Genomic DNA, 72,089 nt, shown 5'->3' on the forward strand with positions numbered 1-72,089 from the left:
AGTTTAGAGCTCTCAGTTTCAAGGATTGAAGTTTAATTCCCAGTCTTCACTTTCTTAGAAGCAGGTCAAAGTGCTGCTGTGAGAGTGACAATTATAATTAAACAGTCAAGACCTATAATAAACTTGCATTAAACTGTTCAGGTGAACAGAATATCTTTAATGTTTGGCATCCAACAAAACCGTAAAATATAGCTATTAATGAAAAGCAAACATTTGTATTTCAATAGGTGTATGTTTAAAAATATTTTAGGATAAAAGTTACAGTACTTGTCAGCACAGTAAAAAATGGTAAAACTGTCATATAAAATGTAAAGTGGAAAACACATTTCTATTATGAACTTACATTTTTATGGTGCATACTACTCACTTATTAAACACTGAAGAAGCAAAATGTTCTCTGAAAGCAGACATACAGCTAGATATTTTAGGTCTTATTGCTTGAAGATACAGGGATCCAGGCACTAAAAAAGATTGATAGCACAAAAAAAAAGAAATTAATCATTTTGTCTCTTGGCAAAAATGTAAGTTCTATCAAACCAAAGTGATCCAAGTGACACTTGGATCAGTCTGTCTCACAGACTTGAAGAATATGCTCAAGCAAGCATGAACCAGTCTGTGGAAATGTTTTTTTTTTCCCCAGTAGTGCTGAAGCCATTTAATGCTGTATTATTCTACTAGCAATTCAAAATTATAAGTCAAAGTTCCAGTACTTATTTCCGACAGAAGTGCTGACCACTTATCTGTGTCTGAGGGGACTATATCAAAGGAAACACTGGAAAAGGTTATAGGTGAAACTGGGGAGATCATACAGTATGTCCATCTGTTTCTTCTTCAGTTCACAAGAGGAAGAGCAATGATCCCAACCCCCAGTCTGTCCTTCCTCTCTGCCCTCTGACACTCCCACTACATCAAAAGTACAAAAGATTCTCTTTCAAAAAATAGATATTATTATAATCTTCGATAATAAGTATACTTTTTCCTTTATACAAAGGACATATTCATTTTTGTCTATCTGAAAACATATTTTGTAATAATAATACATAAACTAAAAGTAAAACTGTGCACTTTGTTTACTTTGTGTTTTTGTACTAGTTATTTCTGTATTATTTGTGATCTTACTTGAAAAGTCAGTTTAGTTTTACGAGTAGTTAGTCTCCATGCTGTGTTTTTATTTCACAAAAATATTTCTATTTTATTTATATACATATGATACTTTCAATTTTAATAATTATGGTATGGTTAAATAGATATTATGGAGTATTGTTTTGTGTTATAATCAGAACTGTAGACTTAATGAGTTTAGAAATAATACTTGGTCAATGTTTGTAGAAGTGTATCACATGCAGGACTTGTTTGAATTAAGAGCACCAGGGATTGGCTTTGAAGCATTAAACAAAAAATTCTCCACAGCAACATTAGAAAACATAATTACAGAAAGAAAGATGAAACATAAAAAGACATTTTTACATATATGAGTAGTGGATTTAGTTTTTGGAAATTTTTGGGGAGTAAATGATTCTAGAAGAAACAAACTTATGTATTAGCATTTTTGAATGATATACTAATGAATAAAAATAATAAACTCTAAAGCTAAGGTTATTTATAATTTACATAATTAAAAAAAAAATTTTAGATTTCATTGTAATCACACAACATTCCATACAAATAGATTAATTTTTACAAAAATAGGATTGAAAACAAATCAACTTCAAATTACAGAAAAATCGAATATAAAATGGATTCAAACCAATACTAAAGACATTCATTTGGTTTTTAATAATCCTAACTATCAAGATACAACTCCATCATAAGCACAGGTTAGTTACTAGTGTATAACCTACATGAAAATAGGTTTCTCAGTAGAGGAGAGTGCCGTGGGGTTTAAGTTTTAATTTCAAGAAATATTTGTGAATTTGGTGGAACTACGGGTGTGTGCTTCTTGGTTTGAATCGGTGTGAAATTTGCATGATCATCCCCATATTTGCCTAGATTATCCTGTACGTACTTCATTTTTTCTCCAACATTTTAAAGACATACAATACATGTTAGTCTTATTTGACACTATAAACTGGGCTGGTGTGAGTGAGGGTTATGAACTGCCACCCCATCTGGAGTTGGTTTCAAATAGATAGGCTGTGGGCCCTGTGACTCTGAATTGGATAGGTAGATTAGATAAGAAAATAGATAACTGAATGAAGCTAATAAGGAATATTTGACATACTATTTCATTTGTATATACATTAAAATGCACTAAAATAAAATATATCTTCAAAAAGGTCTTTCACGTGCAAAATTCTATAAATGAAGAAACAAAAATGTGTTCTAATATTCTAAAAAAGGTACCATTTTTATCCCTTACTTGGCAAAATGGGAATATCAAAACCAGTTCTGATTGAGTCTGCCCAACTGGAATAAGTGAAATGTATCCACCAGATGTTTATGGGAAAATGATCTGTTACATTATTTGGGTTTAGAAGACTTCAAATGCTCTGTTCATGGAATAAGAAAGAGTTTCTTTTAGAATTTGGCAAGAACTTATCAATGCAGGCTTAAAAGAAGTCTGCCTGACTCCAGCCTGTATTTGTTTAATTTCTGGTGTTTTAATTAATATGAGGAGCTATTATATGATGGGTTATTGATATCAAATGGCTCTCCACACTGGGAAAGGACCAAGTTTCAATGGGTGATTGTGATTAATGTTTCTTAGCTCTTTGATGAAGATATCATATTAATTTCATTTATCATTTGACTATTTATTAGACATAGCAGTGCATGCTTTATTGTTTTGACATGACAAAATAAAATAAAAAATAAAATATATTATTAAATGTTATGTGAATTTGAGCTGCCTTCTTAAGCAGGTACAACCATTTCAAATACAATCTTTTCATTATAGTCTTTTATGTCATTTTTTTTTATTACTGAATACATACAGTACTTACAATTGGAAAACCCCTGCAAAAATATATTTATTTGCCCATTCTGTTTTGAAAGTAGGATGGCTGGATGGATGGGTGCAATCTAGTTCTGCTACCGAGATAAACAACCATAAAGAGTGAATGCAATGTTAAATAATAAAAGAAGTGCAAGTGCCATATTTGTGTGTTACCTTGTCATTATCCCATACAATAAAATTGACTTTTTATTATTTTATAAGTTGCTGCATCAGTAAAAATTATAATCACATTTTCAGTTTACTAATTTTATCTGTATGGTGGGATTTCAGAAACAGCTGAGCTCTAGCTTAACAAAAATCAATAATTACAGTATATGTGCATCAGGATTTCATTATTATTGCCACAGGAAAATAATAATCAAAAACTTGCTTTTAAGCAATCACTTTCTAATTGTAATGATTTTGATTTTCATATTAATTATAAACATTGTGTAGTTACTACTGTATGTATTTTTACTGTTATAGTAGGAAAAAAAATGGATTTCTGTTTGTCTGTTGAATTTGAATTCTTGCTTCCTTTCACTTATAGGAGTGCAGCTCTGCAGCAGTGAGCTCAAGGTAGATATGGATCAAAGGGCTGGACACTGATCTACTACAGAACACCTGAACACTGGGGGAAACCCATAACATCATATGGAAACAATGTTCTGTGAAAAAGCATGTCAAAATTTACTAAAAATTCTACTCATCCAGAGGTATCCCAAGCAAACCTTGCATTCTCATATAATCAGCAAAGCTAATGTATTTCTCCATTTGGTAGTACTGTTTGGTTCTGTAATAAATGATAACATATAAAGATTTGGGGCACTCATGAGTACAGTCAGAAAGGTCCATGTTGTTTACACTTGAAATCACACAAAGGAGAGAATATTGGGAAACTTCAAAGTTTAAAATAAATAAAGAAAATTCTTCCCATAGGATCTAACATAATGGAGCTGAATCTTTCAGTCCACTTATCCACTAACAACAAGAGTGTGCCACAAATGCAATAAACTCTCCCCATTTACTTCTGAAAGTCTTCTGCTTCCACCTCACTCTGGCTGCATTACCAGGCTGAACCCTTTACCACTTCACAAAACTATGTTTGAAGTGGCTTTATACATGTTATAAGTGTGTTTTTGCACATAATTATTAAAAATTGAATAGCCTCTCACTTGTGTTTAATTTTGTTTTTCACAACGCACATGTTTATGTTTGATACATGGGCTGCCCCATTTTGTGAGATTTCTTGGAGGCACAGCCATATAAATTATTGTAGTAAGACCAAAATGGGAGGTGTGCCACTGGCATATGAGATGGTGCATGCAGCTGTCCCTTTCCTAGCTTTCAAATTAAGTCAAAAATAAAACAATCTTTGTGCACCATTTTAAGGTGAAGAATATTACATTAGGGTTCTTTGATTTTGGTCTTCTGCTTTGAGCTAAAAGGAAGTTCTTTCTGTGCTTTTTTGTTTAATAACTCCTGCCTGGCCTTTGGGTATCGTTTTGAATCCCATTATTTGCTATTCTTCATTTTCTTTAAAATAAAATCACCATTGGCTCGCCATGACAATTTCCTTCATGGATATAGAGTAAGAATAAGGTATGTACACATCTACTCCTTATTTCACCCACAAAACTGCAGAATGTCTTAGAATAAACACTGCTACACAAATCCTTTATAAATATACTAGTCATTTAGCCCGTTACAATAACGGGCGCTAGAACAGTAGTGCATAAACATTAACAGGAACAGTCTATATTAAATGGCAAGGGACTTTGACCTCATTCTTTTTGTTGGTCGTATTTTTCTTTCTTTCAGCCTTTCTTTTGTTGATGTTTACTTGCTGAGCTGACCGTTCCTCGTGGGCTGCCGCCGTGTATTGTGTGTCTTTAATTTTCTGTGACAGTAATACTGTCTTGTACGGCTCTATTCGCTGCGTCCAATTGAGGTCGCCCTTTTGAGGCTCGCCTTTTTGTGCGCGCCCTTATTGAAGGATACCGTCTTGTACGTCTGTAATATACCTTTAATTTTCTCTGGTGGTAATACAGGCGTGCGCATCGGTAATATGCGTCACTGTATTGTGTACCTTTAATTTCCTCTCGCAGTAATACTGGTTTGTATTTCCGTAAAACGCCTCTAACTTTCTCTGACAGTAATATCGCGCATCACACCGTGCCCCGCGCATGCGCACTTCACCAGAAGACACCCACACACGGACACCTGGACGTACATAGGGATTTTATATATATACAGTGCATCCGGAAAGTATTCACAGTGTATCACTTTTTCCACATTTTGTTATGTTACAGCCTTATTCCAAAATGGATTAAATTCATTCTTTTCCTTAGAATTCTATACACTACACCCCATAATAACAACGTGAAAATAGTTTACTTGAGGTTTTTGCAAATTTATTAAAAATAGAAAAACTGAGAAATCACATGTACAGTGGAACCCCGGTTTACAAGCAGCTCGGTATACGAGTAATTCGGTTTATGAGCCGCGATCCGAGCAAAATTTCTGCCCGGTGTACGAGGCTTGCCCGTTTTATGAGCCGAGCTCCGAAACGTCACTGCTAGTTTCCGCTTCGCCTTTCTTACCCGGAAACCTCTACCCCTTCTACCCAGAGCCATATCATACATATTGGGCATTAACCATGTCTTCAAAGAAGGTAGGAAGTGGAAAGGACAGCAGCAAGAAGAAAAGGATGCTGTCAGTCGAGTTGAAGCAGGAAATTATAGAAAAGCATGAGAGAGGTGTGCGTGTGATGGAACTTGCCAAAATTTACGACCGCAGTACGTCCACGATATGCACAATACTAAAGCAAAAGGAGACCATAAAGAGTGTAAAAGTAGCAAAAGGCATGACCGTAATTACACAGCAAAGGTCGGCTATCCACGAACAAATGGAAAACCTGCTGTTATTGTGGATAAAAGAGAAAGAGTTGGCAGGAGATATACTTACTGAAACAGTCATAAGCGAGAAAGCTCGCATCATTTACAATGACCTGAAGCAGAAAGAACCATCCACATCTACGGATGTAGTAGAACCAGAATTCAAGGCTAGTCATGGATGGTTCGACAGATTTAAGAAGCGATCAGGCATTCACTCTGTCGTAAGACATGGCGAGGCAGCAAGTGCAGACCAGAAGGCAGCTGGCGAGTTCATCACACGTTTTGCGCAGCTCATCGAGGCAGAATGTTACATCCCCCAGCAAGTTTTTAATTGCGACGAGACGGGGCTTTTTTGGAAGAAAATGCCCCGCAGGACGTACATCACAGCAGAGGAGACGAAGATGCCAGGACATAAGCCGATGAAGGACCGCCTCACCCTTGCATTGTGTGCAAATGCTAGCGGTGACTTTAAAGTGAAGCCACTGCTAGTCTATCATTCAGAGAATCCTCGAGCCTTTAAGACTCACAGGATTCTTAAAGAAAAACTGCAAGTGATGTGGCGCGCCAATCCAAAGGCATGGGTTACGCGGCAGTTCTTCATCGACTGGGTAAATCTCTGCTTTGGACCTGCGGTGAAGAAGTATCTTCAAGAAAATAAACTGCCTCTGCAAGCGTTACTCGTCCTCGACAATGCTCCAGCCCACCCGCCCGGTCTCCAAGACAACATCCGGGAAGAATATCAATTCATAAAAGTCCTCTACCTCCCACCCAACACGACTTCAATCCTGCAACCGATGGATCAGCAGGTCATTTCCAATTTCAAAAAGCTCTACACGAAGCATCTGTTCAAACGATGCTTCGATGTGACAGAAAATACGGAGCTAACACTCCGAGAGTTTTGGAAAGAACATTTCAACATCGTGCAATGCCTACGCATGATTGACCTGGCGTGGAAAGAAGTGACCAGAAGAACACTGAATTCTGCATGGAAGAAGTTATGGCCTGATGCGGTTGCAGCGAGGGACTTTGAAGGATTTGGTCTTGATACCGAGACCGAGATCGAGACCGAGACCAACGTGCCCGACGTAGATCCAGTGCATGAAATCGTGTCCCTCGGCAAGTCGATGGGTCTGCAGGTTGACGAGGGTGATATCAACGAGCTTGTCGAGGAACATGAGGAGGAACTCTCAACACAGGAGTTGCTTGAGCTGCAGGACATGCAACGTACAGAGGCTCTGCAAGAGATCAGCGGTAGTGAGGAGGAAGTCGAGACAGAGAAAATTTCGACAAGTGAAATTAAAGAAGTGCTGGGAATGTGGGAGAAGGTTACAATTTTCATTGAAAAGAAACATCCAGAAAAAGTTGCAACTAGTCGTTCTGCAGCAAATTATGATGACACCTGCTTGGCTCACTTCCGTAAGCTTTTAAAAAGCAGGCAAAAGCAAACGTCGTTGCATAGGTATCTTTGTACTAAAACTGAAACTGCTATAAGTGAAGGTGCCGAAAGTGCAGCCAAAAAGGCAAAAACAGATGATTAGCATAAAAAAAAAATCATACGTACGTAATGTTAAGTGTTAGGCTAAGTTTAAAGTTAAGAAAGTTTATTTTTTTACAATTCATGTACGTACGTACAGTTAAGAAAGTTCAATTTTAGTTTTTTTTGATGTGAAGGTGCCGAAAATGCAGCCAGTCCTCCCTCCCTCCCTCCTCCCTCCCTCCTTCCTCAGCAACTCTCCGTTATCTGCCACCAAGGTAAGATTACATTTTCTTAAGTTGGTTTATCTTTTATTTAACTATATTTACTAATACAGTATTTTGATGTTTGTTTCTTATTTAAAAACATGTTTTTTTTCCATTATTTATGATATTTTGGGGACTTTTTGGGAGGGCTGGAACGGATTAATCTCATTTCCATTATTTTAAATGGGGGAAAATTTGTTCGGTTTACGAGCAGATCGGGTTACGACCTCGGTTCTGGAACGGATTAAACTCGTAACCTGGGGTTCCACTGTACATAAGTATTCACAGCCTTTGCTCAATACTTTGTCGATGCACCTTTGGCAGCAATTACAGCCTGAAGTCTTTTTGAATATGATGCCACAAGCTTGGCACACCTATCCTTGGCCAGTTTCGCCCATTCCTCTTTGCAGCACCTCTCAAGCTCCATCAGGTTGGATTGGAAGCTTCGGTGCACAGCCATTTTAAGATCTCCCCAGAGATGTTCAATCGGATTCAAGTCTGGGCTCTGGCTGGGCCACTCAAGGACATTCACAGAGTTGTCCTGAAGCCACTCCTTTGATATCTTGGCTGTGTGCTTAGGGTCGTTGTCCTGCTGAATGACGGACACGTTGCCCCAGTCTGAGGTCAAGAGCGCTCTGGAGCAGGTTTTCATCCAGGATGTCTCTGTACATTGCTGCAGTCATCTTTCCCTTTATCCTGACTAGTCTCCCAGTTGCTGCCGCTGAAAAACATCCCCACAGCATGATGCTGCCACCACCATGCTTCACTGTAGAGATGGTGCCAGGTTTCCACCAAATGTGACGTCTGGCATTCACACCAAAGAGTTCAATCTTTGTCTCATCAGACCAGAGAATTTTCTTTCTCATGGTCTGAGAGTCCTTCAGGTACCTTTTGGCAAACTCCAGGTGGACTGCCATGTGCCTTTTACTAAGGAGTGGCTTCTGTCTGGCCACTCTACCATACAGGCCTGATTGGTGGATTGCTGCAGAGATGGTTGTCCTTCTGGAAGGTTCTCCCCTCTCCACAGAAGACCTCTGGAGCTCTGACAGAGTGACCATCGGGTTCTTGGTCACCTCCCTGACTAAGGCCCTTCTCCCCCGATCGCTCAGTTTAGATGGCCGGCCAGCTCTAGGAAGAGTCCTAGTGGTTTTGAACTTCTTCCACGTACGGATGATGGAGGCCACTGTGCTCATTGGGACCTTCAAAGCAGCAGAAATTTTTCTGTAACCTTCCCCAGATTTGTGCCTCGAGACAATCCTGTCTCGGAGGTCTACAGACAATTCCTTTGACTTCATGCTTGGTTTGTGCTCTGACATGAACTGTCAACTGTGGGACCTTATATAGACAGGTGTGTGCCTTTCCAAACCATGTCCAGTCAACTGAATTTACCACAGGTGGACTCCAATTAAGCTGCAGAAACATCTCAAGGATGATCAGGGGAAACAGGATGCACCTGAGCTCAATTTTGAGCTTCATGGCAAAGGCTGTGAATACTTATGTACATGTGCTTTCTCAATTTTTTTATTTTTAATAAATTTGCAAAAACCTCAAGTAAACTTTTTTCATGTTGTCATTATGGGGTGTTGTGTGTAGAATTCTGAGGAAAAAAATTAATTTAATCCATTTTGGAATAAGGCTGTAACATAACAAAATGTGGAAAAAGTGATGCACTGTAGATACAAAATTTTATTATTATTATGGACAAGAAAATTACCTAAAAAACAAATTTATAAACTTTCCCATCTTTCGCTTATTTGTTTATCCACATCATATTGAACTCATATGAATATGTAAAATGGAAAATTTAATAATGTTTAAGTTTTTAGATACTGGTGTGCTGATATACAGGAAAATATTTTCAACTTAGTATTGTGTCTGGGAATTTCATTCACTTATATCACAGCAATAATAAATCATGCAGAGAGAGAGAAGTGAAGATTAATGTATTGTCAGCACCATTACAAACATCAAAGATAAACCAACACACACAATACAGTGTGGAATCTACAGGTGTCAGCAAGGAACAGTCGATGCCTAATGTACTCCTCCCCTCTTACATGAAATGGATTGCTTTTCACAAGGTAATTCTGAAAAGCACAAGCCAGGTAACCTCATGAAAACAAGGTCAATGCAATGAATATTTTTTTTAAATGGAACTAAGCTAAGGAAGTGAGATAGACTGCTTCCAACCTTGAAATTACCCTGAGGATTATTCTTTCCAATTCTTTCGAGGGTGTCAATATTTAATAACTCAGACAATGTGGAAGTGACCAATCGCCAACACGATAGCGGCAGGCCCTCCCTTCATGAGACGCAAATATGTCCACAGTGCTGTTAAAAAAAAACTGATACAGATGTGCAAGTTGCTGTAAGCAGAGAACAGCATTGGAGTGGCAGCCTCCAGGGCAGCTGGCATGTCATAGGTGAATGTAGGTCAGTGCGAGCAGTCCTGCTGGGACAGTTACAGTTAAGCCACAGATGACAGTTCTGAGGGTGCAAAAACAGTCTGCAGCAACTAGTCTGTGCATCTCCTCCAAAATCAAATCAAATTCAATTGTACATACAGTACAAAATGTATTGAAATGCTTCATTGCTAAACTCCAAGATTGTGTGTTAAAGAAAAAAAAGTCATGTAATTTTCTTACACCCTTATTCCAGAAGAGTCATGGGAAGAGCTGGAGACTATCCCAGGTAGCATAGGGCACAAGGCCGGGACAAACACTGGGCAGGGCAAACACACACTAGAGCCAATAGCATCTCCATGTCTTTGGACAGTGAGAGGGAACCACAGCACCTGAAGGAAACCCACGAAGACACAGGGAGAACATGCAGACTCCACACAGGGAGTAACTCGGATAAGAACCCTGTGAAGCAGCAGTGCTACCACAAATGCTATCCTAAACAAGAATATGAAAAGATGATAAATAGTAGAGCACGGCTTTTTAAAAAATGTATAAAATTATTAAATGACTAATACTACCTATTATATTTCGAAGCACATTACATCCTTGGAAGTCTGGACATTGTAAGACACAGGGCTTGTCTGTGCAGTGACTGCTGCAGGGACCCATGTTGGCCCACCGCTACAGTTACAGTTACCAGCAGACAAAAAATGAGATTTTAAGCAAGCCAACAGATAACCACCAGCTAACTTAAGCGTCTTTAACCCATTTCCTGGAGGGCAACCATTCTTGCTTTTACTAAGCCCTGTGGTAATAATCACACAATAAATAAGTTTGGGGCAACCTCCCGTATAATTGAGAATTGGCTGCTGGTTGCAAAAAAGGTTGATGCAAAGGTCTTTACAGACAAGAGTCCACAACAGAACTGACCAAGTTAGGAAACATGGTAGATATATAATTGAAAAAACAGGAAAAGGAGGGATCTTGGGAGCGGAAATAAGGGAATTTCTGATTGAGCGAACGCTGGTGTGACTGGTCGCTGCCGCTCGCCGGTAACTTTTTAACAATTAACTTACAATCTAATGGACTAATAAACTGTTTTCATTTTGGGCAGATTTTTTCGTTTGAGTTTTATTTTTCAATCATTTAAAGCTCGACTGGTGATTTGGCTCTGTATGGACTATTTTTCAGCCTATCGTTGCTTTGAAACTTGCCTGGCTTTGTTCTCCGGACATCTGAGTTGTCTGCGTCTTCACTTAACATGTGGACCAGTAGGATATTTATTTGGTTCATGTTTGTTTGGTTCCTCTTGTCACTCGCTATCCTACCTGCGACAGGCCTTCTCCAGTACCCAGCTGCCGAGTTCCTCCAACTGCGCTTCCACCTGTCCGAGCCTCTGACTGGACTGTATCTCCACCCGGACATCGTATTCCTCCCCTGTCGGACATACATTCATCGCGGGTCCCACCGGAGTATCCAAGCTGACAGTTTGAACATTAACTCCATCTGGTCCAGTTCTCGACGTCCTCCATGTAACTTATGCAGAGTCGCTGACCACAGTGTGTTAGCCAGCCTAGCCTGGTCAGCTAACATCGTTGCTAAATGTGATAACGCCATTGTCAACTTCGGTCTGTTGAACATCTGCTCACTTATGAGCAAGGGGCCTCTCATCCACAATCTTCTCACTGATCGTAAGTTTGACTTTTTCTGTTTAATCGAGACATGGCAACAACCTCATGACTTTTCCCAACTTAATGAATCCACACCCCCGGGGTTTGTTTACATCTCTCAACCCTATGGCTCTGGTCGGGAAGGAGGTCTTGCGTTAATGTATCGTGAGAAGTGGACTCTCATAGTCTGAGAGTCCTTCAGGTACCTTTTGGCAAACTCCAGACGGACTGCCATGTGCCTTTTACTAGGGAGTGGCTTCTTTCTGGCCACTCTACCATACAGGCCTGATTGGTGGATTGCTGCAGAGATGGTTGTCCTTCTGGAAGGTTCTCCCCTCTCCACAGAAGACCTCTGGAGCTCTGACAGAGTGACCATCGGGTTCTTGGTCACCTCCCTGACTAAGGCCCTTCTCTTCCGATCGCTCAGTTTAGATGGCCGGCCAGCTCTAGGAAGAGTCCTAGTGGTTTCGAACTTTCCGGAGTTTTGAAAAATTAAATAATTTTCACTAAAATCAATACTAATCAAACAATTCGTGTGAGGTATTCCAATGCTGTACACTGTATTATTTAGTTAATGTAAACCGAGGTTGTTTTCTATCCACAACATAAAATTAAGACTTTAGAAGCTAAATGTTGTGAAAAGTCAAGCAAAATGACACCTTTTATTGGCTAACTAAAAAGGATTACAATATGCAAGCTTTCGAGGCAACTAAGGCCTCTTCTTCAGCCAATAAAAGGTGTCATTTTGCTTGACCTTTCACTACATTCATAATGGCTAACACGATACAACACCCCAGTACTACTAAGCTAAATGTTCAAATTTTAATTCAAGCAGATTTTATGAATGTGTATGAATGATTACAATGGGTATTGTGGCATCCGGATGGGGCTCATGCCCGGCCGGGACGCCCAGGAAGACAGGTGGAGGGCTCATTCCTCCTCCAGACCGCGAGGGGGCGTCCACCCCGGTTGTATTGGGGGCCACGGGTACAGGGCTTGGAAGCCCAACCCTGTAGGGGCCCGTGGTCACTGCCAGGGGGCGTCCCCCTGCCTGAAGGACCCTGGACCCCAGTACTTCCGCCACACCAGGAAGTGCTGGAGGGAAGAAGAGAGGGAACACCCGGAGTGCTTCCGAGAGGACAGCCGGCATATCCGCCACACTGGGGCATGTCCGCGGGATTGCCGGTGCACACCTGGAACACATCCGGGTACAGATAAAAGGGGCCGCCTCCCTTCATTCGAGGCTGGAGTCGGGTGGAAGCAGGACAAGGTGTTAGAAAGAGAGAAGGAGGTGGTCCGAAGAGGCAGAGTGGTTGGCCTGGACTTTGGGGAAGATTGTGGTTTGTGGCACAATAATTGTAAAGAGTAGTGTAAATACACGTGTGTTAGGTGACATGAGCGTTTCTGCCTGTCTGTGTCCGGGCCAGTCTCCACAATGGCATCCCAGACGGGACTATCTGCCTGTTCCAAGGTGGGGAACCCCAGAAAAAAATAATTTTGTGGACGGCTCAGCGCAGCAGGTGCGCCCACTCATGTGCCGCGGGAGCGGCGTGCCTACAACCCCGCAAGAAAGTCTTGCCCCACGGACCGTTAACGGACTGCGGCCACAAGGTTCTCTCATGGTGCGGCGGAAGATCAACAGGCCTTACCTGAGTGCAGTGGGCTCCAGGGAGTGTGCTGTCTCAGAGGGCGCCTGGGACGGCGCGGTGTCGAGGGATGCCACGCCAGAGATGTTTCCCTGGACAGACGGGACCCGGGAGGCAAGTTCCCTGCTTGTCAGCAACCGGCCCTGCAGGGCCGCGTGTGTTTTGTGTTTAGCAGGCAGGGGCTGCCCGGATCCTTGTCGGTGGCAGACTCGCAATGCTCTGCGGGGCTTTCAGGAAGCAGCAGCAGCAGCAGAGGCTGCAGAGAGGGAGACGCTGCAACTCAAAGAGCCGGCTCGTCACCACATCAGGAGGAGAAGAGCAAAAATGGCTGCAGACCGGGAGTCCCTCCCTGTGACAGGCACGGGATTGGCCGGTGTGTCTTGGGTTTCCGCCAATGACTGTATAGAGGTGGGACCAAGAAATGCCAGTCTCGTGCCAGGGGGAGACCCGACTGGGCCGGAGGAGGAGGCCCACAGGAAGCAGTCGAAGCAAGGGGCTGACAGACAAGTATGCTCTGCGCCGGCTGACTTCCTGTCTTTGCCAGTAGTGCTGCGTGTCTTGGAGGAGTTCCTTCAGGCTGCAGCGCCGCTGTTACAGATGCTCGGTGCGCTCCGTGCAGACCTGCAGGACCTGGAGGTGAAGGCGGGCGCGTCATCACAGACACTGCATGCTGCAGTGGAAGGACACGTTGCTGGATCCTTTGGCCGGAGTCGTACGGCGGGGAAGGTAAGTGAAGCCGACTCTGTACAGCATAAAGGAGAGCCCACCAAAATTGACTGTTATCCGAATGAGTGATATCGAGTAGGGGGATCTCCGACACTGGATGCGGCAGTGCAGGCTGTTCGCGAGGTGAGGGGGGCAACATCAAGACGGCAGGCAGGACAGGGGCTGATGAGTGCCCTGGGTCCTAGCGCCCGACGCCCCGAGCCTGTGACAGTCTCCCGTCGTTCTGTATGGACACAGACGGGCTTGGATCTGTGCGTTTCCCATGCGCAGACCCAGACCGTCGGGGCGTCCAAGAGTAATAGGAGGAATTGAGGGGTGAACGCCGGTTCCTCCGATAGGAAGGGACGTGCAGCTGGGTGCGCACGTCCAGAGAAGGGCCGTCCTCTGTGGAAGCAGAGGGAAGCTCCAGTGCCAGTGGAGGAGATGACAATGCAAGCGGACCCGTCAGATACAATCAGATGGGCAGGGAACCTGCGAAGGAGGTGCCGAACAGGCAAGTCGCGGGGTGCCGCTAGGAGGGGAGAGCGCTGCCAGTGCGCAGCACAGAGGGACGTCAGGTGGTCTTTCTGTTTTGGTTGCAGGAACGGACCCCGGATGCTCAGTAGGGCCTGCTTTCATTGGGGACCTGCCCTCCCGGGACGGACCACTGCACTGGAGGACTCTTCACTGGCGATGGGGCAGCCCCACAACCGGCAGAGGCTGCGAAGGCGCGAGCGGCGCAGCACAAAGGGGCTCGAAGACCACGGAGGGGGTGCCGAAAAAATGAGTTCCAGGGTGCCGGATTGGACCCTGGACAAATAGTAGGACCCACTTCGGGGTTGAACCACCCTCACAGGTTGTGTCGCTCAGACCGACGTGTCTTCGCTGGCGATGGGGCACTGTGGCACCCGGACAGGGCTCGTGCCCAGCTGGGACACCCAGGAAGACAGGAGGAGGACTCATTCCTCCTCCAGACCGCGAGGGGGCGTCTGCCCTGGTTGTATTGGGGGCCACGGGTACAGGGCTTGGAAGCCCAACCCTGTAGGGGCCCGTGGTCACTGCCAGGGGGCGTCCCCCTGCCTGAAGGACCCTGGACCCCAGTACTTCCGCCACACCAGGAAGTGCTGGAGGGAAGAAGAGAGGGAACACCCGGAGTGCTTCCGGGAGGACAGCCGGCATTTCCGCCACACTGGGGCGTGTCCGCGGGATTGCCGGTGCACACCTGGAACACATCCGGGTATGGATAAAAGGGGCCGTCTCCCTTCATTCGAGGCTGAAGTCGGGTAGAAGCAGGACAAGGTGTTAGAAAGAGAGAAGGAGGCGGTCTGAAGAGGCAGAGTGGTTGGCCTGGACTTTGGGGTTTGTGGCACAATAATTGTAAATAGTAGTGTAAATAAACGTGTGTTGGGTGACATGAGCATGTCTGCCTGTCTATATACTGTGGAGACTGGCCCGGACACAAAGAAAAGTACCAGTCAACAAAACTAGAAAACATTAAATATCTCCAAAAAAGAGTAATAATAATAATAATAATAATAATACATAAACTACAAGTGTCACCAAGTAACAATCTACTGTAGATAGATGCAGACACATCTTCCAGGACATTCATTCTGGATCACAAGGGTAAGCATGTTATCAAATATGACTTTCAAATAAGTTTTTCTGCAACCAAAATATCACAATCTGAGGATTTTTGAGTGAATTTGTGCTCTTTATAATAGCAGGCATACAATAGACCTGACATTACAGGTACCAGCAAATATAAAAGCATATATCCCGCTCACCAGAGAGTGAGCGCAGTCAGGCAAGAGAACACACTGCCCTGTGAAAGAAAAGTTTTGTTTTGAAGAAGACAAAAAAGGAAGTATTTTACTATTGGAAATCTTACGGTTTTATTAAAGATATCTTGAAAAGCTTTTGAATAATGCCTTTATTTGTATATAAAAAGTGTATTCTGCTTTCTGTGCTTACTTTTTGTTTACTGTTTGATGCTATAATCCACTTTGTGTCCACTGAAAGGAAAACAAGCTATTCAATGCCTATTAGCACTTATCTTTTTTGCAGCTAAATTAAGGTCACCCCACTTCTTTGTTTCTGTTAGTGTTCGACTTTCTGTCACAACCATGATAACAGCAGCAGTAATTTTTGCCAGGCTGCTGTTTTATTTTTTACCTGCGACAAACTGCTAACACTATTAAATAAAATGTTCTCTTATAGCCTGCATCTTTATAATGAAGATTTCAGTCTCAGACTTCACTAAACTTTGATATTCTAATTTTTCTTGGAGCTCCATCAGCCTTTATGTTGAATTACCCACAATAACAAGAACAGTGTTCTTGGTATGTATGGGGATATTGTCTTCAGCATATGCAGTTATAAAACCAAACAAATTCATAAATTAAAATAAAAATAATGCAGATGGACATATGACCAAATTAAGCAATTTAAATCACAAATTAGATGTTCCAAAAGCTTTTGCTCTTATTCTGAGCAATGACCTACAAAATCATTGAGAAAACAACCATAAGAAATAATTGAAATTATTGGCAAATGAAATTCAGGCAGGGAGTATACTTGCATTATTATTATTATTATTACTATAATTTACTATTCACAACATTTGCAAGAAGTTGGTCTTTACAAAGTAACCGTCTCAACAAGTCATCTACAGGAAGTGTCACTTTACCTAAGAAACTTTCAGAATGTGCACAGTTCCTAAAAGTGTATTATTTGCAGTTCTTTTGCACAAGGCTTTCCTGGTAGATGTTCATGGTAGTTAAGTCCTTTTTGGGTTATTTTTCTAATTTCTTTCCACATTCATTTGATTTTGATCTCAATTTTTGATCATTTTTCAAACTATTTTGTTGGCAGGTTAGCATCATGTCAGATTGCAACATTAAGAGGTATGTTTTCAACTTTGTCATGGACTACCATGTCTGGCCATTTCACAGTCATGGCTTTATTGGTGTTACTAGTCACATCCCACGTTATTTTAATTGAGTCACCAATGATTGAGGTTGAAAGTGAAAAATAACTAGCACTTTATGTCCAAGTCACTTACAAACTGATCGAGATGGGGAAGCCAGGCACTTTGTGACTTATGTTCATGAAATGTTGTGTATTCTGCATTGTCCAGACATTCACATTTAATATTTGCTTTGGTGAAATTTGTTTTTCAGTGTCCAGTCTTGTGCTGCAAGCAATAAACTCTCCATATGCTCTCCAGGCTGCCACACTCACAGTCTACCACATAGACCCAAACAACTTTCTACTGTACAGTTCCCAGGGTGCCTTTCCCTTTCTTGGATGCTGATGCCTCCTTCCTCCAGCATGCTCAGGTGGATCTTCTTCCTCTTGTCAGCTGAACTGCTCACTAGATGAGAGCACAGTCAACAGACCGAACCATCACGTAGCCTTCAAACATGCTCTCCTCAGACTAGTCAGCATGGCCAATGCTGTACAACTCAACTTTCTTTCAAATACCTCTCCTACTAACAATAGCTCTTTCAAAAATTAAAGGCTTCCCTTCTCTTGTGCTAACCCATTCCCAATTATACCCCTATATTCCTAGCTGAAGCCTTGCGAACTTACTTACCCTAGTTCAATGAATAATTACCTATTAAACCTGTACATGCATATAGGAGCAAACCTTGCACTGGCACCAGTATTAAACAACAATCACTAAATCCATTAAACTAAACAATTAAAACCACCCCCTGTCCATCCTACCACAGGAAGAGGTCTCTTAACAGAAATTTTCCCTCAATGTGACGTTTCCTTCATTGTAAGTAAGGTTCATCACTGCCCTCCGATTTGTCATCAAGAACTCCACAAGCTGTCTTAAAGCAAGACAAACTTTGTCCATTACATTAAAAATCCAGGTATATGGGTCAGAATGTCTTATGACCTAGATCTCTTGCTGCTACATCTGGCTCTTCTTTGCGTAAGGTAATTTAGACATCACCATAAGCTTCTACTGTAGAGTCATATCACAGCAAGTATCTGTTATATATCATGGTAATACTGAAAATAAACTTAGTCTTGTATTCAATTTTACTGAAAATTACATAAATGGTTCCTGTAAGGCTGCGGTGGGTTGGCACCCTGCCCGGGATTGGTTCCTGCCTTGTGCCCTGTGTTGGCTGGGATTGGCTCCAGCAGACCCTCGTGACCCTGTGTTCGGATTCAGCAGGTTGGAAAATGGATGGATGGATCCTGTAAGGTATTTCAATGCTGAACACTGCATTATTTAGTCATTGTAAATTGGGGTTATTTTCTGTCCTCAACATAAAATAAAGACATTATAACCTAAACGTCAAATTTTATTCAAGCAGGTTTTGTGAATGTATGGATGATTACAACAGGAATGTAAACAAAAGGACAAGTACCAGGAAAGACAACATATACTTTAATGATTCAATAATATTTTGTGCACCTTGTACAAACTTTAGCCTTTTTGACCAATGCAATAGCAAAAATGTAACAACCGAATTTGCCTCAATGCACTTGCTGAGAATCTGCAGTTGGTTACTTACATTAACTATTATTTTTTATGAAAATACTGAAAATCAGCTCAGTTTTACCATAAGGTCTACATATGATTTTTTATTTGAACTTAATGATTGAATTAACTGGTAGACAGTTAATTATGAAAAACAAAGTACAAAAGGGTATTGGTTGTATGATAACTAGATATATAGAGAGATACTTTATTCATTCCCTCAGGGAAATTCAGGCATCCAGTAGCTCAAATACATAAGTAAAAATTGTTAAAAAGTATTATAAAAAGTAAGAACAAATGTAAATATATAAAAATACTAAAAAGTACAAATAGGTCGACTGACAAATAGGTCAATTGTTAAGTGTTGGAAGGTAGAGTTGTGAATCACTTGTATTGACAACATTATAAAATCTCACAACAGTAGGAACAAATGATCTTCTAAAGTGTTCTGTTCTACAGCACAGTGAGAAAAAACTACTGCTATGTTTACTCCTCCTTACTGTACCTTCTTCCCCATTCTCAGTCCACAGCCCTGCCCAGCACCAAGATGAAGTCGGACATTATGACTTGATTTCCATTTAATTATAAATGCCTTTTAAAATTCTGATAACTTTAAAATGTCACCCTGCCTGAAATGCTCATGCTGGTTTAAAGCTTGCTTTCATTTGTATACAAAATTAAATAACACTTTACTGTAGTCTAGTTGCAGATTCCGCACCTTGGACGCTAGATGGTAGACCCTCTGCCAGTTGCCAGTTTCTCAATCAGTTTAAACATTTAAAATATAGCCCAGTGATTTATCCTCAGAGGAAGTAAAAGTAGTGTTTATCATCTTGCTGTTAGAGGAAAAGCTGCTGCTTGAGTGGATTGCTGCTGTTAGTGATCCCTGCTGTAACAGCTTAGGCAGTTTCACCTGAGAGTTTTGAGCTATGTTAGATGCCCTGGAGAGGAAATCTTTTGCAACCATCAAATTACTAAACCTCAAACATGGCACTAACTCAATTGCAAAATACACTCACTTTCAGCAGACTTGGGGAGAAACAGCACAGCCCTAACATCTTCATTTACACTACGAAGGGCTTGTTTAAAGAGCTCCAAGATGAAACTGCCCAGTCCAAATTTTGAAGGTTATTAGTGCGACTCTTCAATTATTTAATTACTTAGAATGGAATGGAGAAAAGAGCACAATAAAGCTAGTACAATCAATAACCCAAAGAAATAAGCATACCATTGGAGCTGGGCAAGTCAATAACTAGTATAAAAAGGTGTAAGAGAAGGATTCAGGAGGGTCTTTACTTTTACAGGACTTTGTGGCTTTATTTTAGCTTTTTATTGTTAATTTTTGTAGTCTTTGTAAATTGTAATTTTTTTCCTTTCTTGATAATATAATTATTTCTATTTTTTCCTATTTGTTACGTTTTCATTAAAACATACAACTTTTATTAATCATTTTATAATTTTCTTTGTTTCCTTATTTGAGTTTTAGTTGCCCATTGAGTCCAAAGAGGTACAGTCTCCCACTTATGCAGCTGTACATCTTACAGTGGTGCTACCTGAGCCCCTACTTATGGCTTTTGCATGCCCCAGGATAACATCTGTCATGGAGTTTGGTTTCTTTTTTTGTTGGCTCTTCAGCTCTCATTTCACTAAAATTTGGCTAGTATTAGCTAACATTAAGTTTGGTATTTCATAGCCTTTTCATATTGCTTGGCCCTTTTTGTATTTTTTGCCTTTTCTTATTAGAAATTTTTTGAATTTTGGCCTATTGTATTGCTTGACCTTTCTGTATCTTGGCCTTTTTTATTGTTATTTTTCTCATTATGCTATTTTTTGTATTAAGGCCTCTGTAAAGCTTTGCTTATGTGTTGCATTATAGTATTATTTTGTACCTTCGCATTTGGCATCCATGGTCTTTGGTTATTATTTGTCATTACCTTTAGTCTGATATAAACAAACATGTCTGGTGCTGGTGAGTGTGGAATTTATTGTGCTTAATCTGAATATCTTTAAATTTTACTTTACTTTTAATTCTATCCACTTGTTCTTTAAAGCAGATTCCTATACTACCAAGTTACCATTTTCTAGCCTCTTATCTGATATGACACAAGGCATATTGTCTGCACTTTTTCTAGAGCAGGAATGGGCAGTGTTGGTCCTGGAGGGTCTAAAGTAGCTATAGGTTTTTTGTTCCAACCCAACTGTTTAATAAGATATTTGTTTTCCTTTCTAAGGATATCACCCAAATGATTAGAAGTCTAAAACAGATGAGTAATTCTCAGTCCTTCACTACACTTTTCACGGCGAGAGATGCTAACCTCTCTCTCTCTCATTCTTCCTAGGGCACGAAGTGGAAGCGGAAGCAGAAGCAGACAATGGCCGACAGTGAGATGGATCGCGTTGCAGTGGTAGTAGAGGAACTCCAGGCACTCGACGAACAGATTCAGAAACTCCTGTCCAGACGAAGATACCTTAGAGATCTGAAGGCTCGGCTGTTGGATAAACCGTTCTTGCCATCCGTTATCGGCATAACATCAACCCCGCGTTGTGCCGCTCAAGTCAACTTCACCCCCGCGCCTCGTAGGAGCGACATCGATGATGACCTCGGTGTATTTCAGCTATGCAGGCGGGGGTTCAAGGCCAGAACACCTCCATCGGCACAGGCAAGCATCGTAACTCAGAACCGGTTCGACCCTCTAAGCGTTCCCAGTTCGCCTTCAGCTCCTGGTGATGTAATAGTGGTAGGTGATTCTATTGTTAGAAACCTCTATCACTTGCCCTAGTAGAAAATCTTTTGTTTCTTGTTTTCCTGGTGCTCGTGTCCGAGATGTGATGAGACGTGCGTCGGCAATCTACGAGAAGCACAAGAACAGGGCAGTTGGAGCAATTGTTTTGCATGCTGGCGTAAACGATATAAGGCACCGACAGTCGGAGATCCTCAAGGCAGACTTCACAGCATTAATTAAAGACACAAAGGAGAGGACCCCATCGGCAAAGATCTTCATCTCGGGTCCACTCCCTCTCGTCAGACGATCAAACGAGTACTACAGTCGTCTGCTAGGATTAAACAACTGGCTGCAGGGCTTCTGCAAGAATCAAGACATCGGGTACATCAACAACTGGGACCTCTTTTGGGAAAGACCACGTTTTATCAAGCAAGATGGCCTGCATCCGAACAGTTTCGGCGCCTGGGTCCTCTCCCAAAATATATCTAAGGTAATTTGTTTATCTTGACTATCTATCTCTGCTTTTAACCCTTCCGAAATGCTACTGCTGTGCTAGGACATGATAATTGTTTAATAAAATCTTCCATTAAAGTGCACAACATAAATACTGTAGTTACCAATCTCAATGCATGTAGAAAATCTAGGCAATACAGTATAAACACCAATAATTGAATTAAAATTACTACTTTAGATGAACAATGTATTAAAACTATAAAAACAGATTATAGATTAAACAAAAAATACACACAGAACGGCGCTAATAAAAATAACTTGGTTCCTGTTCCAAATATCAATGCACATAGTACTCATCTCTGCCCCTCCGAAACATTAAATATGGCACTATTAAATATTAGAGCTTTAACTAACAAGACGTTTTTTATCAACAATCTTATTAGTGATAAAAAATAGACTTTATTGCACCAAGTGAAACATGGCTTAGCTCAGATGGCGCAGCTGTTTTAATCGAATCTGCGCCTCCGGATTACAGTTTTCCTTGGCAATCTGCACGAGTAAAGAGAGGCGGTGGCTTGGCAAACATTTAGCCGGTTAAAATGTAAAGATGTCAGTTTTGGTAAATTCAAGTCCTTTGAGTATCTCGCCGTTGTTATCCATGGAGATTCTCACGTTCTAGTATTATCCGTGTATAGACCTCCAAAATTCAACGCATCTTTTTTTGAGGAATTCTCTGACTTAATGTCAATTTTAATTACGAACTATGACACACTCTTAATAGTCGGTGACTTTAATTTTCATATAGATAATCAGTGTGGCCAAAAAGTAAAAGAATTTATGAACCTCTTGGACTTGTTTTGAGACAGCTCGTTAATCAGCCTACACATAAAGCAGCTCATACGTTAGACTTAGTGATTACTAAAGGACTAAAAGTTGATATAAAACAGGTCATTGATACGGGTCTATCAGACCATTTTCTTCTACTTTTCAATATAGAAATAATGATAGAACACACTCATGAGAAGCATATTGTTAAAAAACACTTCTTTGACTCATCAGCAGCTTTAAAACTTACAAACATTCTAAGCAGTCAGTCCATTTATAGTGCCAACTATAATAGCGAGGATAATGTAAATAGTAAGGTGGAAAGATTTAATACTAAGGTAAGAGCTGCTGTTGACATAGTTGCACCTGAAAAGACAGTTAAAAAATCTTCTAGCATTGTTATACCATGGAAGACCCAAAGAGTGTCTGATTTAAACAGAACATGCCGTAGAGCTGAGCGTAAATGGAGAAAGACTAAACTGACTATCCACTATGAAATATTAAGAGTTAAAATAACAGAATACAATAACAGAGTCCATCTTGAGAGGCGCTGCTATTTCTCTAAGATTATAAATAACAATGCTAGTAATCCCAGAGTCTTAATCTCAACGATTGATCGTCTGTTAAACCCAAGTAACTCAAAGGAATGCATCCTAAGTACTTTAAGTAAAACCTGTGAGGCTATCGCTGTATTTTTCAATCAAAAATTTAATGATATTTGAAATAACATAGTATATCTCCCCAACACTAAGGATCCTCCTAAACCCCAGTATTCCATTATAAACAAATTGAACTGTTTCACTAGGATAGATTTACCTGATTTACATAAAATAATTTCTCAAATGAAACCCTCCACCTGCGTCCTTGACCCAATACCAACAAATTTTTTCAAAGAAGTATCAGGCGTGCTAATTGATAATGTTCTTGACATAGTAAATTCGTCATTAGATACGGGAGTCTTCCCAGACTGTCTTAAGACTGCTGTAGTTAAACCCCTACTTAAGAAAAATAACCTCGACTCCTCTGCTCTTGAAAATTTTAGACCCATCTCTAACCTGCCTTTAAGTAAAATTCTAGAGAAGGCAGTCATTATGCAGTTAAATGAGCACCTTAATAAACATGCTATTCTTGATAAATTTCAGTCAGGTTTTAGAACAAATCACAGCACAGAAACTGCACTCATTAAAGTAGTAAATGATTTGCGGGTAAATGCAGACAGAGGTCATTTATCTGTTCTCATCCTCTTAGATCTGAGTGCCACATTTGACACCATTGATCATAATATTCTTAAGAATCGCCTTAGTCAGTGGGTGGGCCTCTCTGGCAGTGTCTTAAATTGGTTTGAATCCTACCTGGCAGGGAGAAAATTCTGTTAGTTGTGGTAATTACAACTCAAAGACACATGATATCCTATATGGTGTTCCACAAGGCTCTATCCACAAGGCTGGGTCCGCTGCTCTTCTCAATCTACATGCTTCCGTTGTGCCCTGAGATAATCTGACCTAACGTGAGCTACCACAGCTATGCTGATGACACACAGCTGTATTTATCAATGGCGCCTGATGACCCCGAATCTCTTGATTCACTAACACAATGTCTGACTTGTATTTCAGAATGGATGAATAGTAACTTTCTCAAGTTAAATGAAGAGAAAACTGAAATCTTGGTAATTGGCAATAATGGATACAATGAAGCCATTAGAAATAAACTGGAAGCATTAGGATTAAAAGTCAAAACGGAGGTAAAAAATTTAGGGGTAACTGTTGACTGTAATCTAAATTTTAAAATCGCATATTAATCAGATCACTAGGACAGCATTTTTTCCACTTAACATAGCAAAAGTTAGACCTCTTTTATCATTGAAAGATGCTGAGAAATTAGTTCATACATTTGTTTTCAGTCGACTAGATTACTGTAACGCACTCCTCTCAGGACTACCCAAAAAATACAAATCGTTTGCAACTAGTGCAGAATGCAGCTGCTAGAATCCTTACCAGGAAAAGAAAATCCGAGCACATCTCTCCAGTTTTGATGTCACTACACTGGTTACCTGTGTCATTCAGGATTGACTTTAAAATTTTGCTTACGGTTTATAAAGCCTTAAATAATCTCGCCCCATCCTATATATCGGAATGTCTGACGTCTTATATTCCAAATCGCAACCTCAGATCCACAACTGAGTGTCTCCTTAGAATTCCAAGAGCAAAACTTAAAAGAAGTGGTGAGGCGGCCTTCTGCTGTTATGCACCTAAAATCTGCAATAGCCTGCCAGTAGGAATTCACCAGGCTAATACAGTGGAGCACTTTAAAAACTGCTGAAAACACATTACTTTAACATGGCCTTCTCATAACTTCACTGTAATTTAATCCTGATACTCTGTATATCCAATTCATTATAATAACCATTCATGGTGGCTCTAAAATCTGTACTAACCCCTATTCTCTCTTCCGTTTCCTTTTCTGGTGTCCTTTTGGTGGTGGCTTGGATGGATTAAAAGCCAGAAGTCTGTATGACCATCAGCATCAAGTGACTCCGTGAGAACCCTAACTACAAAGAGGACTATTTCATTTATGTTAGGTAGAATGCCCAGAGGGGACTGGGCGGTCTCGTGGCCTGGAACCCCTAGAGATTTTATTTTTTTCTCCAGCTTTCTGGAGTTTTTTTTTTGTTTTTTCTGTTCTGGCCATCGGACCTTACTCCTTTTCTATGTTAACTAATGTTGTCTTATTTTAATTTCTTATTTTGTCTTTTATTTTTCTTTTCTTCATTATGTAAAGCACTTTGAGCTACTTTTTGTATGAAAATGTGCTATATAAATAAATGTTGTTGTTGTTTTCTCTTTACATTCCTTCCAAGTATTTATTTAAAGTACTTAATTAACCCAAATAGTGCACGATAAATACACAAAGGTTTAAATGGAAACAAGCTAAAATGGAGAAATGCTGGTTTCTTGTATTTGCATCTTATTGCTAATAAGGACCAATTAAAAACCGAGAATACAGCTGTTTAAGACTAAAATAGGAAACATGGGTTCAAAATCTTAAACCTAGCTTTTTAATTGTACTTAAGCAATTCATGAGTGAATAATCAAGTTCATTTGTCTCATTGACAGAAACTATAGGAAGTACTCTATTTGTATTTTAAAGTCAGTCTTGAGTGTGGAACTGTGAATAATACATAAGGTCTAATTAATCATTTCTTTAATTAACATATATTATGTGTTAAGTTGTAAAGAAACCACACATCCTTTGTTTACTGTTTCAAAATGCTAACTTTGACCCTTTGCCTGGCATAAGGGGAATGGATATAGGGGGTTTGGGTGTTTTAAAGGTGAAACCTTTAAATTGATAGCTCAAAGCACAAAAGGTTCTATGTTTAATACACCTCCTAACTGTTAATTAATTAATGTTGCTAATTTTTCTTCCAGGTGTTACCCAGTGTCCCCCAGTAAGTAAGCCGGTGTGGTAAGCCTGAGATGTCAGTGGTAACTCTGCGATACTATCAGGTACTTCAAGGCCAGCCTTACCGCAGTACTATAAATTAATTAAAATGGATGGCACTGGAGCATCTGGCCCATACATGGCCATCGCCGGCACTGGTGGCCACGAGGGCTAAGCCACGATGAGTAGGAGGGCCGCTGTGGGTGCAGATCTTGGTGGTAGTAGCAAATATTCAAATGAGCGCTTTTAAGGCCAAAGTGGAACAGGGTTCCATGTGAACAGCAGTTGAACATGGGTCAGTCGGTCCTAAGGGATGGGCAAGCACCTTTCTGAATCGTGGGGCGATGGCCTCTGTCACCACCAGGCCCATTGAAAGGGAGTCGAGTTCAGATCCCTGAATCCGGAGTGGTGGAGACAGGAGCCCTTCCTGTTCGGCGTCCAGTGCGGTGACGCAAGCGATCCTGCAGAAGCTGGTGGGAGCCCTGGGGATAGTTCTCTTTTCTCGTTGAAGGGTAGGGCCACCCTGGAATGGGTTCATCCCGAGAGAGAGGGGCCTGCGCCTTGAAAAGCGTTGCGCTTCCGGAGAGCTCTCGCAGCCCCTTGAAAATCCGGGGGAGATGGTGTAAATCTCGTGCCAGGCCGTACCCATATCCACAGCAGGTCTCCAAAGTGAACAGCCTCTGGCATGTTAGAACATGTGCTAGGTGCCCCTGGGGTGCCCAAAGATGGCATCCCTGAACTTGGGGCACACTTAGGCACAATAATCCTCAAAAATCTCTGGCACTTTCAGGGTGAAATTTTTTCGCCGGCACTTGCACTGCGAGTGAAAAAAGCCTGTAATTCTGCGAGATGTTGGCCTTTTGCCACCAAATTCCAGCAGCTGCCTTTTGAGGGGTTTTGTACGGTGGCCCTGAAGGGAAAAACACAAACAAAAATAAACACCAACAAACTTACAGAAACTACAAAAAAATTTTAAAAAACACATACAAACAATTGAAAACACAAACTAAAATAATTGAAAATAGCAAATAAAAATTTGAAAACACAAATTAAAATAATTGAAATAGCAAATAAAAAATTGAAAACACAAATTAAAAAAAAGAGCAAACGCAAGTGAAAAAGTGAAAGTGCAAACAAAATATTGAACATGCAGTTAAAAAATTGAAAACACAAACTAAAAGAAAGTCAAAACGGAAATGACCTCGCAGAGGAGGGGCGGTGGGGTGTGTGAAATGGGCGGAAAAGCCAAGGAAGCGTTGGTAACGATATTGCGTGACCCTGACGAAGTTTAGTGCAACCTGTAAATCTTATGTTAGTGGTATAAACGGATTAAGGTTGATTAGCCGTAGACCTTCTGAAATTAGAAAGTGTTACTTTAATCTTTCCTTTCACAGATATACATCGCGTTTGCGTTGTGCGGTAGAGTGTCTTGTGGGCTCGCGGTGTGATTAAGAAAAAAAAATCTGTAAGAAAAAAAATCTGTACGTTCGAACGGATTTCGAAATTGGGAGCGCTAGTTGTAAGTATAGTAAATCTCCGTCTTTATTTAAATCGGCCAGTATATGTTACGAGGAGAAGATGGATGCCTAGTATGATATTAAATCTCATCCTGGCATTCTGTCTCTTTTTAGTGCAGATATGTTTTGTCCGTTTTGCGGGACAGCCCTGGAAAGAAAGCCATTTTGCTCGGAGTGTGGCAGGTCTTTAGGGTTTTTGCCACATGAAAACTTGGACCATTGTGATTCCAGAAGAAAAGATGAAGCAGCGGTTACATGCAGCTTAGGTTCGTAGCTAATGTCCTACGTGTCGGTTTTACAATAAAGACGCCATTAAACTTTATTCCATGTCGTTCCTTTCTTAAGGTGAAGGAAGGTCTAGCACTCTATCGGAATTTCTTTCATTCAGAGACCAAAAACAAAAAGAGAGATGTAAATGGTCGAAAAATACGAAAAACCATGCGGAAAGGTCTGTGCAGGTATGTTTTAGATATAATATGTTTGTGTGTAGTTTGAAGAAAATGTCAAAATCAGGACCTAATTGGTAGTGGTTTAATAATGATTTTTTTTTTATCTTACACTAAAACAATCGTTAGAGTTCTGTAATAATTTGTTATTTAAGCAAAATAATTTTAGTAAAATATATATACAGTTCATTTTTTTAAAATTGTCACGTTTCCGTAAAACTTCCTGCTGATACAGCAAGGAGAGTTTTTCTCATAAGCATCAAGTGAATGACGTTCCCCCAGGTCGCACTCATTTATTTTCTCACATTTATGTACAAACTGTATAATTAAAAGGTCTAAACATTTTAAAACAAGTTATCAACACATGATTTATAATTATAGAAACACATTTAGTGCTCTTAATAACATGGCAGTATCTGAAAAGCATGATTAATTTTATTTCAATATTGTCATTTATTGTCACTGTGTTGTAATTTACAGTTGTTACTTTTTAGTTATTTAAAGTCACTTATGCAATTTTAGGTTAATGTTGGAAAAATGACTACCCGTAGTGGCGTACTGAAAAAGGAGAGAGGAAAACAGTTGCCACTGCATGTTTCGCCATTGTACTCCAAAAGACAACTTTTACAGGCAGCTGAAAGAAAATTGAGAACATTTTTTAATATTTCTGATGAGCCATACCAACTTTTACATTATAATGGGTCAATTGTGGATAAAGTACCTGGAACTGAAAAACCATTTATGTTACAAGATTTTAAGGATGCAATTGGAAAACCATTTAATAGACTTAGCTTTTTCATCTGCACTGAGAAAGAATACAGTGAACTTGGTAAGTAAGAAAGAAATAAGCAGTTATATTTTTTGGCTTTTGTTTTATTCAGATTGCAGGATCATTCCTGTATTTGTTAGTTTTCATTATAACAAACATTTTGAGCTTCTTACTTTATTTGACTGTCTCCATATGAAATGCACTTTGATGTTTTATTATTAAAATGTAATAATTCATTCCTTTAACTCAAAAAAAAAAAAAAAAAAAAAAAAAACCCTGATGGCATTGCATTGGATATGATGATCAAAAGACTGAATACTATGGCCTACTACTGTTAATTCTGTATTCATCGCTAATTGCTTTATGTAAAAATGCATTAAAATATTACTTTTGAACTTTTGTACCAGAGAATAAACTTGAATGTAAATGCAGTTGGGAAAAAATATAGTTTTATTTGTACTCAAGTCCAAAGTTGTGCAGTGTGATCTACTGAAAAATAAAGAATTTACAGTACCATCCTGTTAAGAATGTACATATAACTTATTCATTGTGATGGTGACATATGTTGAAGTAGTAATGTCCATATTATGTTCACAAAGGATTTCTTTTTTTTGTAGATAAGACTGAAGATAGTGATAATGAAGTTGTAGTTCAGCCAAAACATTCTGAAGAAGATTCATTGAATGACACACTGGTATTTAATGGTTAACTCAGTCATATTTTTAAAAGACGTGATAGAGATTGATTGTTGAAATAACATTAATATGTCTCCTTATTTATATATGTGTGTTTTTAAACCTGTCAGTTGTTTACTACTAGTTACATGAGTGATGTCTGTAAAATCATTTAACCTATGTGCATCTTTTTTACTTTAGTTATGATCCAAACAATACGCGAGTGGTTTTTTTCTCTCTCTTTTCCAAGCCGTGGTTTCAGAGCTCACCAAACACTACAGCCATTAAGGCCAGCCATGTGAATTCACAGGTAAATTATTATTATTATTAATATTATTAACTTTATATAATTCAGTTTAACATATTGCCTTAATTTGTCTATGCTCCAGCCATTTCATTTTAAGGCAGAAGTGACAAGAAATTTCAGGTGATAGTCAGTTTTATGTAAAAATTTCATTGGTTTTGACACCAGATATATACAATGTATATAAATGTAGCAACATATATGTTTGAATTTATTGTTAGCTAAAAATTAGTTAAATTTCATAATAGCTGTATTCCATCTTTAAACAGTTGAAAGCCTTGTTAACTCAGTATTGCCTCCCTTTTTTTAGAACCAGATAGATTCATCTGAAAAACAAACGAAGTTTGATGACGGAGCAGCAGCAGCAAAGGATGCAAGTGAAGGTGCTTCCAGTATTGAAAGGGGTCACTGGTACAGGTACTGTCATGCAGAATTAGAGGTTTTCCTCCATACAGTATATAGCAGTTAATTTGTAAATTAAAAGGGTACAGACATGCATTTTTGCATAAGGACATTAATGGTGATTACCGTATTTTTCGTACCATAAGATGCACTTTTTTTTCCCCCAAAAGTGGGGGGAAAATGAGGGTGCGTCTAATAGTCCGAATGCTGTCCAGTAAGGCTGTTGTAAATGGATACAGTGGACGCTTGACTTACGAACTCAATTCGTTCGCAAGGGCTGGTTGTAAGTCAAGTTGGTTGTAAGTCAAGACTATTTTTCCCTTAAGAAATAATGGAAATACCCATAATGTGTTCCGAACCTCCCACAGCAACACTTACTTAACCTTTTCATAGTAAAAAAGGGTTGTATAATGTGCATAATTTACCAAAAAACCAATAATTTTTCTAATGTACTAACCAAAACGTTATAAGAAGTGCCTAGCCTACCAGAAACAACAATTTCATACTGTACTCACCATTTAATTTGACATGTTTGGGCTGCAGGAAGGGAGGAGGAGGAGGAGAATGAAATGGAAGGTGGTTATTGTTTGGAAGGAGCCTCCTTATACAAATCTTTTCTTTGTAAAATTGTCGAGATGGTGGATTGCGACATGCTGTACATATTAGCGAGATCGGTCACACGAACACCACTCTCATATTTCCGCACAATGTCCTTCGTTTCAATTGTGATCGCTTTCTTTACCTTCGTTACCTTCTCTTCCTTTCTTAGCAAATATTGAAATAAATATATAAATTTATATAAAGATATAAATCACTGCACTGACCGAAATTATGACTGACGCTTACGAACGCTCTCGGCTGTTTGTTTACAATCGCGCAAGCGGATACACGTGAACGCATGTCAGGCCGGTCGTATATCAAGGGGTGTCCTATGCGCTGTCGCCTGCTGCTGCGTTCGCTTACTATCGCTTACGGTACTTACAATTTACAGTTCAGGTGCTGGAGGTGATGTCAGCCCTCCCCGCCCCTCATAGCTACAGCTGCTCAATCAGCAACGCCATCCGGACGGACGCCGAGGGAACGCCCGCCCACCACTCATGGACACACCAAACCAATCAGGTGCTGGAAGTGATGTCAGACCTCCCCGCCCCTCGTAGCCAGAGTTGCTCAATCAGCGATGGCGTACGGACAGGCGCCGAGGCAATGCCCGCCCACCACTCTCAGACACGCCACACACCCTGCATCAAATGATGGTGGATGCTATCCCGCCTCCTTTCACAACAGTAGGAGTCGGATGACTCGATGGCGATGACGGCGCGAAGTGGGGAGGGGGAAGGACTTAATGTACTGGTACCTGAGAAAATAAGATTATTAAAACCATGACAGCCTGTGACAGTCGTCTCCCTTTCTCCCTCTGCCTGCTTCTTACTGTGCTGGTACTCATGTGCTGCTCCATGTCCAGCTTGTTGCAGCTGTGTCCGTGAGAGCACTGCATTTCCCGCCTCCTGGAGTCTCAATGGTCAGTCAGTCATTCAAATGACATGATCAGCACAGCTCACGCCTCCCCTGTGTGTGTGTGTGACACTGATTGACTGACTGACAGGATCAGATCATCAAGGACAGGTCCAGACAGGAGGATTCAACTCCATCACCAGAGTTGTTCTAGGTACCGTACTTCTACAACAAAATGTGTTTAAACAAAAAACAAATGTACAGTGGTATATTAAAAAAAATAAAAATAAAAAAAAGCCCTGCCTAGGCGCTTTTTTTAAAGGGCACTAACCAGCAGCACTTACAAAACAAAATAAAGGCATGATCAGCATCTATGCACTGCGTAGTTACTGCTTTTTCTACTCACCCATCCGTGGAGCCGCTGTTCGCCCTGTCACCTGCTCCATTTGGCGGAGCACGGGTTCGTCCAGTCGGCCTCTTGATTGGCCGGCCGGGACTATGTGATGCCGCTCAGTGCCCTGACAGAAAGGGTATCCTTCAATAAGGGCGCGCACAAAAAGGCGAGCTTCAAAAGGGCAACCTCAATTGAGCACGGCATTTTAATATTCTTGCTTTCGCCTTTTTATACGTTCAGTTATTGCCTTTATCTAATAAATTTTCTGTAATAATTTTGTTGCGTTTGCCTTTATTCGCTGCGCCCAATTGAGGTTGCCCTTTTGAAGCTCGCCTTTTTGTGCGCGCCCTTATTGAATAGAACCCCCTGACAAGCAGGCAAGGAGCCCGTCATGGCAGAAGAGACACACAGTCTCTCCTGCCATGCAAAGCCCTGCCTGTCGGGCTGGTTGGTGCCCTTTAATAGTAATACGGCTTAGTGATGCATGGATTAAGACTTACAGTAACCCATGTGCATCGCCAAGCGGTATGAGTCAAATTATTGATGTGTACGGTAATATGTATCATAACAACTGACAGTTCTTTCATTACTGTATTTTCCTCAGAAAAACACCAATTCTCTAACGGTACAAAATGTCAAAGACGAGAAGATTAGCATATAAAATTCCGTTTAAACTGGAGGTAGTAAAATATGCAAAAGAACATGGAAACAGAGCAGCGGAGAGACATTTTGGGTCACCTCCAACTGAAAAAATGATGAGAGTGGAGGAAACAGGAGGATTAGCTGCAAAAACTTGATAAAACTACTGGTAAGCACACTTTTCGTGGGCATGTTGCAAAATGGCCACAGTTAGAAATTGACATGAAAGAATGGATCACACGTCACCGGAATATGGGCTTCTCAGTTTCTACAAAAATGATCATCTATGAAGCCAAACGCATTGCTGCAGAGAAAGGCATTAAGGATTTTACTGGCTCACCATCATGGTGCTACAGATTTATGAAGAGAAGCGGTCTTGCTATGCGCACTAAAACAAGAATTGCACAAAAATGCCACAAGAATATGAATCGAAGATTCTGTCTTTTCATAAATTTGTAATTAATGCTAGGAAAAAAAATGATTTTCCAATGGACCAGATTGGGAATATGGATGAAGTCCCGCTAACCTTTGATGTGCCATCTAATAAGACGGTTGACCTCAAAGGTGCCAAAACAATAACTGTGAAAACCTCAGGACATGAGAAAACACATTACACTGCTGTGTTGTCCTGCTGTGCTGACGGCACCAAATTGCCACCGATGCTAATTTTCAAAAGGAAAATTTTTCCAAAAGATGTTATTCCACGAGGAGTTGTTGTGCATGTTCATGAAAAAGGATGGATGGATGAAAATGGAATGAAAGTATGGATTGAAAAAGTGTGGTCCAAACGTCCTGGAGGGCTTCTGAAAAAATCTGCTTTATTAGTGCTTGACCAGTTCAGAGCACATATTAGCGAAACAACAAAAAACAGATTTAAAGAGGTGAAGACTCATCTAGCTGTAATTCCTGGGGGTCTTACCAGCCAGTTGCAACCTCTCGACATTTCAATCAACAAACCATTTAAAGTCTTTATGAGAGAAGAGTGGAACAAATGGATGGCTGCTGGGAATCATGATCTGACTCCTACTGGACAAATGAAGAGGCCCACTATCACTCAAGTTTGTGAATGGGTTAAAACATCGTGGCAGTCAGTGAAGGAGGATATCATTGCACGATCATTCAAAAAATGTGGCATTAGCAATGTCTTAGATGGAACTGAAGATAATATCATATATGAAGATAGTGAAGAAAGTGATAAGTGATTGTGAGCAACTGAGCTTTATAAATTCTGACACTAGTGATGATGAGTTTTTGGGGTTTCCAGAAAACTAGAAAAGTGCTTGAGCCTCTTAAGTCTTTTCTCATTTGTTAATGGAAGTGATGATGGTTCTTAACACCACTGTTGAGTTTACGCTGTTAAATATTACCATATTTTGTTATATTCTAATAAATATTTTAGTATATCAGTACTATTTGGTTCAGAATATTTTTTTCTTGTTTTCCTGCTCTAAAAACTGGGTGCGTCTTATGGTCAGGTGCGTCTTATGGTCCGAAAAATACGGTAATCAAATTAGTTGGTTAAGGTTTACAGGACTCAGAGCTGTAGTGAACAATGTGTATTGAAAGAATAGTTAAACTTAACTGTGAAGTTTTTCTCCAAACAAGGCAACAAATGACGAGTAACTTATGATTTTATCTTAGATGAACTGGTATGATTTCTACATACTGTATAAGAATGAAATGTATTAATAAAAAGGTTGTTAAATTGTTGTTTTAATGTGTTAAAGTACTTTCTAATTATTATGTTTTATGCAAATGACCAGAGTCTAGGGGATCTGTTGTTTATTTTCTTTTGCAGTTTTATTTTTATATATTTAATGTAACTGTTGGATTTTTTTAACCAGGCAGCTTTTTTGGGTAATTAGTATAATATAGAATTTAAGATTCCAATGTATAATTTGTTTTACTTCCCGATATAGAGAAATGTTTAAATTATTTTAACAAAGCCATGAGATTCTAAATACATGTATTTCTTTTATTTAGAAATTATACTGAGGTGTATGCACCAATCCTTATTGAAGATGAAGATAGCACAACAGAACAGGAGTCTGTGGAAATTGTGGAATGGTAAGGTTTAAAGTGGGCTAGGAAATACTTAATATTTATTACAAATTTATATTTAAAACTAGCAAAATACCCGCGCTTCGCAGCGGAGAAGTAGTGTGTTAAAGAGGTTATGAAAAAGTAAAGGAAACATTTTAAAAATAACGTAACATGATTGTCAATGTAATTGTGTTGTCATTGTTATGAGTGTTGCTGTCATATATATATGCTAGCAAAATACCCGCGCTTCGCAGCAGAGAAGTAGTGTGTTAAAGAGGTTATGAAAAAAAAGGAAACATTTTAAAAATAACGTAACATGATTGTCAATGTAATTGTGTTGTCATTGTTATAACTGTTGCTGTCTTTTATATAAATATATATATATATATATATATATATATATATATATATATATATATATATATATATATAATATACACACACACAAACATTTATATACATATACATATATATATACATATCTACATATACACATCTACATATATATACACACATACATAAACACACACATAAGACTTACTGACTGAAACGGGCTTTCATTGACAATCATGTTATATTATTTTTAAAATGTTTCCTTTTTTTTTTCATAACCTGTTTAACACACTACTTCTCCGCTGCGAAGCGCGGGTATTTTGGTAGTATGTATATATATATATATATATATATATATATATATATATACACACATATATACACATACATGCAGTTTTAATAACACAGAAATCAATATAAACATTATCATTATCATATGAGAATATGAAGTAATATATAAGAAGCACATTTCATATAAATATAAATTATTAAACAGTTAAATCTTCTGTAATTTGCTACCGTGGCAATTTGTGTGTCTGTCCAGGATTTTAAATGACCTGTAGCTCGCAAACCGTTTCACCTATACACTTGAAATGTGGTACACATATAGTACGTCACGTCTACTATCCGCTTTATGGGTGATGATTGTTTTACTCTTTTTATCTTTATTTTATTTTATTTTATTGTAGAATCAACTCCTATCTGCGCCGTGGGCGGATGCGTATGGTGTATTCACTCCATGTTATCGTGCATTGCGCTGTCAGTGGTATTTTGATAAAAGAATTTGAACAACATATAAGAAGCGTATAAATTATTAAACAGTAAAACATTAACATTTAAGAAGTAAAGTTACATTAAGTACTACTGCAGTGCCTTCGGGTATACCTCATTTTTTGTTTGCCAATTACATGCTTAAATGTATACATTTTTTGGTGCACCTACCGGAGAACACGCGACATATAACCGAGCGTGGGAGAAGCATGGATTTTAAACACGCGTTGAGTTCATCTGCTTGTCTCCCTCGTGGAATAACTGGTAATGTTTGACTAAAATGTACAGCGAGTAAAACGACATTACCTCCTATTTTTTTTTTTTTACGATCTCTGAGATCTTGCTTTTTTCGGTTCAAGGCTTCATAAGCTCTTTTATGTTGTATGGTGTACTTATCCCAAACCATCATCTTTGAATGTTGCAAGACTTTCGCCTTGTATGTAGATCGGGGTAATTACATTCATTGCATTCCTAGTCTGAATCACAATCTGATTGTATGGGTGGTTACCTGGCACTGTAGGGTTGCCACCCGTCCTTTAAAATACGGAATCGTGCCGCGTTTGACAATGAAATTGCGCGTCCCGTTTTGAATCAATACTGGACGGGATTTATCCCGTATTTTTTTTATCATTTTTTTTTTAAAGCAGCGTCTCATGCAAATCATCCCACACGCATTTTATGAAGATGCCTCCTTTCCTACTTTTGATTGGGTAATACTTGATGTCATCGTTAGTTTGATTGGTGTTCTTAACTGTCCAGTGAGGAGGGCGTGTCTTTTAAGTACAGTCTGCAAAGTGTTGGCACTGAGATGTGGCGTCAGCGCCATAGTTGAAGCCCCTAACGTTGCGGTCAGCAAGTCGGCTAACATCCGCCATGTGCCGTCTTTCAGTTGCGAGAAGCAGATCATAGAATGGTTGAAACTGTTGCCCCTAACGTTGCGCCATGGCGTGTGGTTCGTTTATACCTCGTGTCTTCTCATTAAACTTTTGTCTCGCGAATATGTTCTTGCAATCCGCAGCGGGAGCGTTTCTATAAACTTAATTTAAACTTACGTTTTACACCGTGCTTTGTTTCCCTTATGAACATGCTTGTATGCTTAACTCGCTCCGTTCTCAATTGTTTAATTAATTTTTTGCTCTTAGCTGTTCGCGGCTGTTCCTCCATTTCCCCCTACTTCGTTCTTTTATCTCGCGAATATGTTATTGCAATCCTTAACGGGAGCGTTTCAATAAACTGATTGAAAATAGTTTTGCATTTACCTTTTAGTAAAAGGCGAGCTTTTAAGCCTGAGAAATGACCCCGTAAATGCACACGTTTAATTGCACATGTGTTAATATGTATGGTTACACAGTATTAAAAGACAGTGAACAACGTCAGTTACCTTTGTTCCCGCGTTTGATAAAAGGTGAGCTTTTAAGCCTGAGAAATCACCCCGTAAATGCACACGTTTAATTGCACGTGTTAATATGTATGCTTACACAGTATTAAAAGACAGTCAAAAATTAACGTCATTTACCTTCGTTCCCGCGTGTGACTCGTGCTGTAAATCTCTTCCTTGTTTTTAGTTCACGTGATTACGTAGGAGGCGTGATGACGCGATACGTGACTCCGCCTCCTCCATTACAGTGTATGGACAAAAAATATGTTCCAGTTATGACCATTACGCTTTGAATTTCGAAATGAAACCTGCCTAACTTTTGTAAGTAAGCTGTAAGGAATGAGCCTGCCAAATTTCAGCCTTCCACCTACACGGGAAGTTGGAGAATTAGTGATGAGTCAGTCAGTCAGTGAGTGAGTCAGTCAGTCAGTGAGGGCTTTGCCTTTTATTATTATAGATACATATATATACATATATATATATACATATATATATATACATACATATATATATATATATATATATATATATACATATATATATATATATATCTAAATCCCCGCGAAGTACTGCTTTTAAATTTTTATGAAGAAGAAAAGCTTTTTAAATTGAGGGAAAATATCCCAATAATTTGTTAAGGATCTGTTTTTTTGTGAAGCAGCCTTAACACAGCTTTTCCGCTGTTTTATAAACGAACGCCATATAAGGTCTTCCTTTTTCCTTGCTTCGCCAAGGAAAGAGCCTTTTTATTAAATCCAAGGGTTCTTCGCTTTTTTTTTTTTGTTTGTTTATTACGATTGTTATAGTTCTGTTTGTATACGACGTTGTCAGTTCAGCACTCAGGTTGTAATATGACCAAGCTGTGCAAGCTTACTGTTAAGAATGCAATGTATAGTTGTACATGAGAAAAGCAATCTTGCCTCAAATCAATGGCAAACTTTTGTAGGTCTATGAACTTAATTTAAAGTTTAGGTTTACACGGTGCTTTCTTTCCGAAGTACCTGCAGTCATGAATATGTCTGTATGCGTCAGTCGCTCAAATCCCCGCGCTTCGCACCGGCGAAGTACTGCTTTTAAATTTTTATTAAGAAGAAAAGAAAACCTTTTAAATTGAGGGAAAATATACCAATAACAGTTTGTTAAGGATCTGTTTTTTTGTGAAGCTGCGTTCACTCGAGTGATCACTTCGAGATGTCTTGCTGGCTAACCATAAGCGTTACCTGGTAGGTAACCACCCATACAATCAGATTGTGAATCAGACTACGAATGCCGTGAATGTAATTACCCCGATCTACATGCTGTCAAATAAACGAACCACACGCCGTGGCGCAATTTTAGGGGCTTAGCCTCTAGCGCTGACGTCCGAGGTTCGATTCCCGTAAGGGAGTGAAGTGAGCGCTTCGCACCGGCGAAGTACTGCTTTTAAATTTTTATTAAGAAGAAAAGAAAACCTTTTTAAATTAAGTCTTAAAAAGAGCTGTAAAGATATTGGCAATAAGCTATGCAAACCCACCAAGACATGCAATCGTTTAAATCAAAGCGCGAGTCGAAAAACACCATCCCATAATATTAGTTAACGATTAACACATTTCTATATGTATTGTAAGCATACAATACAACTGATATGTTGCGCTTATTTATCTGGTGTACTGACATTTTTGCGCGTTTAACGGCTGAAATCTAACGTGGTTTGTGCCCTTCAGAATGAAAAGAGTTTGCATTTACCTTTTTAATAAAAGGCGAGCTTTTAAGCCTGAGAAATCACCCCGTAAATGCACACGTTTAATTGCACATGTGTTAATATGTATGCTTACACAGTATTAAAAGACACTCAACAAGTACACAGTATTAAAAGACAGTCAACAATTAACGTCATTTACCTTCGTTCCCGCGTTTGACTTGTGCTGTAAATCTCTTCCTTGTTTTCAGTTCACGTGATTACGTAGGAGGCTTAATACGTGATGACTCCGCCTCCTCCATTAGAGTATATGGACAAAAAACAGGTTCCAGTTATGACCATTACACGTAGAATTTCGAAATGAAACCTGCCTAACTTTTGTAAGTAATCTGTAAGGAATGAGCCTGCCAAATTTCAGACTTCTACCTACACGGGAAGTTGGAGAATTAGTGATGAGTGAGTCAGTCAAACAGGTTCCAGTTATGACCATTACGCGTAGAATTTTGAAATAAAACCTGCCTAACTTTTGTAAGTAAGCTGTAAGGAATGAGCCTGCCAAATTTCAGCCTTCTACCTACATGGGAAGTTGGAGAATTAGTGATGAATGAGTCAGTCAAACAGGTTCCAGTTATGACCATTACGCGTAGAATTTCGAAATAAAACCTGCCTAACTTTTGTAAGTAAGCTGTAAGGAATGAGCCTGCCAAATTTCAGACTTCTGCCTACATGGGAAGTTGGAGAATTAGTGATGAGTGAGTCAGTCAGTCAGTGAGTCAGTGAGGGCTTTGCCTTTTATTAGTATAGATACCACAAATGACTTGCAGCCTGTTACCACAGACATTGTTTCAGTCTCTTCCTGATGATGCACATGTGAGGCTAACTGAGGAGTTTAATGAGGGATAACCCCACAGAACTGAACTGCATGAAGTAGGATTGATAATGTTGGGAGGAAGTTGCCAATGTGTCCCTTCCTTCACTCCTGACAAAAGCCATAGTAAATTTGAACAAACTTCAATTTACTGGTTATTTTTATCATAATATTTATGATATGGTTTTACTGTATTGTCGTATATTGTACTTTGAGTCAACATCTCTGCATTTTATACTTTGTTTAATGTTTTGTCATGATATGCATTCATATTTTCTCTTGGGGATTAATAAAGTATATCTAATCTAAATGTGTGTGCGCTATTTTAGTTAATTGTTTATTCTTCTATATCTGTCATTCAGTAGGTTAACAGAGCACAATATTCCGGTGGAAGAAATCTTGGCTGAACTTGCCAAACAGATTCAGTCTAACAAGGTGTCAAGATTTAATATAAATCGTGGAGATATCTGGGATGGAGCTCTCCATGGGTTTAGATGAAGCACTTATAATCCCACTTATACTATGTTGGTAAAATTTACTGATGATTCTGGCAATACTGAACATGCAATTGATGCTGGTGGACCAAAAAGAGAGTTTCTTCAGCTCTTAATTCAGGATTTACAGTATCGAAGAATTTTTGAAGGCAAAGAAAATGAAAAATATTTAAGGTGTGATAAAGCAGGTAAGTATACAAGAGTGCAGTTTTAACATGAACAGTGTTTTTTTTTGGCTTTGCCCAAATTTGCATAAGCAAGACATTAAGAAAACTAGAACCTACATAAATAAAAAGTGTGACGTTTCCAGACCTTTTCCTTGTACTTCTGTTTTGTTTTTTAGACAGGGTTTAACACTTTATCTAATTTGTATCTTATAGAAATTAAACTGGTTTCTGAGACATTTATATATTAGCAATATGGAATTTCATTATCTTATGTTTTAACCTACTGAATATCAGTGACATTTGTTTTACTTTACTGTTTTGTATGTCTGTGTGTAACTTGTATATTCCTTTTAGCAGAACATACTGATTTACAGCTCCTTTTTTCTAAAGCCCTTGCCAATGATGAGTACTTTACCATTGGAAGAATGATTGCTGTATCGCTTATCCATGGTGGTCCTGGGCCCACAGTTTTTATCTCGTAACCTTGTGAATGACATTGTGGGAACTGGTGAGATTTCTCCATCAATTGAAGATATATCCGATCCTGATATTTACAAGATGCTCCAAAAGGTATGACTAATATTAAAATATTTTGTGGTGTTTGAAAAGATCTCCACCTTATGAATGTTCATCTCTTACATAGGTCTGTGGTTTTTTTTCCTCAATATGGTGTTTGTCATTTTATTCTGTGAACCCACATTGTCCAATTCAAAATGAAAGGTGGAAGCATTAGATACCAGTCAGTTATAGAGAGCACACACCTACCCTTGTTTATTATGGGGTAACATAACAATACCTGCATGTGATAGAGGAATTTGAAGTGCCAGATGCCCCTTCCCCCTGCACTGATGAAAACAACCAAAATCCACAGACATTGACTAGACTGGAATACTGTAACTCCCTGTTTTATACAGCAAAGAGGTACCTTTTTACATACGGCACCACAGTGGCAGGTTACATTTTTGTAGAGAACAGTCTGAAGTTTGTTACCCCCCCCCCCCCCCAATGTATGGTTCATTTATTTAAAAAAGCATTTAATATACTGTTTCCTTACATTTGTTATATGTGTTTTTATAATATTGGTGTTTAATATTGCAAGTGCATGTCTGTGAACATCTGATAACCCTGTTGTATATTAAATCCAGATAAAAATGGCATCAAGTCTAAACATCCTGAGAGATACTATAGAAGAAAATGGCACAATGCTTCTGATAGCAGGATGCTTTAACCATGTTAAAGAAGTTGATAAAAGAGAGAAACTTGTTCAGGATTATCTGGAATGGTACTTTTTTACAAGAAACAGTCAATGTATTGGAAGGTAATCTACATTTTGTGCAACTTAACATTATTTAAAGTGCCCATTTGTGTCCTGACCTTTTTGTCTTTTGCTTCATCACAGATTTAAAGATGGATTATCCACTCTCAATCTACTTGAAAAACTAAAGCAGGACCCAGATGTATTTGTAAACTGCATGTGCAGTTCTCAAAGCAAGATCAATGCAGAAGCCATTGAAGATATTTTTAAGATAAATTTCAGTGAGGCAGGCAGCAGCTGGAGACATGAGGAAGGAAGAACTGCTGCCTATTGGGCAGACTACCTGTTGGATATTGAAGGTTAGAAAAAGTAAAATAATATTTTTAACCAATGTTATCAGAGCATTTGCCTGTGTTGATATTTAGCAAGAAGTCTGCAGAAGGTGGTAAAAGATATGTTTCTCCTGCTTAAAGAAGAATGAAATATTAGTGTATTATACTCACAGTTGCCATAACATGTTTGTAAATGTTGAGATGCTTTATCTAAATAAGGGAGTATTTAAAACATTTTGGGAAAAGTTCTATTTTGTAAATGTTTTAAAGTATATTTAAAAAGGCACAGAGGCCCAAAAACAATGTCTATAAGGTACTTTACTTTTTTCTTCTCCCTACAGCCTCTGATAAAACTTCAACTTGTGATCCTTCATTAGAAGACATTTTAATGTTTGCAACTGGCCTTCGTGCTATACCACCATTAGGACTGCAGCCAAGACCAACAATTTGCTTTCACCATGATGGGTCACTACTGCCAGTGGCCAACACTTGTGGCAACATCTTAACTCTGCCAATCCATAAAACCTATGATAATTTTAGATGTTATGTTAGTTTTGGAATTTTAAATTCACCAGGTTTTGGCCAGTATTAACCTGAGTCACTTATAGTATATACACATTTCACAGTAATCTACTGTAATGTGCAGTCAGAGACAGAGCCTGAAAAGCTTTAACAAAGAGTTAGGAGCTACCATCAGAGTGGGTATGTATGCTACATACTTTTTGCCCAAAGAGAATTAGAGGTGAGAAATCACCCACAAAAAAAAAAAAAAAGACAATAAAGAACCACCTGAGATGAAACAAGCAATCCTGTCTAAGAGAACTAGAAAAAAAGGGCAAGACAGCAAGTGCCAAGGATTGTTCACTATACCTCTGAATTAAAAATAGAATCCCTGTCACAATAAGCTCCCCTTCTCTGTTACAGCATTTCATGTCTCTGCCCTTGTACGATACCAGCCTTAATTTTCTACAACTCCCTCAACTCATGATCCAGTCCTTTCAATATGTGAAATGTAAAGACAGGCTGACAAGCTTTAATTGATTTTGGTTAGTTTTAAAATGTTCAGAGTTCTGAAAAACATGAAGTTCCTATATATTTGGATAAATACTGTATTTGGGATGCAGTGAATTAGTTATGGATGTAGTTAACCTCAGTTTAACCAAGGCCAACAGTTTCACATTCTATGTTCTTTAAAATAAGTACACTGCTCAGCGGCCATTAAACCATTCTCTGTGCCACAATCCGTTCTTAAACGCATCGGTACAATACCCAAGTCAGCTACGCATTTTACATAAAGAGAAGCGATGACAGCAGGATTATTGTTCGTTGGCCCACAAGTTAACCACAAAATCTTCCTGGAAAAGCCATCCATACATCCACTTATTGCAAAGCCGTACGGTTTCAATTTGTCATAACCATCGACATGCCAAACATAATTTGGTCCTAAAGAATGGTAACTCCTCCTGCAAAATCTTCTTCTGGAAAGTGATCCAGCCGGATTCATCTCCGATATCAGTTTCATTACACTCCGCCTTCTGCCACGCAATAAATATTTTTGCTTTAACAGATTAAACATAGTCCTGTATCCAAATAAACGACCAGGTCCACTGAGCTCCCTCTGAATCGCAGCTCGCAAAACATGCATGCAGGAGTAATTACTATGTTTTGATAAGTGAAGATGCTTCAGACGGTTTTTTAAAGTACGGAGGCACATGGTTATTCCGTGATGTGTTTTCAGAAAGTCCAAAATCACCTCATACGGGTAACCTTTGTTGAAGTATCCCTCTATAAGGTGGTTTTCACTTGGTCCATTGATAATTCCTGTTATATACATATATATGAAATATTAAACTTCAAACAATATGCGCATATAAACACATTTTTATGACGTAAATGAATGAATGACTTGAAAAGATTTCGTCCTTACCTGTTGTTTCGCCATCCTCTATGTGAGAGACATTCCAAAGACCTGCCACACTCCGGGCAAAATGACGGCTTTCTTTCCAGGGCTGTCCCGCAAAACGGACAAAACATACCTGCACTAAAAAGTGACAGAATGCCAGGATGAGATTTAATATCATGCTAGGCATCCATCTTCTCATCGTAACATATACTGGCCGATTTAAATAAAGACGGAGATTTACTATACTTACAACTAGCGCTCCCAATTTCGAAATCCGTTTGAATGTACAGATTTTTTTTTCTTAAATCACGCCGCGAGCCTACAAGACACTGTACCGCACAACGCAAACGCGATGTATATCTGTAAAAGGAAAGATTAGCCGTAGACCTTCTGAAATTAGAAAGTGTTACTTTAATCAACCTTAATCTGTTTATACCAGTAACATAAGATTTACAGGTTGCACTAAACTTCATCAGGATCACTCAATATCGTTACCAACGCTTCCTTGGCTTTTCTGCCCATTTCACACACCCCACCGCCCCTCCTCTGCGAGGTCATTTCCGTTTTGACTTTCTTTTAGTTTGTGTTTTCAATTTTTTAACTGCATGTTCAATATTTTGTTTGCACTTTCACTTGCTTTTCTCTTTTTTTTAATTTGTGTTTTCAATTTTTTATTTGCTATTTTCAATTATTTTAATTTGTGTTTTCAATTGTTTGTATGTATTTTTTAAAATTTTTTTGTAGTTTCTGTATGTTTGTTGGTGTTTTTATTTTTGTTTGTGTTTTGCCCTTCAGGGCCACCGTAGTTTTGCCATGCCAAGCCTTAGTCCTTTTGGTCACTGCCTGACCAGGTGGGCTGTGGGGCACCTGGGCCTTTATACCCCATTTTGCCCCCCCGGCTTTATAGCTGTGTCACGCGGCACAGGACGACGGCCAACTGGTTTCCCCGATGTTTTCCACATTCACTCATGACCAGAATACCAAAATTACAATCTCTAAATGAGAGAAGATTCACCACATGCGTAGCTTTCACCTCAGCTCTGGTAATTTCTCAGAGTTCACCTTATGTACTTATATTAGACACTCTGTAAACTTATGAATGTATATTAAGCACTCAGAAAACTTACTGCATTCTCCAAATGAAGGAAGAATACCCACCTGTGCAACATCCACCTCAAATCTGGTAATTTCTCAGAGTTCACTTTTAGAGTTTACATATAATGTATATAAACACTCATGTATACTGTTTGGTGGTTGCCGGTCTATAGACTACTTTCTCCAAAGGAGGGAAGAATCAACACATGTGCAATATCCACCTCAGATCTGGTTATCTGTCAGAGTTCACATATGCTCATAATTGGCGATTCCATAGTGCGGAATATTAGAATTCCAAACTATGTTAAACCAGCAGTTAATGTTAAATGCCTCGCAGGGGCCAAGATTTCTGACAGAGGCCACATTGGACTGTGTCGCCGACGATGAAGTAGCTACCTTATTGCTGCATGTTGGCACTAATGATATTTACAGTATTTACAGCAATCTGAGGTATTAAAGAGGAACTTCATCTCTCTATGCACCAAAGCTAAAAGAAAATGTCAGAATTTAGTTGTTTCTGGCACCTTACAAAGATTATATAGAGGGGATGTGATTTATAGCAGTTTGCATTCCCTTCACTGCTGGCTAGAAACCTGGTGTGCAAATAAAAGCATAGTGTTTGTGAACAATTGGGATGATTTTTGGGAAAGGCCTGGATTTTTCAAAAGAGATGGTCTTCATCCTAACTGGAGGGGATCTTATGTATTATCCCAAAATATGGCAGCAAAACTGCCTGGTTGACTGATTAGAGCACCATCCAGGCCGCAGTCATGTGATATTAAATCACAGGCTGTTTATCCCACCTGTTACTATCCTGAAGCTGCTACCCATAATCCCTGTTGTGGGGCATCCAGTAAATTTAGTCTTGATGCAAACCTTAAATTACTTGATAACCAAAAAATAAGGTGTATAATTAGATTAAGGGATAAAACCAGACCCTACACCAGGGGCATCTGTAATAGAAATTTACTTCAAATTAAAACAAAAAATATATCACCAGTTCAGAAAGAAGCATGCAGTTTTCAATGCTGCTTATTGAACATTCGCTCCCTTGGCAGTAAAGCTGTTTTGGTAAATGCTACTATATTAAGTACAAAATCTGATCCGTATCTTCTCACGGAAACCTGGCTTAGTAAATGTGACACTGTTCCCCTAGCTGAGGCGTCACCAGATGGATACTTGTTCCTTCAGAAGTCTAGAGCTTCTGGTTGAGGAGGCGGCCTTGGAATAATTCATTGTAACAAAATGCAAATCCCATCTAAAAATGTAGGAGTCTTTAGATCCTTTGAGGCATTCATTTTAAATATTAAAACAGATTCTAACACAATTATAGTGCTAGTCTACAGACCACCAGGGCTATATTCATTGTTCATGACTGAATTTAGCAACCTTCTATCTGATTTGGCTATAAATTATGATCACGAAGTACTGATGGGGGATTTTAATGTACACATTGATGTAGAAACTGACACTTTTAGCAAATGTTTTACTTATTTGTTAAATTCAGTAGGATTGTCAGATTGTCAAAGGTCCAACTCATAATCATGACCACACATTAGATTTAATTATAACTTACAAAGTTGAAATTCTAAATTTAAATATTACTCCATTAAATGAAGTTATTTCTGATCACTACTTAATTACATTTGATTTAGTCCTGCCCTTGCCAACGCACTCACAGATTAAAGCAAAGGCAGTGCGACATCTAGATTGTAATTCTGCTTCAAAATTTATAGATACTTTGAGTGAGTCGAGTGTTATTGTGGAAAACCATTTAGATCAGTTAGCAACACATTACAATGTGAACTTGAGAGATGCTCTGGATGCAGTGGCTCCCCTTAAAACAAAAATGATCAAAGCACATAGAAACTCTCCCAATTTAATGAAAAAACTAGCTCTTAGAGTGTCGAAAACTGGAGCACAGATGGAACAACCAAGCTACATGTCTTTCAAACTGCATGGACAGAATACTATTCTACAATAATAGATAGTAATAAAAATCCTCTGGTACCGTTTAGAACAGTTGCTAAATTAAATGGGAATTCAGTGCAAAATACCAAGAGATTTGCAGTACAGACTTTATGAACTTCTTCAATGAGAAAATTAAAAATATAAGATCCCAGATCTCAGCATCACAGTACAAACCGCATACTAGCTTAGCAGACCCTGCCTCACATTGCATTCAGCCCTTTAGTAATTTTAACCCTGTAACACAGCAGGATGTCTTAATTTCTAAAATGAAACCCACTACTTGTTCCCTAGATCTGGTGCCAACAAATATAGGAAAAAAGGGACTGCAAGAACATCCATTGCACAACATTATCAATAGTTCATTATTGCATGGCACAGTACCTGATGCATTAAAAGTGTCAGTCATTAAACCATTACTTAAGTCAGACCAAAACCCACACACACTAATTATAGGCCTATTTCAAATTTACCCTCTCTCTAAGATACTAGAAACATGTAGTCGCCAATCAGCTTCAGTCACACCTTACGCATTACAATTTGTGAGAAATTGTAGTCTGGTTTCCGCACTGGTGATAGTACAGAAACGGCACTAACGCAGGTTGTAAATGACATTCTGATATTCTCTGATGAAGGGAACTCCACTGTAATTATGTTGTTAGACTTAAGTGCAGCATTTGACACCATTGACCTTCTATTTTACTGCACAGGTTAGAAAATGTTGGGCTTACAGGCACTGTGCTCGCTTGGTTTAGTTCTTATCTATCAAATCGATTCCAATATGTACAGAAATGTGCCGACAGTACTCCATCATTATACACAGAAGTGAGATATGGTCTCCCGCAGGGTTCAGTACTGGGACCTTTACTGTTTGTTATATGAATCTTGTTATAATATTGAGATTAATTGTCACTTTATCTGTTTAAACTGTATAAATGATCACAACAATATCTTGTCATCATTTAACTTGGTTGGAATCACCATTAATTTTACTGAATCAGCCCACAATCTAGGAGTTCTTTGACTCTAGCATGTCATTTAAAGCACATATTACAAAGCTGTCCAAATCATGTTTCTTCCATCTTAATGTTGGGAAATTAAGGCGCATTCTAAATAAACAGGATTCTGAGAAATTAATTCATGCATTTATTTCTAGTAGGATTGACTACTGCAATGCGGTGTTCACTGGATGTTCAAATCTGTTCTTTATACCGCCTCCAGTTAATCCAAAATGCTGCTGCAAGAATTACTACAAGAACAAGAAAGTAGGAACACAACTCCAGTTCTTAAATCCTTACACTGGGTCCCGGTTAAGTTTAGGGCAGATTTCAAAGTCCTCCTTTTAACATAAAGCATTAAATGGCCAAGGTCCGGCTTACTTGTCTGAACTTATCATGACTTACAAACCAGAGTGCACATTAAGATCTCAAGATGCTGGTCTGCTTATGATTCCAAGGATTAATACAACAGTGGGAGTCGAGCTTTTAGTTACAGGGCCCCTAAACTGTGGAATGGTCTGTCTGCTACTATAAGATGCCCCATCGGTCTCCGCTTTTAAATCCCGGCTAAAGACTCACTACTTCAGTTTAGTATATCCTGAATAGAGCTGCTGATTCTGTACAGACTGCATCTCGTTTATCATGTTACTTATGTTTTACTGCTAATGACTGTTATAATTTGTTACTAACTCTCATCTATTCTGTTTCTCTTCTCGGTACTCAAATGTGGCCTACCTGCCAAGTTGTTTTGCCTGCCTAAGGTAAAGTCATCCCTGATGGAGGATCGCAGGAATCGTGGAGTAGAGGGGTCCTTTCATCGGACTGGCTGGCCAAGCAATGTTTCAGGTGTGGAATGGCCAAATGGGGGAGGCAGCTTGATGGTTGAGGTCTCCAGGACACTAAACAAATCCAAGTCACATTATGTGATATCTACAGTTAAATTCTGGTCCATACTTGTGAAATTTTTTATTTTTATACTGTATTGAGGACTTGTTCTGTTTCGTGTATTGTATTGTCCCCCTTGTCACCCACTGCACGCCCAACCTACCTGGAAAGGGGTCTCTTTTTGAACTGCTTTTCCCTACAAGGGTTTTTTGGGAGTTTTGTCTTCTTAGAGAGTCAAGGCTGGGGGGCTGTCAAGAGGCAGGGCCTGTTAAAGCCCGTTGCAGCACTTTTGTGATTTTGGGCTATACAAAAATAAATTATACTAACCAACCCACGGCGTAGCATATGCCGCATAATTATTGATGGGTGAACACTTCCTGAACACAGTTGTCCAAATGGAGTGGGTTTGAGGATATGACTGAGTGAATGAAAAGATGGAACTCTGGAGAGAGCAACATACAATTGTCTGTGACTGAAAACTGGTTTTGGCAGATACAGGCATATCGTTTTGAAAGTTTGTCTCTGTGCCTTATTAATTGTCATTGCAAAGGCCAATCTAACAGGAAATTGCGTGTAAAAGTAAGGCAAATTTGAATCTGATGGGGTCAGGGACATCTGGGGAATAAGGACAGTGAGAGGTAGGAGCTGCGATAGTTTTACACTCCAGTACAGTGGAACCTCGGTTCACGATCATAATTCGTTCCAAAACTCTGGTCGTAAACCGAAGTAATTTCCCCCATAGGATTGTATGCAAATACAATTAATCCATTCCAGACCGTACGAACTGCATATAAATATAAGTTAAGCACAAATACCATAGAATGCACAGCGTAACAGTAAACTAAATGTAAAAACATTGAACAACACTGAGAAAACCTTGAACAGAAAACTTAACACTGCAAGAGTTCGCGGTCTATAGTGTCTCACGCGCCTACACAGATGAAAGTGACTCAGGTGAGGAGTTGGGGGTATGCACATGAGCAGAGTTGGCGGGCAGGGCTCCGTCTTGCCTGACCATGGGATACGCATGCACGCAACTTGGTCGATTATATATAGAAAAGCAGCCGGAACCGAAAAGAAAAATGAAAAGTCAACGTGGCCGAGAGGTGCATGTGGACTGTAGCAGAGACAAAAGCGACTGAGGCGGTGTTTGGTGAGTTGTTGCATCCGGGCATTTGAGCAGGCAGTGTGAATGCCTCGAGAGCGAGGGTGGACACGGGCCGGGGAATAAGGACAGTGAGTTAGCAGCTGCGATAGTTTTACATTCCAGTACATTGCAGTGAATGCTGGTAACAGTCAGGTGGGCGGGCAGGCATTCCTGTCGCATGGTCTTAGAGTTGGTGGGCGTGGCCATGTCGGGCATATCCCATGGTTGTCTTATGTGCCCTGGTCGGCTGCTTAGTGAATATTATTATATAGTACATGTATAGCGTTTGTATTTAAATACTCAGTATACTGTGTAGTGGTGCCTGTCCATTGCCTGCATTCTCCAAATGAAGAACAACATTGGCAACATCCACCAAAGATCTGGTAATGTGTCAGCGGTTACATACACAGTATGTATATAAAAACTAAGTATACCGTTTCTACTGGTTGCCTGTGCATAGACTGGATTCTGCAAATGAAATAATCACTACATCTACAACATCCATCTCATATCTGGTAACTTAGGCATCTGTTGTCTAGCAGAGTGGCCATAAGGTTTGTGTGCAGTCAGGTTGCTTGGTATACGGCTTGGTGCTCAGTGATAGATGGCAGAAATGTTGCCAGAAGTGAATAGGATACATGTAGATGCCTGGCCATTCAATCTGCTTTGGGATTGGAATGAAAAGATGGTCTTCAGTGTCCATATTAAAAAAAAAAAAAAAAAAAAAAAAAAAATCACACTCCGGCTGCTGTACTTACATGCCACAGAGGAGATGGTAAAGTAAAATACTTATATTTGTGTGTAAAATTCGTGCAAGAGTAAGTGTGCTGTTGCTAAAAGGCTTTGTTTCTCCCATCTCCATACAAATAAGCCTCCTTTGAACCTGTAACTTTTCATAGTTGTGAAGTGCCTCCCAGGTCAGCCAGAGTTAATCCTGGGGGCTGTTCACACCCCTTAATGTCAGTTTTGATGTCTTCTACCTTAAAAAAATGTTTCATGTTGGACAGAGAATAAAATTAAGGCACATTTGCAGTCCTTGTCAGCCACCTTTCATCCTGGGATAAACTTTCACACATTTGTGTTTAGGATGGTGCTAATGCCACTCTTGCCAGGTATTACCTCAGGCCTGCCCCTTGCGGTCTTTAAATTTGAGACTTCTGGCACATTCTCTCATAACACTGTCTTGCTGTCCATGAGAGTTTACTGTCCACGAGAGACCAAACATCTTTTGAAAAGGAAAAAAAATGGCTTCTTCTAGGGCTGTTGCTGCTGCTTCTGCTGTGGAGTCAAGGGGAGTTCTCTTTAAGCATTTTAATCTCCTACTTCACTTTGTTGTTACCTTGCCATTTTTGCTTTGAATTTGTGGGTTTAATTGTTGTTTCTATTTCTCATCTTATCATTTCAGGAAACCAATTAGGATTCCACATGTTTGCCCTTACTGTGAGAAGCCCCCAGGTCACCCTTTCTGTCCACCTCAGAAGGGTTTGTCTAAAGAACAGTTCTAATGATGAAATTGATGAAGTTGTCAGAGCTGCCAAAAAAACAAAACAATTCCTTCTCTGGCATGGAAGGATTGTTGATTTCAGAGATCTGCAGGTCAAGATTTTGAATGAAGGCAAGCTGCATCAAATAATGGAATTTCTGAAGAAATCTGGACTTTACATCGAGAACGTCCCACCGGCTTTTCGTTCCTCAAAGCCGATGGGAGGTTGCAGCTGCTGAACTGGTACAGCCTTCAACACCTAGTACGGCTGCCCCTGCCCCAGCCTCCTCTCAAGAACCATAGCCTTCGACATCTGGTACGGCTGCCCCTGCATCGGAAGAGAGTCAAGAGGAGGAAGATGTGGTGCATGACCCATTCTACCAAGAGTGGGTACTTTTTAAACATGTACATTTTCATGATAAAACAAGCTGCCCATAGCGGCCAATAACTGCCCTTGGATATTTTAAAATAATGCAGATTTTTTTGTATCAACAGTACAGATGTACCAAAGTGGAGCAGTGAAGTCCGGAAGAAGATGGCGAGGCTGGGGCTTTACCAGAAACATAGTACAACAGGTGAGGGGACGCTGGCGCACTGATGTTGTTGCCGCTCCTCCCTGTTAATAATTTTCACAAAATTCACCTTAATTCTACACTCTTACACTTGTTTTATTTCTTTTATTGTACGTATAGTTCGTGGATACAGCTGACTCGAATTGTATGGATCTGGCTTAATATTTATAGATTTTATGGACTACTTTGACTGGGAACAGCTGAGTCTGTGGATCACGGGATGAGAACCTATGAACATTTCTTTGTACCTGGCAATCTCGGACCTCGGGATGATCTGTCTCCATGATTATTTTAATTTCACTATGCTGATCTGCTCCCATTTCATCTTACAGTACTCTACGACTAGAAACTGATCTGATTTTCATATTAACTTGGCTTTTGGCTCTGGGGCGATCATGCCTGAAATTACCAAGCGTTACTCCTTATAGCTGTGTATTGGAACGTCCAAATCCTGCTACCTCCTCCTGCTATGCTTTCTGCTGCTTTGCTATTGCCGCTCACCTACGCTACCACACCCGCCTGTCCTACCGGTTCTGCTGTGCTGTGCTGCTTCTCCAGTGCTATTCAGATAAGTATTGCCCAGTATCATGCTATAATACTCTCATGACAAACTCCTTATTAAACAGTTTGTCCAGAGCAAAATAGTCTGACTGGAACATCCTAAGACGCCGGTATTTTGAAACGCCCAAAATATATACGCGGGTCAGGTCGCCGCCACCGCCGGGCTGCGAATGAAAAGACCACCGGCAGCATTTGCTCAGGAATACTCCGTCTTTCTCATGACCCTGGAAATAGAAGTGTCAGTGTGCCAAATTTACATTATGTGGAAATAAACCCTGATCGCGGCTCTGTGCAAAAAGAAGCCTCATTAACTAACATTGCACTGTTTAACTCTAGGTCTCTTAATGGCAAAGCATTGGTGCTGTCAGAACTCACTGACACCAAACTTGATATTCTGTGTTTAACGGAGACTTGGCAAAAACCAAACGAATTTGAGTCTCTCACAGAGGCGACTCCAATTGGTTTCACTTTCTACACAGAGCCTCGCAGCTCAAGACAAGGCGGAGGGCTGGCAGTAATTGTCACAGTTGACTTAAACATTAAATGAATCCCGATTGACTGTCCATTGTCTTTTGAATGCCTGGCTCTTAAACTAATAACGAAATCAGGTCCTGTCTCACTCATTGTTCTTTATCGTCCCCCACAATACAATGCATCCTTCTTATCCGATCTGATTGAACATTTGACCCACCTAAGCTCTTACTCTCAGAGAATTATCCTTCTTGGTGATTTCAACATCCATATTGACACCCCCACATCTACACTGAGGAATGAACTCCTATCCTTACTGGACTGCTTTGACTTGACACAACATGTTGATTTTCCAACCCACTCTGGCGGTCATATATTGGATCTGATCTGCACTTCTGGACTATCTGTTGCCAACATTTACAGCACTGATTTGGGACTCTCTGACCATAAAGCAGTATTTTTTCACTGTCTCACTGCCTTTCCCTCCTCTTGCCTGTAAACGACAAATTTCTTACAGAAACCTTAAATATCTGTCTCCCTATCCTTTCTGGATCCATTCCACCAACACTAGATAGTCTTGTTGGCCACTATAACTCAGCCCTTCATTCAGCATTAGATAAAAGAGCTCCTTTAAAACATAAGGAGGTTTCCTTTAAACGTTCAGCTCCTTGGTATAACTCAGAATTGCGATCTATGAAAGCAGCTGGCCGACCTCTTGAGAGAATGTCACGTAAGACTGGCCTCACCGTGCACATCCGGGCTCTCTCTGACCACCAAAGAGCTTACAGAGAAGCACTAACTTCTGCCAAGAACACCCATTACGGCAGAATAATAGAAAGTGGCCACGATAACCCAAGGGTTCTGTTCTCTGTAGTTAATAAACTACTCGAACCCGCATCTGGCCCAACTACCTCTTCTACTGAAGTCTGTGAGGAATTCCTCCACTTTTTCCGTAACAAAATTAATGATCTAAATAATTCAACTAACAAATACATCATCTGTTTATATCTCTCCCTGTTTTCCCACTCCATCCAGCTCCTTCTCTAAGTTCTCACCAATCACATCTGCATCTGTTAACAACCTGCTTTGTAAGATGAGGTCTACTACTTGTGTACTGGACCCCATCCCCACCACACTACTTAAATCCTGCCTTCATGCCATAATCCCGACTGTTACAACAATAATAAAAACTCATCCCTTGACAATGGCTCTGTGCCGCTCACTTTTAAAATTGCTTCTGTAACCCCCATGTTAAAAAAGTCTGGTCTTGATGCTGACAATCTTAATTTCCGGCCTATTTCCCACTTCCCTTTCCTGTCAAAAGTTCTTGAGCGTGTTGTAGCTTCCCAACTCACCAATTACCTAACCTCTAATAATTTGATGGAACCCTTTCAGTCTGGTTTCAGGGCGCGGCACAGCTATGAGACTGCTCTGCTACGGGTAACCAATGATTTGCGTATGGCAGCAGACACTGGACAAACCAGCATATTAATTCTGTTAGACCTCAGTGCAGCATTTGACACTGTTAGACATGACATCCTACTGTCCAGAATGGAGAACATGCTGGGTATCTCTGGCACTGCCCTCCAGTGGTTCAAGTCCTATCTGACTGATAGGCAAGTTTGTTGGTCTTGGCAAGAGCAGATCCAGCTCAGCGCCAGTCACACAAGGAGTCCCTCAAGGCTCTGTCCTCGGTCCTCTGCTTTTCTGTATTTACATGCTTCCCCTTGGCCATATTATCCGTAGCTATGGACTGGGTTATCATTTTTATGCACATGATACTCAACTCTATTTCAATGTTAAAAGTGGAACTTCATCAGAGCTTTCTCAGCTCACAACCTGCCTTAGTGAAATTAAAACCTAGATGGAGCAGAACTCTTTAAAATTAAAAATTGCAATAAAACTGAACTCCTGCAAATTGGGACTAAAATGCAACTTAATAAAATGAGTTCCTTCCCAGTCCATCTTGGCAGTGATCTCATCAGACCTGCCTCTACTGTAAAAAAAATCTTGGTGTTATTTTTGATTCCTCCCTCTCTTATTCCACCCACATAAATCACATTAAAAAACTTACTTTCACCTCTAACATATCTCGTGTTCGCTCCTTCCTCTCCTTTTCTAACGCTGAGAAACTTGTCCATGCTTTTAATCACATCCCGCATCGATTATTGCAATTCCCTACTGGCAGGTGCCCCTTCTAATCTTATATCACAGCTCCAGCTTATTCAAAACTCAGCTGCAAGAGTCCTTACTCGAACAAGCAGCAGCGAGCACATCACACCCATCCTGCTCCGTCTCCACTGGCTCCCTGTGTCTTACAGAATCGAATATAAAATCCTACTAATAACCTACAAAGCTTTAAATAACCTCGCACCAAACTACATCAGTGACCTTCTCCATCACTATGTGCCTGCCCGCCCACTAAGGTCCTCTGATTCTGGCAATCTTGTTGTGCCCCTCACTAATCTACACTCCATGGGTGACAGGGCCTTCAGCTGTATAGCGCCCAGACTCTGGAATAACCTACCAAAATTAATCAGGTCAGCTGACTCCATGAATTCTTTTAAAAACAACTCAAAACTCATCTGTTCAGGAAGGCTTTTAGCTCTATTTGACTTTATTACCCTTCTCTGTTTACTTCTCTGTCAAGATGCTAATGCAACGTGTGTGTGTGCTAGACCATCAATTATGTTGTCTGTTTCTTTTTTTTTTTCAGATTTCACTGTCTTAATCTTTATTTATTTTTTATCTGGTTTGTACAATGCTATATACTGTATACGCTGCCGTTCTTTATTATATTCTGTAAGTGCCTTGAGCATGGGAAAGGCGCTATATAAATAAAATGTATTATAGTTCCGATCACCCTCTCATCATGGATTTTGTGAGGTATCTGAAGGGCGACCACCAGATGAAAAACTAAGCAAGAGGTAAGAGTAGTGGCCTATTCTGAACTTTGCCGAGTGTATCTATCTATTACATTGATAACGATAATATAACCTTTTTTCTCCTGTTTGCAGTGCGACAACGTCTGCCGATTCCTTTTCTACATGGATGAAAACGAGGCAAATATAAATTTCATCCATGACATTGAAAAGACCAGGGCATACTTTCTGAAGCTTCATCAGGCTGGGCTCACCTTCCAGACGGTCATGAATTATATGAAGAGTGAAACTGTTCACCACATTCCTCCTGTGCCAGACCAACTTCACTCTGCAGAACCCGGAGAAACAGATCAAGATGTACATGGACTATTTCAGTCACATGCAGAAGACGTTCTCCAAACAGGTTTCAAAGGAATATGCAGCAAAGATGTATGCCATTTCTTAATCTGTCACACAGCCTCACTTTTCAGTTCATGAACTTGTATCATGCTCTGGTCATTTGAAGCTTACAGATAACCATTATATTATGTGTGTGTGTTTCTTTCACCCGTTTAGATACCGACAGATGAATGCTGATCTGCCAACACCGAGAGAATGCTCTCTCATTTCCAAGGTGTCGAAGAGAGACTTCCTGTATGTCCTCTCCAAACTTATGTGATGAGCCAACGTCCCAGGAGGAGCACCTGCTGATTCTATATTAATTTAGAAGCAGTTATCATCCTGGGCCACCTTCAGAGACCTGGGGTAGTGAAGAACATGACAGTAAGATTTCCTCTATATTTCATGTATTCCCAAGCTGACATTTATATTGGCACATTCTTTGAGTGTAACTCATTCCTCTTTTTATCATTTCAGGTCTCTGAATGGGTAAACCGAAAGCAACAGCTCCTTAAAGTCGGGCATGAAGAGAAAAGTTTTGCCATCAATGGCATGAAGGAGCACAAAACATCCACCCAACAGTTGGCAACTCTGGCGCTAAATCTAGAGGAGGAACAGGTATGTAAACCAAGTGTGATCCAATGTGGACCTCAATGTACTGTCAGATAGAAAGTACACAGCCAGGAACTCTGAGTTTAACAGTACAACTTGCTCATTGTAACTTATTTTATCTTTGCAGTGGTTCGATTTGTATTTTGAAAAAATACGCCCCATCTATGTGAAGGAACGGAATGGCATCTCCTGGCTGAGGACAACCCTTCAAACTGTTTTTTTTCTATCTACCACTGGTAATCCTATTTACAACCCCTCTAATGATGTGAATCGTTTGCACCAAAAGTCATCATAAAAGGCACCTTCTGTTGAAACTAATACAAATTGTTTAAATGAAAATATGGTAATATATGTTTTTAACTATGTGCTTACAGGTACAAGATCAAGGAGATCACTGCCAGTGTGGCAAGGAGGGTCCTGGAAACAGCAGCCATGAGATCCTGTAATGACATTGACAAGAGCACCGTGGCTGACTACCTGGCCCACAGTAATGCTACTGTAGAGAAGCATTACCGTCTTGCCTGGCCAGACACTATCACCAGAGGAAAGCTCATCATGGAGAACCTGATGAGTGAGAGTACATTCACCTGTGCTCATCCTGCAACGAGCTCTACTTCTATCAAGGCTGCTCTCTTGAATGTGAGATCAGTGTCTAACAAAATTTATTCTGCAAGACTATTACCTCAAATAATCGGGATTTCTTCTTCATCACTAAGACTTGGATTTTTTTTAATGGTGACTCATGTTTTACTGACTTGGTACCATCAGGTTATTCATTTTTAAACTCTCCTCATCCGACTTTTTTTTGGGGGGGGGGGGGGGGGGGGGGGGGGGTATCGCATTGCCACGGTTTTTAAAAGCATGCTCTTGTGTCGGAGGCTTACAAGGGGTCCGTTTAGCAGCTTTGAACTTCAACTTTTCGAAGTGTGCAGCTCCCCTTCTCTGCTGTTTGCCGTGGTTTATAGACCTCCTGTAATTAATGATAGAATTCAGAAATGAAAGTCTGATCTCCTGGCTGATATCGCCATCTCCCATGACAAAGTATTGTTGGCGATTAACATTCACGTTTGTTGTCAAATCGAAACCTTTGGTCAATGACTCTCACTATTGGACTCATTTGATTTTATACAGCATATTAAAATACGCCAACTCACTCTCTCGGTCACACCCTTGATCTCGTTCTTACTTGCGATATTTCAGTTAATAATATTGATATGTGATGTTTCTTTCACTGATCACTTTTCTATAATGATGGATCTGAATATTACTGTTAATGTCCTGACTAATAGCTGTCCCCCACGCTGCTCACGCTTTTTAAAAATTCTTCTATTGTATCCAATTTTAAAACCATTTTCTCTAGTCTTTACTGTATGTGCATGTCCAAAATAATGGTATCGAGGATTCTCTCGTAAACTTTAAATCTTCCTGTAAAACAGTTTTAGACTCAATTGCTCCGCCCAAGATACGCAGTAATAAGGATAGACCTGCTCATTGGCTAAATGAAAATACGCGATTCACTGCGTCGTGCCTGTCGAACTGCTGAATGGTATTGGAAAAAAAGATGAGAAGTCCTAAAAATCTGTTTAGAGACAATCGTCCCTTTTCATTTTCCAGGCTGAAGTTAAGAAAACTAAACAAGACTTCTTTGCCGATTTAGTATCCTGTCATTCAAAGAATCCTAGGGTCTTATTTAATTCAATTAATGTGGTCATTCACCCTCACTCTGCAATGGGATTAAATAGCACTGTTCATTCATGTGAGCAGTTTATCATTCTGTGTCAGCAAAATTGATACTATCTGCCGTGGCATTGTTCAAACCGACTATAAACTTCCTACTGTTAATCATGACATTGTCTTAAAATCCATTGATATAGTCTCACTTTCACAGCTAAAAAGAACTATTGACACCCTTATAACAGCTTCCAGCCCCCTCAATATTGTATCACCACACCTTTTAGTAGAAGCCTTTGTGTTGGCCCATCTCTACTAGCCATTATAAAATGATCTATTAGTTCAGGGGTTGTGCCCTCATTTTTTAAACATGCTGCAGTCCATCCCCGTCTAAAAAAGGCAGAATTAGATCCTGGAGTTTTAGCCAATTTACGTCCAATTTCCCAACTGCCATTTCTGGCTAAAATTCTAGAAAGAATTTATAATCAATTGGGTCGATCACCTTAACTCCAATAATTTGAGATCTACCAATCTGGCTTTAGATGTTATCGTGTTGAAACGGCACTCCTGAAAGTGTTCAACGACATCTTATTACTGACTCAGGTGATGCGGCAGTCCACCTTGACCTGTCCGCTGCCTTTGACACCATTGACCATGAAATATTGCTGATACAGCTTGAACAACTTGTTGGGCTTAAAGGGGCTGCTCTTAACTGGTAGACACTTTTCAGTGACTTTAAATTCTTCTTTTTCGTCTACTGCTCCTCTTAAATATGGTGTTCCTTAGGGATCCATTTTGGGTCCTATTTTATTCTCTATATACCTTCACCCTATTGGAACGATTTTTAGGAAATTTAACATTTCTTTTCACTGATATGCTGATACTCTGGTTTATATTCCACAACAAATCAACTCCACAACTAAGATCCTGGATGGCTAATAATTTTCTTGATCTAAATCAAAATAAAATGGAGGTGCTTATAGTGGGTCCATTGGCTTTGAGAAACAAGTAAATTCTGTAGTCAAGAGTTGTTTTTTCCAACTTCATCTATTAGGTAAGATCATGCCTTTATCTTCTAGGGATCTTGAGAAAGCTACTCATGCTTTTTCTTGCGTCGATTACTGCAACTCACTGTATTCTGGGATTAACAAATCTGATACGCATGATCTCTGATCCCTCGCACTAAGTGTAAAATCAAGGGGGACAGGGCTTTTGCAGCTGCTGCCCCTCTCCTGTGGAACTCTTTACCTCGTTACATAAAAGTAGTAGTCTACAATTGAACTGTTCAAAACAAGATTAAAAACTCATTTCTATTCTTCACTTGCATTCCGTGACCTTCAGTAATACTGATGGTTTCCTCTTTGTGATTATATAACATTACTTCTATTATGTATTTTATTTTATGTTCATATAATTTTTTCTGTTTATGTTTATGTTAATTGTTTTGTTTTCTTTTATTCTATTATTGTAAAGCACTTTGGCCACAGCATTACTATGTTGTTTTAAATGTGCTATATAAATAGACATTGAGTAGCTCAGAGTGAGTTGAATTGACAATTGTCTTTTTAAAAACATACTTCCATATAATAATGGAATGAGTTTCTTTTGAATCTGTCTAGTTTATATTTTTCTTTACAGATGTAAGAGTACCTCAGCCAGGAACAGAGTGGTTGCAGCCTTCAACGAAAAGTTGGATGAGCAACAGGCATATGAAAATCTTATGCAATTCTCAGTGACACTGGATGATGAAGTCCCCAAGAAGCAGAGGAAAGTGCACACTGGGATGCACGACAGGATGTGTTATGACCGTTGGAGAGTTGAGCAGGAAGCCCTCTGGTGCCAACACATTTTGTAAGTTTTCTTCTATTGTTCCTGTCCTTAAACTAGAGTATTGGTAATATACACTATTTCATGAATTGTGTGAGTCAAAGTAACATTTCTCTCTCCTGTTTTTCAGCATCTTTCTGCAGACAGCCTATCCTTAATTGTCTTGAGAAGAGGATAGGTCAGCAAGGGTGGACAACCAACATCCCTTCCGCTACCACGATCCATGACATGTGGAAGCCTGAAGGATCCATGGAGGACATACCACAGGACATACATTCAGTGGTATGTCTCCAGCCAGAAGTGGAAGGGACTGGTTGTCTGCGACAACATCCCAGGAAAAGGACGAGGAGTTTACACCAGCAGAAGGTTCCAGAAGGGGGAGGTAGTCTTACTACCACGGAAGCAACATCAGCCGCAAGGAAGGCAAAATAAAGATGATGTGGAGGATGGCGAGATGAGCTACCTCTACTTTTGTAAGAACTCCAGACAGGAGGCCTTCTGCATTGATGCCCAGACATTTCCTTGTCCAGGTCACCCGGATATGGAAACGTTTGGGGCTGCAGGTTGGCTCATTTGGACGAATGGTTAATTAGACGACCAGTGTTTCACTATAGACACTGGAGAGGGACCGAGGAATGTTGTTCTGTTCATCGCAAACAAGGAACTTCTTTGATTATGGGGTAAAGAAGAAATTTTTCAAAGATGAAGGAATGGACCTAGACTGGCTTTGACCTTTAAAAATCGCCGTTGAAATATTTGAGGGAAAAAAAAAAAAAAAATTTTTTGGTACTATTTAAATTCTTTATGTAATTTTGTTTTTGTATTGTTGTAACTTTTTGTTGCTTTGTTCAATAAAATATTCCAAATACACAAATGCTGCTGTGGTTAATATTTTAAGTGTTGGTGCCAAGGAATGAGTATGGGGAGTTTGGCCAGTTCTGTGGCCTGGTTTGGAGAAATTTGCAAAAAGCTATGTTTGGATTTGCTTATATAAAGCCAATGTGCAGTAATGGATGGACAATTGATGGGGGGGGGGGGGGGGGGGGGGGGGGGGGGTGGAACCTGGGGAAGAGTTCTTTTCTTGTTGAAGGGCAGGGCCACCCTGGAATGGATTCATTCTGAGAGAGGGGCCCGCACCTTGGAAAGCGTCGCGCTTCTGGTGGCGCCCAGAGAGCTCTCACCGGCCCTTGAAAATCCGGGGGAGATGGTGTAAATCTCGCGACGGGCCATACCTATATCCGCAGCAGGACTCCAAAGTGAACAGCCTCTGGCATGGTAGAACAATGTAGGTAAGGGAAGTCAGCAAGCCGGATCTGTAACTTCAGGATAAGGATTAACTCCAAGGGCTGGGGGTATTCTACAGGGGGGGCCCGGCAAGCGTACATAGATGCCGCCGGGGATCACCCCAGCTGTGGCTGGCCAGTCAAGCTTGAGTGTGAAGCATGTCAGGGGGTGCTCCCCGGCGAGGTCTAGGGTCGTATGCTGGGCCCCTCATGTTTCACCCTGGCAGCGGCAGGTCTGCCAATCTGGAGTGTGAAGTGAGGCTGAAGGGTGCTTCCTGGTGGCGTCATTGTATGCGTGCCAGGCCCCTCCCATGAATCACCCCAGCCGCGGCTGGTTGATTGGGCTGGAGTGCAAAGCGGGGCTGGGGGAGCTCCCCGGAGTCATCCCTGGACATGTACTGGGACCCCCCCCCGTAGATCTCCCAAGCCTCGACGAGTGTCATTTGCCCCCGGCACCCTGCCCATTGTGGTGGGGGCCTGCACATAACCTAAAAGGGTCATAGCAGTTGGCTTAGAACTGGTCAAGTATCTTTTCTACCCTACCTACTGTCTACCTACCTACTGTCTAGCAAAACCATGGCCGACAGTGAGATGGATCGCATTGCAGTGGTAGTAGAGGAACTCCAGGCACTCGAAGAACAGATTCAGAAACTCCTGTCCAGACGAAGATACCTTAGAGATCTGAAGGCTCGACTGTTGGATAAACCGTCCTCGCCATCTGTTATCAGCGTAACATCAACCCCGCGTTGTGCCGCTCAAGTCAACTTCACCCGCGCGCCTCGTAGGATCAACACCGATTATGACCTCTGTGTATTTCAGCTATGCAGGTGGGGGTTCAAGGCCAGAACACCTCCATCGGCACAGGCAAGCATCGTAACTCAGAACCGGTTCGACCCTCTAAGCGTCCCCAGTTCGCCTTCAGCTCCTGGTGATGTAATAGTGGTAGGCGATTCTATTGTTAGAAACCTCAATATCACTTGCCCTAATAGAAAATCTTTTGTTTGTTTACCTGGTGCTCGTGTCCGAGATGTGATGAGACGTGCGTCGGCAATCTACGAGAAGCACAAGAACAGGGCAGTTGGAGCAATTGTTTTGCATGCTGGCGTAAACAATATAAGGCACCAACAGTCGGAGATCCTCAAGGCAGATTTCACAGCATTAATTAAAACACACAAAGGAGAGGACCCCATCGGCAAAGACCTTCATTTCGGGTCCACTCTCTCTTGTCAGACGATCAAACGAGTACTACAGTCTGCTAGGATTAAACTGGCTGCAGGGCTTCTGCAAGAATCAAGACATCGGGTACATCAACAACTGGGACCTCTTTTGGGAAAGACCGCGTTTTTTCAAGCGAGATGGCCTGCATCCGAACAGTTTTGGCGCCCGGGTCCTCTCCGAAAATATATCTAAGGTAATTTGTTTATCTTGACTATCTCTGCTCTTAACCCCTTCCGAAATGCTACTGCTGTACTAGGACATAATTGTTTAATAAAATCTTCCATTAAAGTGCACAACATAAATACTGTAGTTACCGATCTCGATGCATGTAGAAAATCTAGGCAATACGGCATAAACACCAATAATTGAATTAAAATTACTACTTTAGATGAACAATGTATTAAAACTATAAAAACAGATTATAGATTTAAAAAAATACACACAGAACGGAGCTAATAAAAATAACTTAGTACTCATCTCTGACCCTCCGAAACATTAAAATATGGCACTATTAAATATTAGAGCTTTAACAAGACATTTATCAACGAACTTAGTGCAATAAAGTCAATTTTTTTTTTTATCACTAATAAGTGAAACGTGGCTTAGCTCAGATGGCACAGCCGTTTTAATCGAATCTGCACCTCCGGATTATAGTTTACTCGTGCAGATCGCCAAGGAAAGAGGTGGTGGCTTGGCAAACATTTACTCAAGCCGGTTAAAATGTAAAGATGTCAGTTTTGGTAAATTCAAGTCCTTTGAGTATCTCGCCGTTGTTATCCATGGAGATAATCACGTTCTAGTATCCGTGTATAGACCTCCAAAATTCAACGCGTCTTTTTTTGAGGAATTCTCTGACTTAATGTCAATTTTAATTACGAACTATGACACACTCAATAGTCGGCGACTTTAATTTTCATATAGAGAATCAGTGTGACCAAAAAGTAAAAGAATTTATGAACCTCTTGGACTCGTTTTGAGACAGCTCGTTAATCAGCCTACACATAAAGCAGGTCATACGTTAGACTTAGTGATTACTAAAGGACTAAAAGTTGATATAAAACAGGTCATTGATACGGGTCTATCAGACCATTTTCTTCTACTTTTTAATATAGAAATAATGATAGAAAACACTCATGAGAAGCAGATTGTTAAAAAACACTTCTTTGACTCATCAGCAGCTTTAAAACTTACAAACATTCTAAACAGTCAGTCCATTTATAATACTATAATAGCGAGGATAATGTAAATAATAAAGGTGGAAAGATTTAATACTAAGGCAAGAGCTGCTGTTGACATAGTTGCACCTGAAAAGACAGTTAAAAAATCTTCTAGCATTGTTATACCATGGAAGACCCAAAGAGTGTCTGATTTAAAAGAGAACATGCCGTAGAGCTGAGCGTAAATGGAGGAAGACTAAACTGACTATCCACTATGAAAATATTAAAAGTTAAAATAACAGAATACAATAACACAGTCCGTCTTGAGAGGCGCTGCTATTTCTCTAAGATTATAAACAATGTTAGTAATCCCAGAGTCTTATTCTCAACGATTGATTGTCTGTTAAACCCAAGTAACTCAAAGGAATGCATCCTAAGTACTTCAAGTAAAACCTGTGAGGCTATCACTGTATTTTTCAATCAAAAAATTAATGATATTCGAAATAACATAGTATATCTCCCCAACACTAAGTATCCTCCTAAACCCCAGTATTCCGTTATAAACAAATTGAATTGTTTCACTAGGATAGATTTACATAAAATAATTTCTCAAATGAAACCCTCCACCTGCATCCTTGATCCAATACCAACAAATTTTTTCAAAGTAGTATCAGGTGTGCTAATTGATAATGTTCTTGACATAGTAAATTCATCATTAGATACGGGGGTCTTCCCAGACTGTCTTAAGACTGCTGTAGTTAAACCCCTACTTAAGAAAAATAACCTTGACCCCTCTGCTCTTGAAAATTTCAGACCCATCTCTAACCTGCCTTTAAGTAAAATTCTAGAGAAGGCAGTCATTATGCAGTTAAATGAGCACCTTAATAAACATTCTATTCTTGATAAATTTCAGTCAGGTTTTAGAACAAATCACAGCACAGAAACTGCACTCATTAAAGTAGTAAATGATTTGCGGGTAAATGCAGACAGAGGTCATTTATCTGTTCTCATCCTCTTAGATCTGAGTGCCGCATTTGACACCATTGATCATAATATTCTTAAGAATCGCCTTAGTCAGTGGGTGGGCCTCTCTGGCAGTGTCTTAAATTGGTTTGAATCCTACCTGGCAGGGAGAAAATTGTTAGTTGTGGTAATTACAACTCAGAGACATGATATCCTATATGGTGTTCCACAAGGCTCTATCCTGGGTCCGCTGCTCTTCTCAAATCTACATGCTTCCATTAGGTCAGATTATCTCAGGGCACAACGTGAGCTACCACAGCTATGCTGATGACACACAGCTGTATTTATCAATAGCACCTGATGAACCCGAATCTCTTGATTCACTAACACAATGTCTGACTTGTATTTCAGAATGGATGAATAGTAACTTTCTCAAGTTAAAGAGAAAACTGAAATCTTGGTAATTGGCAATAATGGATAAAATGAGGCTATTAGAAATAAACTGGAACCATTAGGATTAAAAGTCAAAACGGAGGTAAAAAGCTTAGGGGTAACTGGACTAATCTAAATTTTAAATCGCATATTAATCAGATCACTAGGACAGCATTTTTTCCACTTAACATAGCAAAAGTTAGACCTCTTATATCATTGAAAGATGCTGAGAAATTAGTTCATGTGTTTGTTTTCAGTTGACTAGATTACTGTAACGCACTCCTCTCAGGACTACCCAAAAAAGACAAATCGTTTGCAACTAATGCAGAATGCAGCTGCTAGAATCCTTACCAGGAAAAGAAAATCCGAGCACATCTCCAGTTTTGATGTCACTACACTGGTTACCTGTGTCATTCAGGATTAACTTTAAAATTCTGCTTATGGTTTATATAGGATGGGGCGAGATTTAAGGCTTTATATCGGAATGTCTGACGTCTTATATTCCAAATCGCAACCTCAGATCCTCAACTGAATGTCTCCTTAGAATTCTAAGAGCAAAACTTAGTGGTGAGGCGGCCTTCTGCTGTTATGCACCTAAAATCTGAAATAGCCTGCCAGTAGGAATTCGCCAGGCTAATACAGTGGAGCACTTTAAAAAAACTGCTGAAAACCCATTACTTTAACATGGCCTTCTCATAACTTCACTGTAATTTAATCCTGATACTCCGTATATCCAGTTCATTATAATAACTATTCATGGTGGCTCTAAAATCTGTACTAATCCCTATTCTCTCTTCGGTTTCCTTTTCCGGTGTCCTTTTGGTGGTGGCGTGCGCCACCACCATCTACCCAAAGCACCATGATGTTCCAAAAATGGATGGATTAAAAGCCAGAAGTCTGTATGACCATCAGCATCAAGTGACTCCATGAGAACCCCAACTACAAAGAGGACTATTTCATTTAGTTAGGTAGAATGCCCAGAGGGGATTGGGTGGTCTCGTGGCCTGGAACCCCTACAGATTTTATTTTTTTCTCCAGCTTTCTGGAGTTTTTTTTTTTTGTTTTGTTTTTTCTGTCCATCCTGGCCATTGGACCTTACTCCTTTTCTATGTTAACTAATGTTGCCTTATTTTAGTTTCTTTTGTCTTTTATTTTTCTTTTCTTCATTATGTAAAGCACTTTGAGCTACTTTTTGTATGAAAATGTGCTATAGAAATAAATGTAAAATGGGGATAAACCTATGGAATTGATGGCATATACCCGAGCCAAGAGTTCACCTTAAGGCTCCTTTCTCTTTGTGGTGTTCCACCCAACTCTGAGTAAAGTCTCTGTTTGTCCTCATTGTGATATTATATGATAAGCAGTGACTCAAAGGATATTACCTCCACTGATGTGTTGTAAAAGTCACTGCAGTTCCTTGTATCATGGAGGGACAGGCCCGAAAAGAGAAGACTTCAATCAAGAGAGAGACAAGGAAGCCCTAGGAGCGAAAGACTGATTGCCGAAGGCCAGTCGCAGTACCCAGAATGGGGAAGGGAGCGAGTTAAGGTAGCCGGAGGCCATGAGCAAACTATTGAGCTGAATGATGACGGGCCAAGAGGTCACTGAATAAGTGACCACAGTCCCATTTGATGCTCAACGAATGGAACACAGGATGGTCTTGTAGATACGGTCACAGTGCCTAAACCATCCACTGGAGTGAGAGACCACAGTACCCATTTATGGGGAAGGAGTGGAACCAGTAGCCAGAGACGCCGAAGGAAAAACTTGGCTACAAAATTGCAGGACACCTATAGGTGACCATTGTCCCACTTGTAGCTCAGCATGTGGGGCAGTCACAACCTTCATGAGACAGGCCTGGTTCGGTCAGGTCAAGGGATACTGTGCTCCGTGGACCCACTCCTCGAGCTCATCGATATCAACCCCTATGCCCCTTCTTGTGGCTAGACGTTAACTGCTGACCAACTGTTTGGGCTAATCACTGACCCTAAGTTGATAACGTGGACAGATGGTCGTGGGTAAATCCGGTTGGGCTACAGTAGAGCCAGTGGCGTGCGAGGAGACTTCCGGCATGGGACCACGGCCCCTCTCAGCCTCATCTGAGCCCTTCTAGGATGCATCTGTGACTATCCTCCAGGAGCAATGGCCAAGGGCCTAACCAACCAGGGCTCCTGGGCAATCGTTTGTAGCAGCCGGATCATTCATGATCCTTCTATTACTGCTTAGAAGAATTTATTCCTGAGCATCTTGCACATATTGCTGGCAGGATGTCAAACCAACCTCCTAGCTCTTTGCCCGAGTGACCTCAGTTGTAAGGATCAAGTGAAAACAGGCGAACAATAAAAAAGTTTCAATGTCTTTTTTTGTTCCCCCCCTCCTCAAAGTATCAAGTGTGTCTACTTGAACTCATTATAAATTCAAAGTCAACTGCCTTCTCCTATTCCTATTACAATTTCTAATATCAATTAAACAAGTGTGGTTAAAATCAAATCATTACATTATTATATGTTAATAATGTATCTCAATGCTCTCAACCTCAACTGCAATATTTATCAAAAGGTTTATCAAATGTTCAATTAACCATATATGTACAATACTTCTACTCAATATCAACTCAACTTCTAATACAACCCCAATTCCAATGAAGTTGGGATGTTGTGTAAAACGTAAATAAAAATACAATGATTTGCAAATCCTTTTCAACCTATATTCAATTGAATATACTACAAAGACAAGATATCGAATGTTCAAACTGAAACTTTGTTTTGCAAATCTTCACTCATTTTGAATTTGATGCCTGCAACAAGTTCCAAAAAAGCTGGCACAGGGGCAGCAAAGGACTGGGAAAGTTGAGGAATGTTCAAAAAACCACCTGTTTTGAACATTCCACAGGTGAACAGGTTAACTGGAAACAGGTGTTTGTCATGATTGGGTATAAAAGGAGCATCCCCAAAAGGCTCAGTCGTTCACAAGCAAGGATGGGGCGAAGTTCACCACTTTGAACAACTGCGTGCACAGATAGTCCAGCAGTTTAAGAGCAACGTTTCTCGACGTACAATTGCAAGGAATCTAGGTATTTCATCATCTACTGTCCATAATATCAAAAGATTCAGAGAATCTTGAGAAATCTCTGCACGTAAGCGTCAAGGCCGAATACCTACACTGGATGCCCGTGACCTTCGATCCCTCAGGCGGCACTGCATTAAAAACCGACATCATTCTGTAAAGGATATTACCACGTGGGCTCAGGAATACTTCAGAAAACCATTGTCAGTTAACAGTTCGTCACTACATCTACAAGTGCAAGTTAAAACTACCATGCAAAGCGAAAGCCATATATCAACACCACCCAGAAATGCTGCCGGCTTCTCTGGGCCTGAGCTCATCGGAGATGGACTGACGCAAAGTGTTGTGGTCTGACGAGTCCACATTTCAGATTGTTTTTGAAAATCATGGACGTCGTGTCCTCCAGGCCAAAGAGGAAAAGGACCATCCGGATTGTTATCAGTGCAAAGTTCAAAAGCCAGCATCTGTGATGGTATGGGGGCATGTTAGTGCCCATGGCATGGGTAACTTGCACATCTGTGAAGGCACCATTAATGCTGAAAGGTACATAGTTTTTGGAGCAACATATGCGGCCATCCAAGCAACGTCTTTTTCAGGGACGTCCCTGCTTATTTCAGCAGGACAATGCGAAGCCATATTCTGCATGTGTTACAACAGTGTGGCTTCGTAGTAAAAGTGCAGGTACTAGACTAGCCTGCCTGCAGTCCAGACCTGTCTCCCATTGAAAATGTGTGGCATTTTATGAAGCGCAAAATACAATGACGGAGACCCCGGACTGTTGAGCAACTGAAGTTGTACAACCAAGAATGGGAAAGAATTCCACCTACACAGCTTCAACAATTAGTGTCCTCAGTTCCCAAACGCTTATTGAGTGTTGTTAAAAGGAAAGGTGATATAACACAGTGGTAAACATGCCCCTGTCCCAGCTGTTTTGGAACGTGTTGCAGGCAAATTCAAAATGAGTGAAGATTTGCAAAACAATAAAGTTTCAGTCTGATCATTCGATATCTTGTCTTTGTAGTGCATTCAATTGAATATAGGTTGAAAAGGATTTGCAAATCATTGTATTCTGTTTTTATTTACGTTTTACACAATGTCCCAACTTCATTGGAATTGGGGTTGTACAATATAATTATGACTTTAAACATTAGAAAAATACTCCAAGTTGAGATTGAGATAGATATAGTTTAACCTCACTAAATCATTCATCTGAATAGTAATCGAATCTGCGCCTCCGGATTACAGTTTTACTCGTGCTGATCGCCAAGGAAAGAGAGGTGGAGGGCTAGCAAACATTTACTCTAGCAGGTTAAAATGTAAAAATATCAGTTTTGTAAGTTCAAGTCTTTTGAGTATCTCGCCATTGTTATTCAGGGAGATTCTCACGTTCTAGTATTATCCGTGTATAGACCTCCTAAATTCAACGCGTCTTTCTTTGAGGAATTCTCTGACTTGATGTCAATCTTAATTACGAACTATGACGCACTCTTAATAGTCGGCGACTTTAATTTTCATGTAGATAATCAATGTGACCAAAAAGTAAAAAGAATTTATGAACCTCCTGGACTCTTTTGATTTGAGACAGCTCGTTAATCAGCCTACACATAAAGCAGGTCATACGTTAGACTTAGTAATTACTAAAGGACTAAAAGTTGATATAAAGCAGGTCATTGATACGGGTCTTTCAGACCATTTTCTTCTACTTTTTAATATAGAAATAATGATAGAAAACACTCATGAGAAGCATATTGTTAAAAAACGCTTCTTTGACTCATCAGCAACTTTAAAACTTACATTCTAACCAATCAGTCCGTTTATAGTGCCAACTATAATAGCGAGGAGAATGTAAATAGTAAGGTGGAAAGATTTAATACTAAAGTGAGGGCTGCTGTTGACATAGTTGCACCTGAAAAGACAGTTAAAAAATCTTCTAGCATTGTTATACCTTGGAAGACCCAAAGAGTGTCTGATTTAAAGAGAACATGCCGTAGAGCTGAGCGTAAATGGAGGAAGACTAAACTAACTATTGACTATGAGATATTAAAAGTTAAAATAACAGAATACAATAACACAGTCCGTCTTGAGAGGCGCTGCTATTTCTCTAAGATTATAAATAACAATGCTAGTAATCCCAGAGTCTTATTTTCGACAATTGATCATCTGTTAAACCCAGGTAACTCAAAGGAATGCCTCCTAAGTACTTCCAGTAAAACCTGTGAGGCTATCGCTGTATTTTTCAATCAAAAAATTAATGATATTAGAAATAACATAGTATATCTCCCCAACACTAAGGATCCCCCGAAACCCCAGTACTCCATAATAAATAAATTAGTCTTTCACTAGGATAGATTTACCTGATTTACATAAAATAATTTCTCAAATGAAACCATCCACCTGTGCCCTTGACCCAATACCAACAAATTTTTTCAAAGAAGTATCGGGTGTGCTTATTGATAATGTTCTTGACATAGTAAATTCGTCATTAGATACGGGGGTCTTCCCAGACTGTCTTAAGACTGCGGTAATTAAACCCCTACTTAAGAAAAATAATCTCGACCCCTCTGCTCTTGAAAATTATAGACCCATCTCTAACCTGCCTTTCTTAAGTAAAATTCTAGAGAAGGCAGTCATTATGCAGTTAAATGAGCACCTCAATAAACATGCTATTCTTGATAAATTTCAGTCAGGTTTTAGAACAAATCACAGCACAGAAACTGCACTCGTTAAAGTAGTAAATGACTTGCGGGTAAATGCAGACAGAGGCCATTTATCTGTTCTCATCCTCTTAGATTTGAGTGCTGCATTTGACACTATTGATCATAATATTCTTAAGAATCGCCTTAGTCAATGGGTGGGCCTCTCTGGCAGTGTCTTAAACTGGTTTGAATCCTACCTGGCAGGGAGAAAATTCTTTGTTAGTTGTGGTAATTATAACTCAAAGACACATGATATTCTATATGGTGTTCCACAAGGCTCTATCCTGGGTCCGCTGCTCTTCTCAATCTACATGCTTCCATTAGGTCAGATTATCTCGGGACATAACGTGAGCTACCACAGCTATGCTGATGACACACAGCTGTATTTATCAATAGCACCTGATGACCCCAAATCTCTTGATTCGCTAACACAATGTCTAACCTGTATCTCAGAATGGATGAATAGTAACTTTCTCAAATTAAATAAAGAAAAAACCGAAATCTTAGTGATTGGCAATAATGGATACAATGAGGCTATTAGAAATAAACTGGATGCATTAGGATTAAAAGTCAAATCGGAGGTAAAAAGCTTAGGGGTAACCGTTGATTGTAATCTGAATTTTAAATCGCATATTAATAAAATCACTAGGACAACATTTTTTCACCTAAGGAACATAGCAAAAGTTAGACCTCTTATATCATCGAAAGATGCAGAGAAATTAGTTCATGCGTTTGTCTTTAGTCGGCTAGATTACTGTAATGCACTCCTCTCAGGACTACCCAAAAAAGACATCAATCGTTTGCAGTTAGTGCAGAATGCAGCTGCTAGAATCCTTACCAGGAAAAGAAAATCCGAACACATTTCTCCAGTTTTGATGTCACTACACTGGTTACCTGTGTCATTCAGAATTGACTTTAAAATTCTGCTTATGGTTTATAAAGCTTTAAATAATCTCGCCCCGTC

General features: G+C 40.0%; 2 protein-coding genes across 2 annotated transcripts; both read left to right on the forward strand.

The window, feature by feature from the left end:
* Positions 1–27,336: 27,336 nt before the first annotated feature.
* Positions 27,337–40,495, forward strand: LOC114651105 (uncharacterized). Its single transcript, XM_051926934.1, has 9 exons — positions 27,337–27,460; positions 27,573–27,724; positions 27,804–27,916; positions 28,427–28,733; positions 29,291–29,367; positions 29,598–29,657; positions 29,962–30,068; positions 34,522–34,605; positions 39,579–40,495. Coding segments are annotated over exons 2-9 (894 nt in total). The 5' UTR covers positions 27,337–27,460; positions 27,573–27,579; the 3' UTR covers positions 39,580–40,495.
* Positions 40,496–41,307: 812 nt separating this feature from the next.
* LOC127527646 (G2/M phase-specific E3 ubiquitin-protein ligase-like) lies at positions 41,308–43,037 on the forward strand. The gene is made up of 3 exons (XM_051926935.1): positions 41,308–41,588; positions 41,670–41,884; positions 42,199–43,037. Exons 1-3 carry the CDS (start codon positions 41,422–41,424, stop codon positions 42,447–42,449), a joined length of 633 nt encoding a protein of 210 aa, XP_051782895.1. The 5' UTR covers positions 41,308–41,421; the 3' UTR covers positions 42,450–43,037.
* Positions 43,038–72,089: the final 29,052 nt, after the last annotated feature.

This window comes from Erpetoichthys calabaricus, chromosome 4, assembly GCF_900747795.2.
Source record: "Erpetoichthys calabaricus chromosome 4, fErpCal1.3, whole genome shotgun sequence".
Taxonomy (NCBI): Eukaryota; Metazoa; Chordata; class Cladistia; order Polypteriformes; family Polypteridae; genus Erpetoichthys; species Erpetoichthys calabaricus.

Excerpts from the sequence above, each read along its gene's own strand:
- LOC114651105 (XM_051926934.1), top strand. The coding sequence starts at position 27,580 with ATGTTTTGTCCGTTTTGCGGGACAGCCCTGGAAAGAAAGCCATTTTGC. Across the intron at positions 29,368-29,597 it reads ATTCATTGAATGACACACTG|CCGTGGTTTCAGAGCTCACC; the intron begins GTATTTAATGGT and ends CTCTTTTCCAAG. Across the intron at positions 30,069-34,521 it reads GAAAGGGGTCACTGGTACAG|AAATTATACTGAGGTGTATG; the intron begins GTACTGTCATGC and ends TCTTTTATTTAG.
- LOC127527646 (XM_051926935.1), top strand. The coding sequence starts at position 41,422 with ATGGCATCAAGTCTAAACATCCTGAGAGATACTATAGAAGAAAATGGC. Across the intron at positions 41,589-41,669 it reads AACAGTCAATGTATTGGAAG|ATTTAAAGATGGATTATCCA; the intron begins GTAATCTACATT and ends GCTTCATCACAG. Across the intron at positions 41,885-42,198 it reads CTACCTGTTGGATATTGAAG|CCTCTGATAAAACTTCAACT; the intron begins GTTAGAAAAAGT and ends TTCTCCCTACAG.